Source organism: Lygodium microphyllum, chromosome 16, assembly GCF_053477565.2.
Source record: "Lygodium microphyllum isolate KBCC chromosome 16, Lygodium_microphyllum_v1.1.10, whole genome shotgun sequence".
Lineage (NCBI taxonomy): Eukaryota > Viridiplantae > Streptophyta > Polypodiopsida > Schizaeales > Lygodiaceae > Lygodium > Lygodium microphyllum.
In genome coordinates this window covers 76,151,222-76,223,310 of record NC_141150.1, presented here as the reverse complement: position 1 = coordinate 76,223,310, position 72,089 = coordinate 76,151,222, and the positions used below count along the sequence as shown (strand labels likewise).

At 40.0% G+C, this 72,089-nt stretch overlaps 2 protein-coding genes and 1 pseudogene across 7 annotated transcripts in view; all 3 read left to right on the top strand.

Annotated features, from left to right (window-relative positions):
- The window catches only part of LOC148022993 (ABC transporter G family member 11-like), an 8,810-nt gene extending 3,648 nt beyond the window's left edge, over positions 1-5,162 (top strand). For both annotated transcript variants that reach the window (XM_087695951.1, XM_087695952.1), the window contains 7 exons: positions 240-353; positions 494-640; positions 918-1,145; positions 2,406-2,492; positions 2,599-2,871; positions 3,780-3,887; positions 4,017-5,162. In XM_087695951.1, coding sequence (XP_087552077.1) covers positions 240-353; positions 494-640; positions 918-1,145; positions 2,406-2,492; positions 2,599-2,871; positions 3,780-3,887; positions 4,017-4,751 — 1,692 coding nt within the window. In that variant the 3' untranslated portion in view covers positions 4,752-5,162. The remainder of the gene's footprint in view (positions 1-239; positions 354-493; positions 641-917; positions 1,146-2,405; positions 2,493-2,598; positions 2,872-3,779; positions 3,888-4,016) is intronic.
- A 14,955-nt stretch (positions 5,163-20,117) lies between these two features.
- On the top strand, positions 20,118-61,096 carry LOC148022991 (Nucleoside diphosphate kinase family protein). Of its 5 annotated transcripts, XR_015693593.1 has the most exons (6): positions 20,310-20,609; positions 58,959-59,066; positions 59,162-59,268; positions 59,363-59,415; positions 60,096-60,155; positions 60,507-61,096. XR_015693593.1 is itself a non-coding variant. In XM_087695950.1 (5 exons), the coding sequence occupies exons 1-5, from the start codon at positions 20,225-20,227 to the stop codon at positions 59,383-59,385; spliced, it is 519 nt and encodes a 172-aa protein (XP_087552076.1). In that variant the 5' UTR covers positions 20,118-20,224; the 3' UTR covers positions 59,386-60,089. The 5 variants fall into 5 exon arrangements, 3 of the variants coding, with proteins under 3 accessions (XP_087552076.1, XP_087552075.1, XP_087552074.1); XM_087695950.1 differs by lacking the exons at positions 60,096-60,155; positions 60,507-61,096 and adding an exon at positions 20,118-20,303 and having other exon boundaries at positions 20,408-20,609; positions 59,363-60,089; XR_015693592.1 differs by lacking the exon at positions 60,096-60,155 and having other exon boundaries at positions 59,363-59,769; positions 60,507-61,089.
- Positions 50,931-53,263, top strand: LOC148022992 (uncharacterized; annotated as a pseudogene).
- Positions 61,097-72,089: the final 10,993 nt, after the last annotated feature.

Here is a 72,089-nt window from a genome sequence, read left to right as displayed (position 1 = left end):
CTATCTGGCTACTCATCACCCTCATTATTATACACATAATTACATTCATTAGCTTAGTCTTATCTACATGGCTAGCCCAGCTTGATCACACAGACAATACTATACGCGTTGCCTATGCAACACGCCGCTTTCGCCTAACTATGTCTAATCGTCCTCATTAATTATGTCTAATCCTCCCCAATGTTTTATGTCTAGTATCCTTCCTCACTAATCATGCCATCAAATTATATTTGTATCAGCACTTTGCCAACGCTGGCTTCCCCTGCCCAGCCCACCGTAATCCCTCGGATCATTACCTGTGCGCCATCAACTCTGACTTCGACAAAGTCAAGTCCACGTCTTTGTTCTCCGGGGTGGGTTAATCTCATACTGATATACTTCATTGAGGCATTAATCTCTGTAATTACATAAGATAATACCATGCCTCTGCAGCATTTGATCTGCACCTCTTGCATGCATATAATTGACTGCTTGGACTGAGTATCTGATGCAGGATTTAGAGGCATTCCAAGATCCGTTCCGCCAGATGAGCTCCCATCAAATCACAGACAGACTGGTAGACACCTATCATAAGTCGGCATACTGGCATGAGGCAAGGTCACGCGTGGATGAGCTTGCAGAACGTGCATATCCCACCCAGGTAATTTAGCTTTAAGCATGCAAGCATATTCGAATGACAGTAGTTGAAGAATTGCTGTAAGCTGTGTAAGAATTAATCCATTGCTTAATACCAGACCGTTAATACTGACCATAATTCGAGTGATCTTTAAGATCAATTATATGTAAGATCCCATCCAAGTACGTGAGAAGAGACCCTGATTACGGTATAGTTCCACAGGATGCTGCAATTATGCGTCCTGGAAGCAGGATTAAATATAATGCACTTACAGAATGATTTTGCGTTGTTATATTGGTAGATCGTCTCTGATCACGCGGCCTGTTCGGCGCCGACTAGCAGCAATTATACAGTCAGCCATGACCATGCCAGCTTCTTCGCCCAAACTGCCGCATTGACGGGGAGATCCTTCATGAACATGAGGCGAGACGTGGGCTACTACTGGCTCCGACTTGCCATCTACATCATGCTCACCCTCTGCATCGGCTCCATTTACTTCCATGTCGGCACCAGCTATGAATCCGTCATGGTATATATCATTGTCCGCCCCCCCCCCACCCGGCCCCCCCCCCCCATCATCATCATCATCATCATCATCATCAATTTTCAAGGACTTGCTACATTTTTTTTGTGCATGTGTGTGTGTGTCACTATCTGAGCCAAGAAGGGTATAGCTCAATTCATTGGTTGAACACATACCAACCAGCACCTCTCTAACTGTCAAATGCGAGATTTTGAGACAAGGCTTGTCCGTTGGTAGCCTCCTCAAACTTTTTTCCCATGGTATGTATAATGATGTATTTTCCATGTAGGATTACGGTATGTATGGATCCCAAGGGGTCTACTAGGGTTTACTGTATGGTACCACGTGAGTGTAAAGGAAGGGGGTTATTTAAAGGGAGGAATGTACATTTTATAAAGTAAGGTCCCATAAATAGAGGGTAGATAAGGGGTATTTTCATATATTTCTTGCACGCAGATGACGTTTCCTTATTACTACTAGTGAATCCCCTATGGTATGGATAGATTGCATTAAACATGAAAGAATCCAATTACATTAACAAGCCTCTCAAAACTTTATAGAGGTATAGCAAAATATCCCACATTGTTCTAGAAGAGTGCTACCAAGAGTGATAGGCCTCAATCTCACAAAGAGTATCAAGGGATGTTTTGGTCATCTAGGGACTATTTGCACAAGGACACTTGTATGAAACATGAAGAAATGTCCATCAAGGATAGGGTCTCTATCGCAGTATCAATATTGATGTGCTTCAATAGAAGCTCATGCGGCAATTTTTTGCCTTGCAATTTGTCTTATTTTTAAGGGCTAAAGCTTTATTGGCTAACTTGTCCCATACCCTAGAGAGGCAATTTGGTTTGAACAATCCAAAGATGCCTAGCACACCTCACCTTTGAAGCTTTGAATTCAAGTGCATTCAAACATGAAAACTAGAAGCTCTTGCATTAACCAATTGGTGTTTTTAAAACTATGTCAAGTTCAACGCTTGCATATTCCTATATTTGGAGCTCAAAGGTCTATCATGTCCTATATAACAACAAAACAACCGGCTTGATAAAGTGAGTTTCCCCTTTAAAGCTTGATATAGATAGAAGTGCTAATTAGCATAAATTTGCTAGCTACAACCATTATTCAGATCAGCACATTTGTAACACAATATATAATTTAAATGACTTGACATGTATAGCTAATTAGTGCATTCTACGACATTAATTATCAGGACACATCATAAACAAAACACTGAATCTGCTTCTTCCTGATCTGCAACAGGCAAGAGCGGCATGTATGTCATACATCACAGGATTCTTGACATTCATGTCGATTGGGGGCTTCCCATCCTTTGTGGAAGACATGAAGGTATTAACTCAGTCTCGTATCTGTTGACTCCTACTAATCGAATTAGTAATTAATGGTGCTTATGCTTTGCCTTCTTAATCAGTGATCCTACCTGATTAATCTACAGGTTTTCAGCCGGGAGAGGTTGAATGGGCATTACGGAGTCATTTCCTTCATCCTGGCGAATTTCCTGTCGTCTCTGCCCTTCCTTGCCCTGATTTCCATGGTGTCCAGTGCGATATGCTACTACATGGTTGGCTTGCACAGCGGATTTGACCATTTTGTCTACTTCATGCTGTGCTTGCTGGCGTCTTTGACGGTGGTCGAGAGCTTGATGATGGCGGTTGCAAGCGTCGTGCCCAATTTCCTAATGGGAATCATAACAGGCGCTGGGATACAGGTAGCTTCAGATATATACGCAACTTCTGATCTACACGAGAAGCTTTAAAACAAATTCCCACTATAATGCATTGTGAATTACAACAACATCATGAACTTCTGCGATGAAGGAACCGCACACCTAACTAGGATTCCCACTCTGACCCTGCATTGTGAATTACAACAACATCATGAACTTCTGCAAGGAAAGGACCCCATACCTAGCTAGGTCTGGGGTTGGCAGCAGGAGCTGCTGTGAGGGAGGAACCACATACCTAGCTAGGTGCAGTTGGGGGCAGGGGGACTGCCAGCATAGGGTGGGGGTTGGCAGCCCCTGCCCTCAATTGCACCTAGCTAGGTATGTGCTGGTGTTGAACCCTAAAGGCAAAACAGTTTGGGGCAGGGGTTTGCTGGCCCAAGGTCGGGGTTGGCAGCCCTTGCCCCCCAACTGCACCTAGCTAGCTATGTGGTGCCTCCAGAGGAGAAGCACTCTAGGGAAAAACAAGGGAAACAAGTCCCTTTTCCTGCATGGGAAACCATCTTAAACTTCTTGTGATAGTAACTCAGGCTGGCTTGAGTGATTTTGATTAATTGGTACATAATTTAGATTAAGATTTAAAAACTTTGGATAGATCATCTAACCATCTATGATATTGTTCCCTTAGATTTTGATGAAGGATTGTGGGATTATATGCAGGCAAAACTCCAAATATATTCTATCTTAAAGTCTGAGGAAGGTTCATCTTGTGTCATTGAACTAATATAACATGCCTAAACTTCATGGTTTATAGGTTTTGCCAGCTAAATTTTTAGGCCTTTCCCATGTTATGACTACAATGCCTTGGGAAGCTTGCCAATCCACCTAGCACAAAACCCCAATCTTTTGTGAACACTATACAGTTTATTAATTGATGACATGTTCATGTGCAGGGCATATTTATGCTGGTGGCAGGATTCTTCCGGTTGCCAAATGATTTACCAAAGCCCATATGGCGATATCCGATGTCTTACATAAGCTTTCACACGTATGCCATGCAGGTAATGGAGGACACCCATGTATCGTCAATGTTCTAGTGTCGTCATTCAAATTTCATGTTGACGGTACTGAGTAGTATCATGTCAATGCTAAGGTAAAGCTAACACTGTGGGGGACAACTGATTATGCAGGGAATGTACCAAAATGACTTCCTGGGGCTGCAATTCAAGGTGGCTGAGGTGAGCCCAGGAATAGTGAATCCATCCTTGTCTGGCAAATTCATTTTGGGGAAAATGTATCAGATAGACCTGGGGAGATCAAAATGGTGCAATCTGATGGTGCTGGTGGGCATGGCTTTTGGCTATAGAGCCCTTTTCTTTGCCATGATCAAAATCTCAGAGGTCATGCGGTTGCACGGAATATCGGTGACAATGATTGGCCTCAACATCAAGCAGAAAATGCTGACATCCATACATAAATCATTCCATATGATAATCAGGCTGCCATGCAGGGTTTTCAAAGGAATCTGCAACAGCATTAGCATCTGCTGCTGCTGTTTGGCAGCCATTGCAGCAAGGAGGTCGTCTACTGCAGACTCCATCATGCAGTCTCCCACCTACAATATGTTTGCCTGGAAAAGCGGCTCAGATCAAATTCAGCCTATTAATAGTTCGTACATGACAGAACGCAGTGCATCCTCAGTCTCATCCAGAAGCTCCATGGACTCCTGCAATAACAGTGCCTCCATTAGCACATATTCATCTTCCAACTTAGCTACAGATATCCACAGTAATCTTAACCTGACAGATGAGACTCCTCCCGACTTCCATGTCATGCAAGTTCACCAGCACCATCACCAAGTCCTGCTCCGTTCTTCCTCCACCCGGGTTCTCCTAAGCAACTCCTCCTTTAATGCCCTGCCATGATATAACATTCGCTCAAAATCTGCACCTGCATGCAGCAGCATGATGCATCAATGGGTGATTTGCTATTGGCCATATTGTCTGTGATTGAGGTGCAGCCATATGAGCCCTACATTGCATGATGAACCATTTTCTATGATGTCACACAGTCTATGATACAATGCCTTCCGTTTCATCTAACTGATTCTTTGAATTAGGCTACCATAGAGACCTTCACACGATAATCCTAGCTCCCATTTCAAATATTATCTTCCTCAATAACCCACAATCTAATCAAACTCATTATTCAACATCAATCAATAGAAATCTCTTGTAACTCCAATCTTAAGTCACAATGTAATCAAATTCACCCTGAATCAATATGTATAATGCAGAATTTCCCTGTGATTTCTTCAAAGTGGCATACTTGGACATCATTTAGGGTGGGTAGACATTAGCGCCAGTGGCATAACCATTCACTTGGCTTGTTCCTTATGTATTTTACTAACCATTCAGTTGACTGTTGAGCTCTTCCTTACGCATATAGTTAAATGTGAGTAAAGAGAAGGTTGAGTACGTTTTATGTAGTGTGTGAATTTATTGTCACCCTAAGATGTAATTACTAGTGTAAAAGTTACCTGTAGAGTTTTTGGCCACTCCTTTAAAGAATATCACCTATGCCACTCCTTTAGAGAATATCACCTATGTACTTGTAGTTCATTGTCTCCAAGTTTCATGTCTTTTGATTTGTAGTAACCATAACTCAGAATCCTAACATGTATAGATTCATAAAAGTTCATAAACTTGCACGTGTAACTAGCTTCATTATAGGTGCAGTCCACACATCAATAAAATTAACATGATTTCAGGAATCATTATGGCCATAAGGAGGGGAGAGGTGTGATGGGGGAAGGAACCAAGAATAGGTATGTGCCAAGTTGGTTTCATTAACACAAGTAATGAGAGTATCCCCTTTTGAAGGGGTGCTCTGGTACACAACCAAGTTCCAACCTTTGAAGAGTTCAAGTACACATTCCCCATCCATGGATTGATCAAGACTATCACCATGACTTTGTGAGGAGTGATTCCATGTGCATTTTAAGGCTCTAATATCTATCTTACTTGAACATATTTTAGCAAGGCTCTAATGTCTATCTTAGTTAAACATATTATCATAAGTATGTTTGAATAATAGACTTTACTTTTTGGATGCAGTAAAGCCTCTCACGTGTCTTAGAACTATTTCATTTTAAGAAAATAAGACCATAAGTAAGTACATGCATTCATTGTAGTGATTATTGCGAAAAAGCAAAGCCAAGTGCTCTTGTTTACTTTATCACCTCCCAAAGTTGCAAAGATCATCCTATCCATTGCAACACTATTGTTGCTCGACTATTTGCCTTTATTTCCATCTGAAGCTGCACCATGATATGGCAAAAGCGGAAGGTGTTTCTTGCAGGTGATACAGGAGGGGCCAGCATAGCCCACCATGTAGTAGCCAAGGCAATCCTTGAAGGAATCTCCATTTTGTGTATTGAATTGAAAAGTCTCATGTAGGTATATGTTATCTACAATGTGCTAGTAGAAGTATGTTCATGTGCCAAAGAATCTACTTTTGTGCCGATTTGAAACTCAACATTTAGACACCAAAATACTATGAGAAGAATAATGTATCATTTGAATAATTAAACTATTCAAATGGTCTTTCTTTTTGTTTTCCTATAATGGTATGGGGGTAGAAATAAACTTTTTTTGGGAATTTAGAGGCATGGGCCCTTTTCATCTATGCTTAATTAGCAAAACTAGCAATGTTGAACTTGAGATGCTTGATGGTGAAGGTGTTGGGCTCTTCAATGGTGGTGGCCAAATTAAAATGTATTATCCACCAACACATCCACTACATGAACCACCAATGACACTACCATCGATTGTTGTATATGCTATAAAAAACATTAAACTTGACCTTGAAAATGATTTACTAACACCCATTGCCTATCTTAGGGTCAAACTCAAAGCAAAGAATGCACACACAATCAATGCTCTAATTGACGAGGGAGCTTAATGTCATTACATACAATAATTGGACCCATCTTGGGCAACCTTCACTTATCCCTAGTACAGCAAAAGTGAATACATATAAAGGCACTCCTTACATATTGTTAGAGTGATGTTGACTATTGCCATCTTCTATGTGTTACTTAATACAAAAGGAGTTGGAAATGGGTAGACTACTTAAACAATAAACCAAGTGTATGGTCGATTATGAAATGCAACACATTCACTTGGAGCTATCCAATGTGAAACTCATTGCAACTTTTAGTAAGGGTATACTTGCTTCTTTAGAGAAAACAATATCACCAACATCCACAAATTCACCTAGCTTGACCTTTAAGAGGGGAGTAACACTCTTCTTAACCAATTACTCCAAGCACGAGCCGATCAAAGCAAGCTAGTGAGCAAGATAGCTAAACCAAGAACGATCGACAAAAAATGGATTCCCAAGGTAGAACACCAAAATAGAGAGGTCCAACCTCGTGATAACCCATCATGAAAGTTTGCTCCCTGCCAAGCCAAAAAATGTATCAACATTGCAACCATAACCGAGCAAGAACCAAGCTAGATGGGTCCCTAAAGTCTTGAAAACAAACAAGAGGGGAGAGAGGTGAAGAATCCAAGAGCACACACACACAAAAGCAATGGAGACTTAGAGAATACAGAGAGATAGGGATGAAATCATCATCTTCTTCTTTCTCTTTCTTCCACACAAAAGAACTAAGTCTACAACAAGATAAAACACTAAGATCAAGTGCCACAATGTATGTACACGAGATTCACTAAGTGTGAGCTCACTATAATTAAGGAAAGAAGAGGTGGCACAATAAATGTGCCATTACTAAGGGCAGACTACGTGGGTGTAGTCAAGCTATAGAATCATTGGTGTATCCTCATGTCGGTCACCTAACATGCCAATGAGTAATATCCTACCACATCACCAAGACACATAGTGGATGCCAAATCATGTAGAGCTCGACATCTCAACACTTCCCCTTGAGCTTAGCATGAGCTCGTGAACTCCAAGCATAAGCCTGAAGCATTGAAGGGTCTTAGCTCCCAAGGCCTTGGTGAAAATATTAGCAGCTCGATCCTCTGTGGAGACATAAACCAAGTCAATATCACTTGCTAAAACCCACTCATCATCATGAATGAAATGGTAATGGGCCTCTATGTGTTTGGTCTGCACATGATACACTGGGTTCTTAGCCAATTGAATGCTACTAAGGTTATCACAATAAATGATAACCTTCTTATCCATCTACATCCCCAAATCACTAAGTAGCTTGCATAACCAAGCTACTTCACATGCTACAATTGCAACAACTTTGTACTCTTCCTCTACAGTAGACAAGGCAATTGTCGGCTATTTCTTGTTGTTCCAAGTAATAACATCACTGCCAAAGGAAAACATAAAACCACATGTAGACCTCCTGTTTGAAATACTGCTAGCCCAATCTGCATCTATGTAACCATGCAAATCCAATGGTATACTTGCACCATAGAGTAAGGCATAATCCAATGTGGCTTGACATAGTGCAATGTTAGCTATATTGCATCCAAATGTCGCTTTCGTGGAAGTTGCATAAACTAACTCTCCAAACTAATTGTGTAGTTTAGGCCTAGCCTAGTGATTGCCAAATAGTTAAGGCTGCCCACAATCTTTCGATACATAGTGACATCCTCAATCAAGTCACCCTCATGTGCACTAAGCTTAGTATTAACATCCAAAGATATAGAAACAAACTTGCAATCAACCATACCATATATCTTCAACATATCCAATGCATACTATCTTTGGGACAACCATATACTCCTTATTGAGCAACTTCAAGATGATTAGTTCACAAGTCTACATTTTATTCTCCTCATCCCTTGACCTCTCTTGAAATTTAAACTGCTCTTGACCTTTAGGAAGGCCTATAAGATGCTATCGTAACTGGTTTTGGTCTGTAGCTTGAACAATTTGCCATCCAAAAACTCCATTTCGTGCACTTCAGGGTTGCTCCTCATGATACCCTTGAATGATATTGTCCACATCTATTTTAAACACTCGAACCACTAAAGGATTTTCTTGAAGAAAGAACTCCTCCTCATCACCCTCTACATGATCCACCAAAATAATTGCTCGTGCATACACATCCTCAAGAATAACCTCTTGACTTGGAATATGAGAAAATTCTAATTGAGTACGCAAATCAACGATTTCATTATCCTTTTGTAAAAAAACTTTCTCAAGTGCATTAATAACCCCAAAACAATGTGAAACTTACAATTTCATTGCATTCTTGACATGAGAAACCTCTCTTTGAAGCAAAGCTTTCTCTTCTTGAAGTTGATTTTGATAATAGACAAAGCCTCAACTACTACAATTTCTTATGCATTCCTTTCCTTTTCCAACTCATAAGAAAGCCATTGAACCATCTTAGTTGAAGATCGATCCATATAGCATATCCATTGCATAATCTTCAAGAAAACCAAACCAACTAAGTGATTTTTGTAATTCTTGTCATTCAACCTGCTGATGTAAACCTGAACATTACTAAAAGCTAATCATTTGTTGTCTTGAAACTTGCTATCATGAAAACTGCTCATACAAGCAAATATCTTGAAAGTTTGCAATAGTATAAACTTGCTAAATTCCTTCAAGCTAAGCAATATAATGTCTTGAAATAATATTCAACATGTTGGAAATATAGGTACCTTGAAAAACTACATCTGAAAATGATGCTTTTTGCACTACATGGAATGGCATATCAAGTAGTTGCAAAGTCTCTTCACTAAAATCTGACTTCCTTGTTGCATTATCCTTCTCAAAGCCAGTAAGAGAACCAAGAAAATCATCCATAATAGCACCTTCATTGAGAAAAGCATAATCCTCATGCTTTCATCCATGATAATATCATCTTCTTGAACACAAAACCGATCTTCTCAATCACCAAACTAATCAACCTTCTTGATGATAACTTCATTACTTCTTCCTTCTTCAGTAAAACTAATTAGAGATTGATTATGATAGTTTGCAAGAGACCAACATATGGAAAATATCTTCAAGTTATCGATGCAAGGTGTGTAATGCTCTAGTCTCCCATTAGTAAGCTCCCTTGTTGGGTTTGGGGCATTGGAGGATCCTTGGCTGCTTTAGCTCTTGTCCTCTCTCACTCCCTCATTCTCAATCCTTTGCAAAATCACAAGTAAAGAGTAGCAATCATCATCATCACTTGAACTTGAATCCAAATCAAAAACCAGAACATCTTCATATTTCTCCTTGATCTTCTCAACTACTCTAACTAATCTCTGAACATGCTTCAAACTGGAGCAAGATTAAACTTTGTGGCCTTTATGGTCATCATGCCACTCATAAGCATCATCAAGTACATTCTCAAAAGAACTCAAATTTTCGCATGCTCTATCCGTCCTTGAACCTACACCTTTCTTTGCTTTGTTGAAGAAAGATTCTTACGGATACTATTGAACTCATAAATATATTGACAACATCTTGAGGTATGTCTATGATCAAAGCCGACTTTGCATCTCTTTTGCTTCTTCTTAGATTTACCTATGATGAAACATGCCAGCAATTTGCAAATGACCTACTTTTCTTTCAATCAATGTCCTAACTTTTGCAATGATGAAGTAGTAGGTTTTTAGCCTATGTTCCTGAAATTTATGTAGTTCAAGCTACTTGAAAACTGTATTGCAAGTATTGCCTGAAAACTCTTATATTGATCAAATTTCTCTATCTTATCAAGTCATCTCTAATAGATCTTTGAAAATTCACGCTACTTCTGCCATTTCTATAGCTCCTAACACTTTTGCACTTCAAGTTATACCAATCATTCCTCATTATTACATTTTCTTAAAGTTGTTTATGATCTCCTTCTTTACTGGTAGCACATTTCGTATTCTTTTCCAGCATCTCCTAAACATCTAAATTATATGAATCTACTTGAATTACATGAATTTGCCCAAAGTGTAGGAAACTACCCGAGTTGTAGGAATATGCTTGAACTGCAAGATTTGCTTGAGTTGTAGGAAAGTCTCTAAATTGAAGGAATCTGCTTGAGTGCATGTCTACCATGAAACTGCCTGAATCTCTATTTACTCTAAAATAGCATTTCTCTCATCATCTCCAGTTTCCTCTCAATAGACTGTACCCTCTTTTGCTACTCTTGTATCTTCTTCTACTGACATTTCAATTTGAAGAAGACACCCGAAGACTTGAAATTAGGGCTATGTTTTGAAACTCCCAAAATGAACCCTTGAAACTACTAGTTGTCTCATATCAGAAATTTCAACGGAACCAGATTACTTTGAACCCACATCATTGAGAAATCTTGAATAGATTCAGATCTTCAGGCTATTGACTAAAACCATTGCAATACTACATTGTTGCCATTGCATGAATCTTGAAATCAAAGCATCTGAATAGAACTTACAGTAAGAACTTCAAGAAGGAAGATGAAACTTGAATAGTCTTACTTATAGACATGACTACAATCTTTGAATAGTTTTGAATTCTCTATTGCACCCAATCTTTAGATATTATAATCATGTGCCTTCACATGCTACTCTTGCAAATTTCTTCTTTCCAGGCCCGATGCCTAAATCATGAGAGTTATGCCCATGAAACTTGCAAGATCGCCAAAGTGTTATGACCTCTCAAGTCCACAATAGAAACGCTAGAAACACCAACCTGCTTGAAATATACCTATTTCTATAGACAACTTCCTAAATCAATTTACAACATATTAAACATGTAATATTCATGAACAAGGCATAGACATAAAATACATATTAAAGTCATCCATAAAACAACACTCTCGTGAAAAATATCAGTCATATTACTATCACCATGACCATTGTTAAATGAATAACTTAACATAGACAGCATTAGTTTTTAGGAGACCAAGATAAAATCAAAGAGCCAAACATATGCGACCCGGTATGGGCGTTGCCTTGAATATTTTTGCATTTTCAATGATCAAGGATATGAAAAGATACAACTGCTAATGCTTAGGATAAGCACCATCCTTTCAAGTAAAACCACATGACATCCAAGGTCACTTTAGATATGCTAATCCCATGAACCTACATGCATACAAGTACTTAAATAGAAAGTATTAAGGTAAATGATGCAATTTGAGCCCTAATTCACACTATTAGATATGGTATATGTGTCAAAATCATGGCTCATTTGTGCAATGTTGCTTGGAGAGAGTGTTCAAGGTTAGGATTCTTGCTTATAACTTCATGTTTTTCTTTCGAGAGTGTTGTATCTTGCTCACACCAAGTGTGATCCAAGTGAGATAAGCAAGTGTTCCTATGTGGCCTAGTTGTTCTTGATGTGGCCAACAAGGCCATTTAAAGCCTTAAGGTCTCTATTTTCCTATTTTTGGGTATGGGGTTATCTTGTTTGTTGAATGTTCTTGGCCTATGTGTTTGTTTGACTGAGTCTAATTTCTTTAAGTTTTTCTTAATTTATGAGGCATGATTCTTGATTTTCTTGCCTTCTAGTCAACCCCATAGGGATTTCTATAATCTTGGCTTGCCTTTCCCTTACTTGTTTTTTATGGTGTATAAGACTCTCATTTTGGCTATATATGTTTTAATGTGGTTTTGTAGTTCTCACTAGTGATTTGCAAGCTAGTCCTTATTTCTCTTATATGTTTTGTTAATTATGACTATATGTTGTTTTATCAATTTATGTTTCTTTTCAACCTCTTTGTTAAATGGGTTATCTTACAATATTAGAAATGTGAGCGCTTCTTTTTCCAAAATATTATGATGCGTGATTGTGTGCACAAACATGATCATAATTACGTGCCCTAAGTGCAAATGGTACTCAACCAAGCTTTTCACTTTCCAATCAGTAGTGTTGTGCACAAACAACTTTTTAGTACAATGCATCATGGTCTCTTTCTTCAATTCTAAGCACAATGTTCTCTTAATTCAACATGGTCTCCTTGGCTCCTTTAGTCGTCGCAAATGGGTGGATCTTAGATACAATGCAAGTTCCTTGAGGTGTAGTATAGCTTGTCAAGCTAATGGGGCATGATTAAGTGCAATGTCAAGGATGTAAATGTGGCTTAGGTTTTTGTGGCTATGGATTGGTTGTGTGCTATGATATGTGACTAAATGTGAGATGAATAGGCTCCAAGGTATCCAAGGCACTATGGCTCCAAGCAAGGCTCATTAACAAAGTCATGGGATTCATACGCAAGTTTACTTGCAAGAAGGTTCTAGTCCTTGCTACAGTTCCTTCTACACCCAATATTATGACTCCATTAGGACTACCATTCTCAAAGACCTACAGGAAGACACAAGTCAGCCTGTTCGCCCTCATATCCACGGCATTATGGCTCCAAGCAAGGCTCTTTAACAAAGTCATGGGGTTCATATGCAAGTTCAATTGCAAGAAGGCTCTCGTTCTTGCTAGAGTTCCTTCTGCGCGCCCAATAATATGACTCCACTAGGACTTCTATGCTCAAAGATCTGCAAGAAGACACAAGTTGACTTGTTTTCCCTCAAGTTATGGATGCTCCTAGGGATATGTAACTCTATATTTAAGTGAGGATGCATTATGCATTTGTGAGTTCCACCCCTTAGATTTGATCAACTTGTTATAGGTCTTCTCCTATGTATAGAAGTAGTGGTGTGGAGCTTCTATGAGATGCTACACAATGTGTCCAGTCCTACTTCCTAGGATGCAAATGTAAGGTCACTAGGTCTTTTTGTTGTTTTTGCCCTAATGTCGTAAATGTGCAAATCTCTAAGATAGCTTGTGAAAATCCTAGTTTTTCCCACCTTGAATTGTCCAATGGAACACTAATGAATCTTCAAAGAATCTTTTTGATGTAAGGTACCCCTAGACCAACCCTAAGCCTCAATATTGATTGTGGCTCTAGCTAGTTGAATAGCTCTAGGTTGGTGCAAGCAAGTTCAAACTTTCAAGGGTCTAGGCATAAAATTGGGGTTTGATGGTCATTCTTGAGTAATCAAGATTGGGTTTCTTCCCACAATATTGGAGAGTAGGTATAAACTCAACTCGTGCAATGCTTAAGAAATTTTTTTGGGAGTTCTTTTGATCACTAGTTGAAGGAGGCCAAGGCCGAGGGCCTTGGAGGTGGGCTAAGGTTTGAGGGTCAAGGGCCAAGTGGATGAGGCCTAGGACTAAGAGCACAAGTAGATAAGGTTGAGTGAAGGTGGAGTGAGGCTAAGGGTCAAGTGGATGAGACTAAGTGAAGTTGAGTTGAAGCCAAGGGACAAGGACTAAGTGGATGAGGTTGAGTGAAGGTGAGTGCCAAGGGTTGATTGGACGAGGCCAAGTGAAGGTGGGTGCTAAAGGGCCAAATGAAGGTGGGTGTTGAGGGCCAACTTGAGAATGTTGAGTGCAAGTGGTTTGAAGCAAAGGGCCAAGTGGATGATGCTAAGTGAAGGTGGGCCGAGGCCAAGGGCTAGTTGGAAGTGGATTGAGGGCTGAGTGGATAAGGTTGAGTGAAGGTGAGCTGAGGACCAAGGGTCAAGTGGATGAGACCAAGTGAAGGTGGGTTGAGGTCAAGCGCTAGTTGGAGGTGGGCTAAGGCTCCAGGTCAAGTGGACAGGTTGAGTAAAGGTGGCTCCAAGCTATGAGAGCTAAGGGTTGAGGGTCAAGTGGACAATTGAACCGAGTGAAGGTGACCCGAGGTTGAGAGCTAAGGGTTGAGGGTTGAGTGGATGAGGCCAAGTGAAGGTGGGCCAAGGGCCAAATGGATGAGGTTGAGTCAAAGTGGACAAAGGGCTAAGGGACGAATGGACAAGGCTAAGTGAAGGTGGGCTGAGGCTAAGGGCTACGGGTTGAGACTTGAGTGGATGAGGCCAAGCTGGGTTAAGGTGAAGGTTCAATTTGATAAGGTCAAGTAAAGGCGGATCAGGTTGAGGATTTAGGACGGAGTGTCAAGGATCAAGTGGACAAGGCCTGGTGGGCCAAGGCTGAGGATTGAGGGTTGAGGATCGAGTGGATGAGAACACGTGCAAGGAATATTTTAAATTATGATTATTAATAATGACCAACTTGATTTAACCTAATGGAGAGAAACTTCTCTTTTTCTCTCATGCCTTTTGTTGGCATGCAACATTCCAACGTCTTTCTTCTCCTTCTCTTCTTCCTTTTCTTTTCATTGATAATGGTAGCAACAACTATTCCTACCTTCTTTCTCTCTTCCCTTCCACTTTCCCATAGGATGCATAAATAGAGGCCATAAAGTTTTTTAAATAATTTTTTTATTTCATAGTAATGCTTCAAAGGTTCCTAAATCCTGCTCCATACATGAAAATTCATTCCAAATCTTCAAACATCTAATCAACCTTGTCTTGCTCCCTATATTCTATGTGTGAATACCTAATTTCAAAGTTCATGTATCTATTTCATTTTGGAGCCCGAACTCCTATTCCATTTTGAATCCCGCGCTCCTATCTTGTCACACTGTGGATATAATGTATCATGTAATGGTCGATTTCCTAAAGTCCTAACAATGGAACCAAAATGTCAGTGGAGCATTTCCAAACTTGATGCCAAACTTGACAAAATGCTTATTGCTTCAAGTGTTTTGAATAAACATTATACTCTCACAAATGCCATAGTGAACTTACTAATTTACCTCTTCATTGTAATCTATCCACAAAGGCTTGTCGATGGCTCCATGATTCAAGTGATGTTCACATGTGCACTCCACCTCTATAGATCTAATTGCTCCAAGATTACTCCACAAAAAGAGGAGGAAGAAGAAGAATGAAGAGATGAAGAGCTTTGCACATTAGTCCCTCACCCTTCCTCATACACACATACACAAACATACACTCTCTCCCTCTCTCATTTTCCACACGAGTAAGAAGACAGAAGTAAGAAGTAAGAGAAAGCTCTCTAAGAGCGTATACCACAAGAATGATCTTATCCATTCACTTTCCAACTTTTATACATATGGCTTTGAGTTTTGGCTTCCACTTAATTTAGGCATCCATCCCTCCTTTTTAGTTATTGGTTGCTCTTTCCTACTTTATGCACATATATTTAGATTATATCAATTTCTTTGAAAGTGAATAGAAGCTAGTGCCTATGTCCTTGCTAAGCTATGGGTATTTCTTTCTAATAGAAAATATTATAACTCACACGGGTGCTAAGCCCAACTCTCAAATATTATTACTAATAATTATATGATTGTGGACATTAACTGGAAATTATTATATTCTACACTATAAATGATTGAAAGGATATCTTTGGCACCTTATGTATTGCCAAATTCATGATTTTATTTGGCTTTTTTCCTCCTTGCAGTACTCATCGTTGCTGATTCTACCACTTGTTGTTAGCAACAACCATTATGCAATTCGTTGGATGGCTCATACCCACAAAGTGAAGATTTAAAAAAATAAAATATCCATCCTTAAAATAATGCATTGGCTTTGTGTTTCAATCGGTGTAAAAGTTGATGAGCTTTTGCTTCTCAATGGAAGTTGTTATACTTTCTCAGTTCATGGATCAATAAATCATCAAATAGATTCCTTGCTACTAAGTGTAAATGACTAGCACATGCCAAAGTTTACACAACTTTATGTTTAGGACACTAAACACAAGTGATCAAATCACACGAGAGTTTTACTTGCGCTTTTGCTAGACTTAATAAAAGAGCTTCAATAGATGATGCATAATCACAATGATAATGCACAAGCCTTTAGAGCAATGGGTGCAAACTTGCAAACGAATCCATTTGTAAATATAAGGCTGATTATTTTTTAGAATCAGTAGGCTAGAAAATGTTCATTTTTAATTGTAAGTAAGATTGCTGTAATCGTATGTGGACAAGGTAATGATGACACTACTTGAACATCATAATATCACCTAACAACAGTTATTCTCTTTCCAAATGGAGAGGATGGATTATAGATGATATTATAGAGTTCCTTATATTTTCGTGGGTCTTCATATTAATACTAACAATCTTACAAATAAAGATTATGTCACTCAAATGTAGTATTATGCATTTTGATTTCAAGTTCATGATGATACTAATACATGTCTTTTTCATGATGGCCAATTGCTACAACAATACATTTATTAATGCTTATTATAGCATGAGCAATGTGGATCACCTTGGTATTATCATAATCAAGCAACTTTGCAAATCGAAATGTATATGGACTTGACAGACATGGTCAATGCATTAGATACAACTATTAATGATATAAGTGGAGTTGTGTGGGCAAAAGAATAGTGTTGCTTCTTTTATAAGGTGGACTAAGATTCATATACCAACTATATCAATATGTTATGGTAATGGTGTACAACAAAGGGAAACCTAATTTATCTATCACCATAACACGTAATCCTAAGTGATAAAAATTTATGAATGCTTTATTACCTAGACTTTCTGCATATAATTGACTGCATTTAATTGCATGAGTTTTCCATGAGAAACACAAGGATATGATGCAATCGATAGTCGAGAATGAGTTGTTTGGCAAGGTTGCTAGATATATATCCATTATTAAGTTTCAAAAGAGGTGCTTACCTTATTTTTTCACACTCATGATACTAGAGCCACATTTTAAGCCCTTGGATCCATGTCACACTGATTTTGATGGATAAAAATTTTCATCTTTGTTTCAAATTGTCACTATATGTAACATGGATGGTCTATGTGGGGTGTTTAATGGAAGAAGTCCTTGCATGAGTGATGGCCTATGCACAAAAGGGCACCCAAAAAAGTTTATGCATTCAACTATAATTGATAATATTGATTATTGTCTATAGAGATGTCATGATGATGGGAAAAAGCATAATGCTAAGAGTAACATCTTAGATAAATGATGGGTAGTGCCTTACAATCCTTACTTAAGTTCTAACTATAATGCTCATATAAATGTAGAGGTATGCTCAACAATTGTAGCTCTCAAATATTTATAAAAGTAGATATATAAGGGCCATGATTAGATGACTGTTAGATTTACAACTATGTATGGTTCCACATCCAATGTGCAAAATATTGATGAGATTAAGTGCTATTTGGATACAGGATATATTTTTGCCTTTGAAGCACATTGACAAATATTTGAATATAAACTTCATGAGACGAGAAACTTGATATTCAACGATTACAAATACATTTATCTAAAGAGAATATTGGTGCATTTTGTGTTTGGGATAACATTTACGATGTGTTAGAGAGTGAAAATAGTCAAAAGACAACTCTCATAGAGTGGTTTGCTTGCAAAACTGTTTACATCTTGAGGCTAACACAAATTTGTATCAAGACTTTCCAATGTATCAGGTTTGGAATGCATTAAAAACAATGTGGACAAAGATAAAGCAATGAAATACATGTGGCTAGATACATTTTGTCACTCCAACATATGGAACTTTCATTGAATGGAGTGAGTTGATCCCTTGACTAAATTATTACTCCACTTCTATTGGATTCGCACTCTCGTCTTGGTTGGGGGTTAATCCTTGGGTGTCATACTTGTGTCTTAGTTGTGACAGTGGTGCAATGCTAGATAATAACTCTAGGGTGCTCATGTTGTAAGAAACATTGGGTCCTTATCTAGCAACTTGAGCTTCTTGCACCCACTTCTTGACCTATGTAAACAAACAAGCAAAGATAATAAACTTGATGGTTAAATTGTCAAACTTATTTTCTTTGCTTATTTGTTTTAAGTTTATTACTAAACACAAATTCTTTTTTCCGTATAGAAATTAACTACTATGGATATATTCGATGCTACTGTGTTATACCATTGATTATCATATATAGCAGTTGCACATAGGTCTCAGTTGATCGGATAAACTAAGAGTTCCAAGTTTTATCATGTTTTATTACCTCACACCAATCTAACACAATAAGTTATAACTATTATTTCTAATATTCTTTCTCATTTTAGGTGAAGTAAACAATGTTGAGAGGCCGTGTCTTACAAAACCTTTTGGGAGGGGATGCAGCATAACATCACATCAACATGTTTTGGAACTTACACCCACTTTGAATAATTTTAAAAGGAAGAGGAAGATATCATTTCAAAGATTGATTTTGGACAATGAATCTTACTCAAACATGTATACTTTTTTCTTCATTTATATTTTTCTATGGTTGGAATACTAGTCATATATAAAAATCATTTTTTCTTCATTCATCTTATTGAATGGTTGATACATGAAAATTATATTATACCAAAATATATTTATGGTGCTTAATATCACTATATGTGGAGATATTTTTAATACTCCCAAGCCTATGTGGCACAATGAAGAGAATCTTTTTTTTGGAGATATATATATATATATATATATATATATATATATATATATATATATATATATATATATATATATATATATATATATATATATATATATATATATATATATAAATTAGACTTATGAAATGATACAATATTTTAATAGATGAACATGTGCATGCAATGTGTTGTATACTCTAAAAATATCCACAAATACATATACGCTATAAAAAAGAGTTGAGTTTTTTTTTTAAAATTGACCATATGGGATGAGATAATAATTAATCATTTTAATGGTTGAGCATGTTCATATCCATACTCTAAAACCAAAAAAATGCACATAGACTACTAAAAACACATAAATAATATATGCACATATACACATGTACATGTGCACATATATGTGCAAATACATACACACATGTATGCATATATATGCACATGTAAGTCTATATGTATACGTGCTCATATACATGTAATATATATGAGAGAGAGAGAGAGAGAGAGAGAGAGAGAGAGAGAGAGAGAGAAGAAGAAGAAGAAGAAGAAGAAGAAGAGAGTCATGAGAGAGGAAAAGAAAGGAGAGATAAGAGAAAGAAAAAGAAGAGAGGAGAGTACACATACTTAGAACACTATACAAGTGGAGAGAGAGAAAGAGCTGAGAAGAGAATTAATATACATTTATAAAATATGTACTTACAAAGATGCATACACACATCCGGTCACAAATATATACATGTACACATATATGCATATATATGAGATGAAGAAAGATGAGAGACATGAGGAAGAAAAAGAAAGGAGAGAATAAAAATGATGAGAGCAAGAGAGAGGACATACATTTATGAGGCTACACTAATAGTCGCACACATATTAAGTATGTTTATATAGACATGTATACTACACACAGAGAGCATAAAAGATACAAGAAGAGGAAAAAAAGAAAAAGAATGTGTGTGTGTGTGTGAGAGAGAGAGAGATCCATTCATACACACTCACACATATACATACACATACACATACACATGTATGTGAGTAAAAGCTTTCAAAGGTTAGATTATGTTTCTTATTATATCAACCTTTCTGGAAGATGGCATTGAGGGGAGGCTTTCATACGCTGCCCTGCTGAAAGGCCCAGCAGTTTCAAAATCCAAATCATCCGAGGCGGTCAGGTCATGGCAAACCCTCGTTTCGTCCTCTGGATGGTGGCCGTCGCTTGTGCCAGCGTCTCCATCGCTTCCTCCTCCGCATCTGGTATGGTCATCAGAGGAAGAAGATGGAGGAGGAGGAGCAGGAGGAGGGCCGTGTTTTCCTGATTTCATGGCGCCCTGATTCGGTACCCGTTTTGGTGTTACCAGGCCATCAGAGAACCCTAGCGCTAGTGAAGCCCGATGGAGTCGCGGCTGGCCACGCAGAGACGATCAAGACTATCTTGCGTTCATCCGGTTTCCGAATCTCGCAGGAGAAAGCTTTGCAACTGGACGTGGCGATGGCAGAGGCCTTCTATTCTGAGCATGCTGGAAAACCCTTTTTCCGACCTCTCATTGAGTCCATGACCAGGTTTGAGAGGAACCTCTTGTCTGCTTCATGAATTATATGTCCGCCTACTGTGAGAACTCGCGCAGATGGAAGTAAAAAGGCTGTTTACATTACACTTAAACTTTTCAAAAGGGAAACTATAGTACTTAAACCTTTTCAAAACATCGTGGGATATTGGCCGCAACTCTGTATTTGGAATTCAATATTCACTAAAAACCAAGGTCTAGTGCACCCTAAATTGCAAAAATTTCCAAAAGACCTTCAAAATCAAGGAAGAAGGTTTAAAACTTTAAAACTTTGAACTTTACAATTGATTACTTTATAGGAATAGCAAATACGTGTGATATTGTTCAAAAATCTCTCCGAAAGTTTGAGTTAGAGGTGTTTCTACTAAAACTGTTATTTGTAAACATTGATGGAACTCCTGATGCTGCCAGCCCCTGATAGGCCTTCTCGTGTTGTGGCTTGCCTATTGATGGCTTAGATGGTTGTCACTTGCTGTTTTTTGCTCATTAAATGGACTAACAACCTTCTCTCTCTCCTCCTTTTATTGAAAATTGATCTAAACTTTTGAGACTAAGTCCCAAAAATGTTTTCTCAGTTTGCATTGGTATTTTTGCCAAGTTGCAACCTTCTAAATCCAAATTTCGGCATTATTCGGCCATTAAATTAATTTTCAGAATCAAATAATTCTACAAATTAATATTTGCCCTTTTGACCTCACCCAAAATTAAATGTGCCCATCCATAATTAAATTGGCTAGGCTACATTTAATTTTGGGTAGGTTCAGAAAGGCTGAAATTAATTTACAGAATTATTCAATTTTGAAAATGAATTAAATGGATGGATAATGTTGAGAATTGGGTTTAGAAGGGTGCCACTTGACACAAATACCCATGCAAATTGATTAAAACGTTTTTGGGCTTGGTTTTAGCCATTCAATCAGTTTTCAGCTTGGGAGAGAGAGAGAAGGTGCTGTTGGTCAGATTTTAGACCTCTTCTCAGCCATTGGAGACAGTAGCTGTAACATTCTGTTTTACTAAACGCGTGAACCTGTCTCAACTGAATCTAAAAAAATGGGAGAAATGGATATTTTTAAAAAATTCATTCCTTATCCCTCCAGCCGACTGACGAGCTGGAGGGGGAGGGGAATAGAAGGAGCTATTAAGCTCCTTGGTGGAGCCTTATGGAGGGACGGGGACCATGCGTGATGACACGCAGGGAGGGAAGATCCCCCTCCCCTCCACTATTTAAACGAGGGGGGGGGGGGGGGGGGCGCTGGAGATAGAGGTAGGCTGGAGCCGTGAGGAATTGAGGAAGAAGGGTGGGAAGAGTCCGTGCCGCTGCTGCGTCGTGTGGAGACCAAGAGAGAGGGAGGCTACCATAGAACAAGAGGAAGACGCCGTCGACTCTGCCGTGAGTAGAGAGGGTAGAGACGCTGTTGCTATTGTGAGAGGGAGAGGAGGAGTGGAGAAGAGGAGAGGAGTGCTACTGAATCGAGGAGCAGCTGCACACGCCGTTGAGTCTCTGCTCGATGCCGCTGTCGTGAGTGGAAGCCGCCTCTGCTGCGTCGTGAGTAGTTGCCGTCATACGCTCACCGCGTGTAGTGGCTGCCATCCCAGTCCAGGCCACGTGCTGGGCCACAGATCACCATAAGATTCTAAGGCTCTTAGAAGCTTCTAAGGGGGAAGGTCCTTAAGCCCCTTTCCCCCCCCCCCCCCCCCCCCCCCCCCCCCCCCAGGATTTTTAAATTCCCTTTTCCCCTTAAGCCCTCCCTTAGACTTTGGGAACCTAACCCCGGTTTTAATTCCCCCTAAGCCCTTGTTCCTTTCCCCCCTCTTAGCTCTTTAGGCTATTCGAGTCACACCCATAGGCTACCTTGTCCTTAGGCTACCTTGAAGACTTTCATTCTCTTTCATTGATTTCTTCATTCACTTTTTTTTTTTTTTTTTTTGGATCTTTTTGTGCATGTGCTCTCTTAGCTGAGCTTTGTTTTCTTAGTCTTATCAAACAAGCCGGTGTCCACACACCCCCATGTCCTAAAATCTCCCAAGACCCCCTTCCTATACTTTCCCCCGTGTTTTATTCCACTAAGCCCTCTTCACCCTCATAACTCTTTTCTTTTTTTCACAAAGTTTTCCTCGTAATCCCTTGTATCCCCCTTATTATTTTCCCCCCTCTGAACCTAAAAATCCAATTCATCATCATGGCTTCGTATGATATCCCGTAAGGGAAAAGTAGCCGTGAGAGAAAAAAAAAATAGGAAGGGAAGGTAGAGGGAGTAAAAAAAAAAGAAGAAGGAGTGAAGGAGGAAGAGTGGGAAAAAGACAAAAGAAAGGGAAGGAAGGAGAAGACGGTGGAATTCCAGAAGAAAGAGGAAAAGGCTATCTCACATTCGAACTACGATGCCGCCGAAGAAAGTCCAAGGTGTAGTTGCGGGAGGGTCATCCCCCGGTATCCATGTGGATATCTCACCCCAAAACTAGGTTTTTCTTCTTGGCTTTAATTCGGTTTTAAGTCAATCATGCAAAGAAAAATTGTTAAGGATAGGATATAATTGTTCGAGTTATTTGTAACGAAGGAGTTTAGCTTATGAATGACAATGTATAAAACTTAGTTTTCTTCAAATTGCATCAAGCATTATAAATTACTAGCAAGATTATCCATTTACTATAGTAGTATATTTTAGTTAAATCCTAAGATGTAGAAATCATATCTTGCACCACTAGCCTTATTCTTTTCGCAATAAATCATTGTAAATGGTTAAATTCATGAAGGTTTTTTTTTTATACTCAAACTACTAGGAAGTTATCTTGAATATTTGCACATCTTAGCAAGGCAAGTGTTGTTAGTTGGCATGAGCTCATCTTTAAGGAAAACGGAAGTTAAATTAAACTGTATTGATTGGGAAAGTAAATTGTCACAAGGGTAACAAAACCATGACAAGACGATTAATATTACCTTCCAAAAGATAACTGAACCAATCTAAACATAGAAACATTCATACCCTAAACACTTGACTACTTTCCTTACTGTAGGGACAATCAATTCGTAAAGATAAGGAACTAGGGTTTGTTCCTAAGGTTCTTAAAAGAAAAAAACCCTAGGCCTGACATACGTCAGCTTAAAGAATCCAAACAGATTATTCCATCGCAGGACTTGTGCAACAAGTATGAAATCATTTAGTCTTGTGATTGATTCACAAGGAAAAAGGGTAAAAACCCTCATCAAGGACGGCAGATCCCTACGCAAGTTATCTTGCAAAAAGACGTATTTTTGGATATCCTTCTAAGGAGAGTTGTAAATCGGAAACTAGCATATCTAAGGCACTTAGGGTTAACCAAATTGGGTATGCCCTACACCGGAATGTAAAAGATCTTGCCAATTTACAAGACACCTTGGGAACGAGTGCTGTTACACTCAAAAGAAAAGAACACTTCCTTAGCAGTTTGCCAAACAACTCGGTTGATTAACGGAAATGTTTGTGCTTGCTAGAGATTTTAGAGCTCTGTTTGAATTATGAATTAAAAATTAAATGAGTACCTATACTTCAGGTTAAAGGCCTGAAGGGAGAGGCAGCTTCAGTTACCCCCAACTGCCTGCCTGACCCTAACCAAGGGGGTTGTTGACCGCGCCGAGAAGGTGGACCGAACTTGCCGCGAGAGGTCTCTCCGTTGAGTTCTACTTGGAGCAGGAGGACGCTTGGGTGCCAGGGGGGGCTGTGGCCGTAAATCCCTCGCCTTCCGGGTCCTGCACAAGAGGCTAACGTGACTCGGGATTGGATCTCGAGGCCCGCATACTAGTTGACGGGCGGAAGCTTGGAGTAGTGATCCCTGGAGATTACTGGATAGCCTGCGGGTAGATTATGGACAAGCCTACAAGCGGAACTCCTTGTATTTCAAAGATAAAATGATGAAATGTTAAAAGAACTTGCTTGATATTGTTTTTCTATGTCACGTGATAAGATTACGTGAAAGAACCAGTGCTTAAAGGGATTAATTAAAGAAGCTGACTGTTATATGTGAAATTAATGTGTTAGATAATTACATAACTAAAACAAACCGAGGAAAGTGCGGAGGATGGGCCATGGGACCGTCCTACGGTTGGGTGGTCCCGGTTAGCCGGGAACTTTTCTCAAAAATCTCGAAGAACAGCGGAATGATCATCATCATAAAAAAAATAACGGGAACGATGATCTAGAGTTACGTCTTACCCGATTTACGCTGTTTTAGGGGATCGGAATGAGACTATGCCTTATGGCAGAGAGGTTGAGCTTTGCATCCCTCTCGTTTCCCATTCTCCTTGAACCAAATGCAGCGTGAATCCGCTTCGGACCTGGCGTTTCTGCGTAAAGTAGTTCGCTCGGGTCTGACGCTAGTTGCTGTTAGCTAATGACCCATTAGGAAAACCCTAATTCCGGTCGATCCTAAGTGGGAACGGCCAGGATACTTCCGCTACGTGGTAGACGCGGGAAGAACTAGATCGCAAAACCCGTAACATTCCATGGGAGTGCCGGGCGAAGCTTTTTAGACATCCTTTCCGATGGGCTGCTAAGACGTGTCCTGGATGATACTAGGGGATACGTTAAAAGTTGGTATCAGAGCCGACCAACAACGGAATTGTTTTTATGAGATCTCAATAAAATGAAGTAAAAAAATTGTTGCTGTCGAAACATTTTCTCATCTTCAATGCTGTCTTGCAGAACTATGAAGCGTGGAACAAGTTTTTGGTGTTTCGGGTCATGTTTATGACTGCAATGCATTCTTCCCTTTATAGACAAAGAATTGGGATGATGAACATCCTGGAGCAGATGTATAATCCATCACCTTTATACATAGAACGAAGATGGACGGGGTCTTCAGGAATCTACTACATAGCCGCCCACCGGTTTGCTTATCTACATACCAACCTAAAGAGGATCAAGTGGTTGGAAGACTTGAAAGTCGTGAAGCTGTTCATTTTTGTGGAAGCTCACGTAAACTCGACTTTACATATTCAAGGTCGGAGGGTTGAAATGAACTCATATGTATATGAGGAAGTAACCCGTGTAATCCCAGCCGACAGGATTAAAGTGTTGGGCTGCCATGAGAAGTATGGATTCCAACGGAAAGGGTATCCTAAACTTCCAATGAATTATCGATTCCTAAAGATCCATGACCCAAAACCCTACTATTACACAGTTCCTGTAGACAAATGCAATACAACGTTGTTCTCCCTAAACTGAATGTAATGATTGGATTATCATGACACGAGACGTTGTATAAGGCTACGCCCATGTGAATACAAATAAAGACTTCTTTTATCAATATCTGGCTGTGCATAAGAGTTGTTAAAAAGTTAAGTAGCTTCATTATTTACGAGATAGCTGAACTAAAGATAAGCTAACGTCAATTATCATATAATAACGTTAAGAAAACTTTTATCCAGGCACAACCCCAGGTACAGTTTCCAAATTCGCCCCCTACATCAAGCACTGCTGTGACCCAGGAGAAGAAGTTCCTCCTCAAGCAGATAAAGCCACCCGAGTTTGACGGGAGAGGCAGATTCGTCCAGTCTGATGCTGAAATTTGGATTGAATCCATGGAGGATTACTTTGAAGCAGCTGGTACTGCACCTACCAATCAAGCCGTGCTCGCCAAGTTAAAACTCACCGGCGAAGCCAGACTTTGGTGGAAGCAATGGTGCAGGGATCAAGGGACTTCAGAGGGGTCCGTTACCTGGGAGAAGTTGAAGAAAGCCGTGCAGGGGAGATATTTGCCACCTGCATATCGTACACAGAAAATGAATGAGTTCTACGAGCTAAAACAGCTAGGACTCACTCTTGACGCATACTACTCTAAATTGCGTCTCACTTTTAAAGTATGCGCCACAGATGGACATGATGCAGCAGGTGTCCAAATTTTGCGCGGGCTTAAATCCACCCGTAAATACCCGTCTCGAATCTATGCGTCCATCAGATCTTCAGGATGCACTCATTCGAGCGGCGCCTATAATTCAGGAGGTGCAAGCTAGACCAAGGGGTAATAAAACTTGGTCCTATAGTGACCCGAACAGAGGAGCATTCAGACCTCAAGTGAAGAGAGTTCAAGGTCACAATCAGGGACAAAGGAAGAAAGCAAGGACAAATAACGTCAACAACTTTGTTTCTACTCAAAGTAATGGCCGAAACATCCGATGTTTCCACTGCAACGAACCCGGTCACTTCAAGAGGCAATGTCCCAAGCTCAGCGGGGGACATCGTCAAACGCCTTTCCAAGGTGCAGGCCGCGGTCAAGGAGCCGCCACCCGTGGAAGAGGAAGAACTGCTTGCATTGCCAATAGGCAAGGATGCGAAGAAGAAGATGAGGAAGATCCGACTATGGAAGCAGAATTCGAAAGAGCGACAGTCCATGCCGCTTTACACAAGAAAGGGCCGAATCGCTAGTTCTCGGTGATTCAGACACCGTCGGACTATCAAGGTAAAGGTTTCAAAACCTTGATTGATTGTGGCAGTACACATTCCTTTATCTCACCAGCATGTGTAAAAAGATTAGGAATAGCCACAGTAGAAGCACCTACCCTGCTTGTGGAATTGGCAAACGGTCGTGAGGTAACTTGTACCAGGCAAATTGCTAAGGTGGAATTCTTTCTGGGAGGGAAGAAAACCTCAGTCAATTTCAGAGTCATGAATTTAGGTATCCATGAGTGTCTACTCGGGATGGATTGGCTTAAGCCTAATGACGCCCACATCCACTGTGGAAAGGATCAAGTTTCCTTTCGAAACTCTGAAAGGGAATTTGTCACAACTCAAGGTGAGGCAGGAGTGCCAAGAATCCAATTAGCCAAAGTATCTAGGATCATAAAAGGAGTCAGAAAAGGATTACCCGTTTACCTGATCAAACTCAACAAGTTAGATCAAAAGCAAGAGTCTCAGGAAGGACCTTCTTGGCTAAAGGAATACGCTGACGTATTCCTTGAGGAATTGATTGAACTTCCTCCTCCAAGAGAAGTAGATCATGAGATTAGGCTAGTGCATGGAGCTGCACCAATTGGAAAGAGACCTTATAGAATGTCCATACCAGAAGCAATTGAGTTGAAGGAACAGCTCAAGCAACTGTTAGATCAGGGTTACATCCGACCTAGCAACTCACCGTGGGGAGCTCCAGTATTATTCCAGAAAAAGAAAGATGGGACACTTCGACTATGTATTGATTACCGAGGGTTGAACCAATCAACAGTCAAGAACAAGTATCCTATTCCTAGAATAGATGAACTTCTTGATCGTCTTCAAGGTGCAAAGATCTTCTCCAAGATCGATCTCAGGTCAGGTTACTATCAGATAAGGATCAAGGAAGAAGATATTCCAAAAACGGCCTTCAATACAAGATATGAGTTCTTGGTTATGTCATTCGGGCTTACGAATGCACCTGCCACCTTCAATAGATTAATGCAGGATATTTTTAGACCATATCTTGATGATTTCGTGCTTGTCTTCTTCGATGACACTTTAGTCTATTCTAAACAGGAAGAAGATCATGAACCTCAACTACGGATTGTCCTTGAGACAATGAGGTTTCATAAGCTGTATGCAAAAATGAAGAAGTGTGCATTCTTCAAGCGTCAGATTGAATATTTGTGATTCATAGTATCATCAGAAGGAATATCAGTAGACCCAGCCAAGGTCAGAGATGTGCTTGAATAGCCAATACCAGTATCCGTCAAAGAAATACGTAGCTTTCTTGGATTGACAGGATGGTATAGGGTCTTCATAAAAAACTATGCTTTGATTGCAGTACCTCTTACAGATTTACTAAAGAAGCAGACTTCCATTACATGGTCAACTTCCGAATAAAATAGCTTCAACAAACTGAAGCAAAGTTTGGTGTCAGCACCTATTCTAAAACTTCCTGACCTCAATAAGAAGTTCGAGGTAGTAACTGATGCTAGCATTCTTGCCTTGGGGTGTGTACTTATGCAGGAAGGTCATCCAGTAGCATACTCTTCAAGGAAATTGAAGAGTCATGAAAAGAATTATGCCACGCATGATTTGGAATTATTAGCTGTCATCCATGCTCTAAAGCTTTGGAGACACTACCTGTTGGGTAACAAGTTTACTCTAGTAACTGATCATAAGAGTCTCAAATGGATTTTTACCCAGAACGAGCTCAACATGAGGCAACGTCGGTGGATTGAAGTATTGGAGGAATATGATTTTGAAATCAAGTACCGACGAGGGAAAGAGAATGTAGTTGCCGATGTACTCAGTCGCAAGGCATTCCTAAATTCCCTAATCTTGCAGAATCCATCAACGGCCAGATCTCTGGCTACAAAGGTATCTATGCCAAACAACCCTATACTTGAACTAGCTAGAGAGGAAGCATGCCATGATTTGACCTACCAAACAATGATAAATGAGATATCTACCAAGGAGCAGAATCAGAAGTTGCAAGCTAAGTATCAGGAATTTTCCATTGATAATGGACTTGTCTACTACAGAACAAGGCTGTGTATACCAGCAAGCCAGTCACTTAAGCAGAAGATATTATGGGAAGCTCATGATTCTCCTTTCGCAGGACATCCTGGCTATGCTAAAACTCTTAATGCAGTTAGGAAGAGCTACCATTGGGAGAGGCTTAAAGGTGACGTTCTCAAGTATATCATTGAGTGTTTGTCTTGCCAACGTATCAAAGCCGAACATGTCATGATGCCAGGGAAACTGCAACCACTTGACATTCCCCAAATGAAATGGGAATTCATCAGTATGGATTTTGTTGTGGGCTTACCCCAAGTCCAAGGAGGATACAATTCCATTATGGTTGTGGTTGACATGCTTACCAAGGTTGCACACCTGATTCCAGTAAAGACAAATTATAAAGCCTCCGACATTGCGAGATTGTTTATCAAGGAGATATTCAAGCTACATGGGTTACCTAGAAGAATCATTAGTGATTGAGATTCTCTCTTCACATCACACTTTTGGAGAGCTATCTTTGAAGCTATTGGGACTCAACTTTGTTTTAGCACCGCCTACCATCCCCAAACAGATGGCCAAACAGAGCGAGTAAATCAAATCATTGAGGATATGCTTAGGGCGTACTGCTGTCGAGAGCCGAAGAGGTGGATTCAATACTTGCCATTAGTTGAATTTGCCTACAATGCTTCTTACCAGCAGAGCATTCAAATGACCCCTTTCCAGGCAATGTATGGTCATGATTGTCGAAGCCCCCTAAACTTTTCTGATCCAACCCTAAGAGTTGAAGCTTCAAGACAAATGTTGGAGGACATGGATGATCAAATAAGGTCAATAAGACAAGACATACAAGCGGCCAAGGATAGGCAAAAGGCATACGCAGATTTGAAACGTCAAGATAGAGTCTTCGAAGAAGGAGACATGGTCTTCATTCGGGTACGCCCTAAAAAGAGTTCTCTATTCCTAGGAGAATGCAAGAAGCTAAGTCCAAGGTATTGTGGGCCATATAAAATCCTCAAATGTCTAGGACCCAATGCTTATAGATTGCAACTCCCTGAGAATCTAAAGGTTCACAATGTATTCCATATCAGTCTATTGAAAAAATATGTACCCAATCCTAATCATGTACTTGATGACCAACAAATTGTAATGCCTAGTCAAGGAGTCCTTGAACTAAGGCCGGAAAGGATCTTAGATGTTAGGGAAAGACCGTTAAGATCTAGAACCCTGAGAGAATGCCTCGTCCAGTGGAAAGATTATTCGGAAGAGGATGCTACTTGGATAGATGAAAGCTCTGTCAACCATCAATATTCCCAGTTTATTTCGAGATGAGGACATCTCGATTCCTCTAAGGGGGAGAGAATGTAACATTCCGTTTTACTATACGCGTGAACCTGTCTCAACTGAATCTAAAAAAATGGGAGAAATGGAATTTTTTTTAAAATTTCCCCCTTATCCCTCCAGCCGACTGACGAGCTGGAGGGGGAGGGGAATAGAAGGAGCTATTAAGCTCCTTGGTGGAGCCTTATGGAGGGAGGGGGACCATGCGTGATGACATGCAGGGAGGGAAGATCCCCCTCCCCTCCACTATTTAAACGAGGGGAGGGGGGGCCGCTGGAGATAGAGGTAGGCTGGAGCCGTGAGGAATTGAGGAAGAAGGGTGGGAAGAGTCCGTGCCGCTGCTGCGTCGTGTGGAGACCAAGAGAGAGGGAGGCTACCATAGAACAAGAGGAAGGCGCCGTCGACTCCGCCGTGAGTAGAGAGGAGGGTGGAGACGCTGCTGCTATTGTGAGAGGGAGAGGAGGAGTGGAGAAGAGGAGAGGAGTGCTACTGAATCGAGGAGCAGCTGCACACGCCGTTGAGTCTTTGCTCGATGCCGCTGTCGTGAGTGGAAGCCGCCTCTGCTGCGTCGTGAGTAGTTGCCGTCATACGCTCACCGCGTGTAGTGGCCGCCATCGCAGTCCAGACCACGTGTTGGGCCACAGATCACCATAAGATTCTAAGGCTCTTAGAAGCTTCTAAGGGGGAAGGTCCTTAAGCCCCTTTCCCCTCCCCCCCCCCCCCCCCCCCCCCCCCCCACAAGGATTTTTAAATTCCTTTTTCCCCTTAAGCCCTCCCTTAGACTTTGGGAACCTAACCCCGGTTTTAATTCCCCCTAAGCCCTTGTTCCTTTCCCCCCTCTTAGCTCTTTAGGCTATTCGAGTCGTACCCATAGGCTACCTTGTCCTTAGGCTACCTTGAAGACTTTCATTCTCTTTCATTGATTCCTTCATTCACTCTTTTTTTTTTTTTTTTTTTTTTTTTTTGATCTTTTTGTGCATGTGCTCTCTTAGCTGAGCTTTGTTTTCTTAGTCTTATCAAACAAGCCGGTGTCCACACACCCCCATGTCCTAAAATCTCCCAAGACCCCCTTCCTATACTTTCCCCCGTGTTTTATTCCACTAAGCCCTCTTCACCCTCATAACTCTTTTCTTTTTTTCACAAAGTTTTCCTCGTAATCCCTTGTATTCCCCTTATTATTTTCCCCCCTCTGAACCTAAAAATCCAATTCATCATCATGGCTTCGTATGATATCCCGTAAGGGAAAAGTAGCCGTGAGAGAAAAAAAAAATAGGAAGGGAAGGTAGAGGGAGTAAAAAAAAAAAGAAGGAGTGAAGGAGGAAGAGTGGGAAAAAGACAAAAGAAAGGGAAGGAAGGAGAAGACGGTGGAATTCCAGAAGAAAGAGGAAAAGGCTATCTCACATTCGAACTACGATGCCGCCGAAAAAAGTCCAAGGTGTAGCTGCGGGAGGGTCATCCCCCGGTATCCATGTGGATATCTCACCCCAAAACCAGGTTTTTCTTCTTGGCTTTAATTCGGTTTTAAGTCAATCATGCAAAGAAAAATTGTTAAGGATAGGATATAATTGTTCGAGTTATTTGTAACGAAGGAGTTTAGCTTATGAATGGCAATGTATAAAACTTAGTTTTCTTCAAATTGCATCAAGCATTATAAATTACGAGCAAGATTATCCATTTACTATAGTAGTATATTTTAGTTAAATCCTAAGATGTAGAAATCATATCTTGCACCACTAGCCTTATTCTTTTCGCAACAAATCATTGTAAATGGTTAAATTCATGAAGGTTTCTTTTTGATGCTCAAACTACTAGGAGGTTATCTTGAATATTTGCACATCTTAGCAAGGCAAGTGTTGTTAGTTGGCATGAGCTCATCTTTAAGGAAAACGGAAGTTAAATTAAACTGTATTGATTGGGAAAGTAAATTGTCACAAGGGTAACAAAACCATGACAAGACGATTAATATTACCTTCCAAAAGATAACTGAACCAATCTAAACATAGAAACATTCATACCCTAAACACTTGACTACTTTCCTTACTGTAGGGACAATCAATTCGTAAAGATAAGGAACTAGGGTTTGTTCCTAAGGTTCTTAAAAGAAAAAAACCCTAGGCCTGACATACGTCAGCTTAAAGAATCCAAACAGATTATTCCATCGCAGGACTTGTGCAACAAGTATGAAATCATTTAGTCTTGTGATTGATTCACAAGGAAAAAGGGTAAAAACCCTCATCAAGGACGGCAGATCCCTACGCAAGTTATCTTGCAAAAAGACGTATTTTTGGATATCCTTCTAAGGAGAGTTGTAAATCGGAAACTAGCATATCTAAGGCACTTAGGGTTAACCAAATTGGGTATGCCCTACACCGGAATGTAAAAGATCTTGCCAATTTACAAGACACCTTGGGAACGAGTGCTGTTACACTCAAAAGAAAAGAACACTTCCTTAGCAGTTTGCCAAACAACTCGGTTGATTAACGGAAATGTTTGTGCTTGCTAGAGATTTTAGAGCTCTGTTTGAATTATGAATTAAAAATTAAATGAGTACTTATACTTCAGGTTAAAGGCCTGAAGGGAGAGGCAGCTTCAGTTACCCCCGACTGCCTGCCTGACCCTAACTAAGGGGGTTGTTGACCGCGCCGAGAACGTGGACCGAACTTGCCGCGAGAGGTCTCTCCGTTGAGTTCTACTTGGAGCAGGAGGACGCTTGGGTGCCAGGGGGGGCTGTGGCCGTAAATCCCTCGCCTTCCGGGTCCTGCACAAGAGGCTAACGTGACTCAGGATTGGATCTCGAGGCCCGCATACTAGTTGACGGGCGGAAGCTTGGAGTAGTGATCCCTGGAGATTACTGGATAGCCTTCGGGCAGATTATGGACAAGCCTACGGGCGGAACTCCTTGTATTTCAAAGATAAAATGATGAAATGTTAAAAGAACTTGCTTGATATTGTTTTTCTATGTCACGTGATAAGATTACGTGAAAGAACCAGTGCTTAAAGGGATTAATTAAAGAAGCTGACTGTTATATGTGAAATTAATGTGTTAGATAATTACATAACTAAAACAAACCGAGGAAAGTGCGGAGGATGGGCCATGGGACCGTCCTACGGTTGGGTGGTCCCGGTTAGCTGAGAACTTTTCTCAAAAATCTCGAAGAACGGCGGAATGATCATCATCATAAAAAAGAATAACGGGAACGATGACCTAGAGTTACGTCTTACCCGATTTACGCTGTTTTAGGGGAACGGAATGGGACTATGCCGTATGGCAGAGAGGTTGAGCTTTGCATCCCTCTCGTTTCCCATTCTGCTTGAACCAAGTGCAGCGTGAATCCGCTTTGGACGTGGCGTTTTTGCGTAAAGTAGTTCGCTCGGGTCTGACGCTAGTTGCTGTTAGCTAATGACCCATTAGGAAAACCCTAATTCCGGTCGATCCTAAGTGGGAACGGCCAGGATACTTCCGCTACGTGGCAGACGCAGGAAGAACTAGATCGCAAAACCCGTAATATTCCATGGGAGTGCCGAGCAAAGCTTTCTAGACATCCTTTCCGATGGGCTGCTAAGACGTGTCCTGGATGATACTAGGGGACACGTTAAAGTAGCCAGGAGGTCAAGAGAAGCAAGCGACAACAATTTTGGCACTAGGAGCTGTTGGCAACGGCATTTAATGCATACGACAGTAGATTGGGGGGCTCTAGATAGTAGGCGACAACATTAAATGCTGATTGGTGCAGACTGTAGGCAGATTTAGGGGTTTTTTCATGTGAAAACTGTGAATTCTCTTTCTCTCTCACATTCTCTCACCTATTTCAGCCCATTCTCAAGAGATCTCAAAAATTCTCAGCCCTTTGTAGCATATCTCCACCATATTTGGTGGACAATAGAGGGATTTCTTTTGCAAACCCTAAATTTCTGCAAAAATTAGAGTTTAGCAATCACCTTGGGACATGTGCGAACAAGTGAGGGCATCGTACACTGAAATCAGCACTTGAAATCTGCAAACTATTAGGAATTCTAGATGCCTAGCCATGCATTGTAAAATTGGGGCAACATTTGGCTAGTTGGGGTTCAAATTAGAGTGAAGTCCTAGGTGAAATTCAAGGGGCATTTGGCTCAATTTGTTTGCTGTTTATTGGATCAGCCATGGAGATTGTGGAATCTTGGCTTGTACCATATCCATTGGCAATTGAAGATAAAGAAATACTGAAAGGGGTACTAGTTTTGGGGCTAATAAGGTGTCCATTGTCCAAGAATTTTGAAAATAAAGTGTGCATCTTAATTATGTTTATTTGTTGATTGTTGTAATTAAGTGCTTGATCAGGGAATTACCACCCTATTTGAGAAGGAAGGCTGGTTTCATTGATGGAATACCTCTCAATTCCTTGATTTGGTGGGCTTGAGGCACCTGATTGCAAGCCAAAGCTTTATGCTAGTGTTGATAGATTACATGAATATATCTTCATACAATGAGATGGAATTAAGCAATGACGATGCCTCTTAGTATGGACATTCACATGATAGGGATGAAGAAAATGCAATGCCTAATTGTGGACAAGGCTCAAACTATGGAGAACAAGTTGAAAATATTATTGTTGGGCAAGATATGGGGTCTTTGAGGCTTAATGATGCTGATAATTAGCAAAGTGGAGGAATTTGATGACTAGTTGAAGAATTAGATGAGGATAGTAGCAAATCTTTTTGTTGACTTGGCAAAGGGATCTTCAATTTATTTGATTTCGAATGCTTTGAATAAGGACAGCAAGGGCAAGAAAAAGAAGTTATCTTCCACACCTTCGGGACAGCAAGGTGCATCGAAGGTAATGCCAAAGTCTTCACTTGAAGCTTTCAAAGATGCTAATGAAGCAAAATAGTTGGTACCTACGGGGCAAGGAATACAAATGCAAGGCAATCATCATGAAAGTGCCAATCCAATGGATTTTGGATAGCCGAGCATGCATGCTATGATAGGGCAACCAGAATACTTTGAAGGTAGCACGATTGTTCATGCTATGGTTAGACATGGATCACATATGGGTGTTGGATGTAAAGGCTCTTATGCGCTATCCCGTGTATCTCGTGTATATATTACTTCACATATGTGAATCCACCCTAACGGGTGTAAGTGTACCGTACCCTAAGTATAAATACATTCTTTTATTCCTTGTGTGTACCACATTGGTACACACCTATCCGAAGACACTCTCTCACTCTTATCATTGTCAAACACCATTCAGCTCTTAGTTATTGAACTCCTCGATTATTGTGCTTGCTCTTAGCTCTCTTTCTCTATATGCTTCCGCTTCGCCTCTGCAAACTGGTATTAGAGCCAATGGCTCATGCAAGCCGTTGAGGAGTAGACGAGTAGGCATTAGGTTGATTGACTGGTCGGGCGTAACGTGCAGACGATAGGTCGGGTGCAGGCATAACGGGCATCAAACGGCGTTAGACAGATTGACAGCGCAGGCGACGGGTCCGGTGTAGGCATAATGGGCGTTAGTTGGATTGACGACCGATAGGCGTCTGTTGCACGATGCTGTTGCATGATGGGGCTGGAGGCTACGTTGCTATGCGATGGGGCTGGAGGCGACATTGCTACGCGACGAGACTGGAGGTAATTGCCACTTGACAGGCGACAGGGTGTTTTGCCATATGAACGACGCGCAGAGGTAGAAGGTCAACGTGCCATTTTTCTCTTGAATTTACTTCATCTAATGTTCCCCTCTCTACTTGGTGTTCACACATACAAGCACAGAGCGCAAATCTGTGCAAATCTATCTTTTAAAGTTTGGGGCTTTTCCCAAATTTGTGCCTGACACATATTGTAGTGACCCTCTAGACCATAAATTGCAAACATTGAGTGCCCAGGCCTCAAAAATTTTTGGGGATTCTCAAATGCAAGTGAAATTTTTACTTGGATGAGCCAATTTCTTGGAAATTGTGCACTGTTGGACCCCGAAATTTGGGGCTGTTGCAGAAATTGTGAAATTTCTGCAACATTAGCCCACACTTGACGCTTAGGAAGATGCATTTATGCAATTGGAGCAGATTCACTGCAGAAATTTTGGGGCTTTTTGCATTGGTGATGTATTTTGAGTCGTTTTGAGATTGGATAGTGAAATTTGCAGTAGATTCACTGCTGAGTGGGAGTCTTTAGAGTTTTGGATGCTTCAAATGTTGAAAAAGGGCAGCTTCTCCTGATATATGTATTGCTGAATACTCATTATGCAGTGAAATAGTGGTAAATACAGCATTTGGGTCATTGCATTTGGGAATTTTGGTGATGTATTATTGAAGTGGGAGCTATCCTTAATGTAAATGTATCAGATTTGATTCGTGCATAAGTTGTAATCAGTACTTGAGACCGAAATTTGCAGCTAAACATTTGCTTCTTGGACACTTTGGAAGTACAAGAGTGTGTACTTGCTGTTACAATTCAGAAACCTTGCTAATGGCTGAAAGCATTCAGCCCTTTATTGCAGTTGTGTATCACTGAAGATGGTTGGTAGTGCATCTACATCTGATACAAAGAATCTCTTTGAGATTCATAAATTTGACGGAAATGGTTTTGATCTTTGGAAAGATCGTATGCAGGATATACTCTTTCTAAAGGATTGTGATGATGCTTTAGAAGAACACAAGCTTATTGCTTTGTCAGATGAGGATTAGGTTAAAATGAATAAAAAGGCCATTACTTACATTAAAATGGTTGTCAACATGATATCTTGGTTGATATAAAGGGGCTTGATTCTGCCTATGTAGTTTGGGAGAAACTTAAGGCTACTTATGAGAATACAACTCCTGTCAATCAGGTACATCTCATGTGGAAGTTTGTCAACTTGAAGCTTGATGAGTCCAAATCTACCTCAGGGCATTTGAGTGCTTTCATTGGTATTTTGAGTCAGTTACAGGATGTAGGTTTGCCAACTTTTGATTCTAAATTGAGGGCTATCTTCTTACTCATGACCTTACATGATTCATGGGAAGCATTGGTTGTGTCATTGAGCAATAATCCCAACTTGACATTTGATGGTGTGCGTGGTTTTATTCTGAATGAAGAGATAAGACGCAAGGCAAGTGGGAAAAACAGTGAAAGACCTGAAAAAAGGTATAATGTTGTAAATAAAAACAAAAATCGCATCAAAAGCAAGGAAAAATAGCAAGATGTAACTTGTTATCAATGTGGTCGCAAAGGGCATAAAAAGCCCGATTGCAGATACTTTAAAAATTAACAAGAACGTAAGAAGTAGGCTAATGCAAAAGGCAAGAAGAATGACAAGGATGGCAGCTCTATCCCTAAAGAGATTGTAAAAGTAAATGTGGTATCTAGTGTTGTTATTGAGGAAATAGAAGATGATAAAGATGCTGATTTGCTGGTTACATTTTTAGATCCGCTTGCTATGACAGTGGAGGACATGTATATCACTAAAATAGATGTGATAGATGCGTTGTTGTTAGCTTATGATGGTTTGTCACAATCGTGGATTGTTAATAATGGTGCTTCTTTTCATGTAACTCCATCTTTGGAGTGTTTTTTTAACTTATGCAGAAGGTAATATTGGAAAAGTCGACCTTGGCAACAATCATACATGTGATATTGAAGGAATGGGCACCATACACTTGGCTCTAGAAAATGGTTAAGAATTGATTTTTCATGATGTTAGGTATGCTCCTGGCATCAAGAAGAGATTGCTTTTTGTTGGGTAGCTAGACAACAAAGATTACATCACTACTTTTGGTGGTGTTATGTGGAAAATACAGAAAGGATCTATGCCAGTCACTAGAGGTGGTATAAAGGAGACTGTATTATCTCTACTTCAAGGCACTTCTTGGAAAGTTTCTTGCAGTTGCTGAAGTATAGTCACACATGGAGTTATGGCACAAGCGTCTTGGACATATGAGCCAAAAGGGTTTACAGGCACTCTCTTCACTTGGAAGAGTTGATGTGAAAGCTCAAAGCTTGACTTTTGTGATGATTGTATTTTTGGTAAACATGTAAAGAGTCCCTACTCTCATGGAGCCTCTAGGAAGGCATGTATCTTGGATTTAGTCCATTCTGATGTTTGCACCATGCTAATAAAAACTCATAGTAGTTTCCGTTATTTTGTGTCTTTTATTGATGACCATTCTAGGAAGCTATGGGTCTACTTGCTTAAGTAGAAAATGTAGTGATGGGGAGACACGAAGATCAAGACAAGGTGTTTGTTACGGACGGAGAGATAGAGATAGAGAGAGAGAGAGAGTAGAGTAGAGAGTGTGCACGATTTTGGGTACAATGACGAGTGTACCACTTTAGGTTTTTAGATAGATATATATGTGCAAGTACAAGTGCTAAGGGTATGTTTACACCCGAGCACATTTAAAGGCACAAGGGCCTTTATTCCCAACAACCTTTCACCTAAAGGCAATGTGCCTTAAGAGGAGAAAAGAATCAGCTAAGTGTAGGCATGTACAAAGCTGAAATACATATATCTATCCAACTCCCATCATCTGTCGGGAATGAACAAACTGCTCTGCTGGAAGACCCTTTGTGAGAAGGTCTGTAGGATTATTAACTGTATGCACTTTGACAAGCTCAATGCTCTTGCTATCAAGTACATCTCTAATGAAGTGGTACGTCACTTGTATGTGCTTTGTCTTTGCATGAAAGATGGGATTCTGTGCTAGCATGATAGCACTCTGACTATCACAATGGAGAACAGGTAATTCTGTGATACCAAGCTCTCCCACGAGACATGAAAGCCATAAAGTCTTCTTGTATGTCTCAGTTGCAGCCACATACTTTGCCTCTGTAGTAGACAATGCAACACACTTTTGTAGCTTGGAGATCCAAGAGACTGCTCCTCTTGTGAAAGTAAACACATAACCAAAAGTGGATTTTCTGCAATCCGCATGACCAGCATAGTCTACATCCGTAAAGCCAACAACAGATGCCTCTTGCTTTCCAAAGCAGATGCACAAGTGTCTTTGAGGTATCTCATAATACCTTTCATTGCATCCCAATGCTTCTTGCCAAGGTTTGTCATGTATTTGCTAACCACTCCCACTGCAAAGGCAATGTTAGGACATGAAGCAACCATAGCATACATCAAAGTGCCAATAGTTGAAGCATATGGTATCTTGGCCATTTCAGCCTTCTTATTATCAGATGTAGGGTTGTCCTCTGCACCGAGTTTCACATATGGAGGCAATGGAACCCCAATTGTTTTCCCTCCCCCTCCATATTGAAATGTTGCAAAATCTTGGAAATATACTCCTGTTGAGATAGATAGAGTAAGCTTTTCGGTCTATCTCTAAGTATTCGCATGCCAAGAATGTGATTTGCATCACCAAGATCCTTTATGTCAAAGCTGCGATGAAGACTTTGCTTCAGTGAATTCAAGACATGGATATCCCTGGAAGCAATCAGCATGTCATCAACATACAGACCCAAGATAATCAGACTATCATCTGCTGCCTTCTTAGTGTACAAGCAGTGATCCACTTGACTTCTATGGAAACCTTGAGATTGCATAAATGTATCAAATTTATGATACCATTCTCTTGGTGCTTGTTTCAACCCATATAAACTCCTTTTTAGTTTACATACCATCTTTTCTTTCCCCTTTTTCAACAAACCCTTCAGGCTGCTGCATATATATGTCTTTATGCAAATCACCATGTGAGAATGCAGTCTTTACATCCATCTGTATGAGCTCCATATCTTTAGCTGCAACCAAATCCAAAATGGTTCTCAAAGTAGTCATTTTGACTACAGGAGAGAATATCTTATCAAAGTCAATTCCATGCTCTTGCTTGTACCCCTTTGCAACCAATCTTACTTTGTACTTTGGTGAGGAACAAAAAGTGACCTTCATCTTGTAAACCCATTTACATGGAAGTGTTTTCTGCCCTTAGGCAACTGCATCAAGTCCCAAGTGCCATTTTTCTCAAGAGATTTCATTTCTGACAACATGGCTTTATACCATTTCTTGTTGTCCTGTATGTCCATTGCTTCCTTGAAGCAATACGGTTCACCACAGTCTGTCAACATGATATATTCAGCCACGTTATTTGCACCAGGAATGAATCTATCAGGTTGTCTAGTAGCCCTAGATGATCTCCTAACCCAATGATCATTGTTTGCTGGCTGTTGAGTATTTTCAGCTTGTTGTCCTGGCATTTCAGCCTGCAAATCAGCATTAACAGCTTGCTGTCCTGGCTGTTCCTGTACATGTAGTGGCTCATTATCATGGGCAATAGCTGGCTGATCATTTCCAGCATTATTTTCTGCATTTACAGGTTTATTTATAGCAGGTATCTGTTGCTGTATAGTAGGCACATTTTGCTGTCCAAAAGGTATTTCTTTCCGGAATACAACCCTATGGACCTCCTTAGTCTTTTTGGGCTGTTTTTGCATGCGATCTTTCCGGAAGATAACATCATTGCTGTGTACTACTTTCCTTTTTTCAGGATCCCACAGTCTATACCCCATTTCACCCTTGTCACCATATCCTAGGAAAATGCATTTACAGGACTTTGGCTCAAGTTTGCTGTGTTTTTCTTTATGAATGTACACAAAAGCTTTGCAGCCAAACACTTTTAGGTAAGCATATGAAGGTGGCTTTCCCGACCATGCTTCGTGGGAAACTCTCCCCTCCCCCCCCAAAAGACTTGTTTGGTGACTGATTAATTAAGTGTACGACTGTCATAACAACCTTTGCCCAAAAACCATGGAGTAATGTAGTATGAGACAACATCGTACAGACCTTATCCTGTATGATTCGATTCATACGCTATGCAACTCCATTTTGGGGTGGATTATGAGGGGCAGTGAGCTCCCTCTTTATCCCTTTGTTGTCACAAAATGCCGAAAGGCCTTGGACACATATTCCCCACCATTATCAGAGTGAAGACACTTGAGTGTCTTATTAGTTTGATTTTCAACCAATGCCAAGAATTTTTTGAACTTGTCAAGCACTTCATCCTTGCTATGAATAGGATAAACCCATACCTTTCGTGTAGCATCATCGACAAAGGTGACAAAATATTTCTTTCCCCCTAAAGATAATCGTGGCATCTGACATACATCTGAATGTACTAACTCTAAAGGAGAAGATTTCAAAGAAAGAGACTTTTTGTGAGACGTTTGTGCATGTTTACCATAAATACAATGATCATAATGTTCAAAAATCAGCATAACAAAGACAAGGCAAGTAACCCAAACAAGAAAGCACTTTCATTCCTGTTTGACTCATGTGTCCCAATCGGCCATGCCACAAAGAAACGCTTGGCTGCTCGGTCACGACAACAACATGATCACTCACACTAGATACATAGAGAGGATACAAAGTATCACTTTTACAACCTTTGGCAATCGCTCTAGATCCCTTATAGATCTTTCATTTTCCATCACCAAGGTGGTATGAAAACCATCATCATCTAGTTGCCCTGTGCTAATCAAACTCTTCTTGAGCTGAGGTACATGCCGTACATGCTGAACTGTGAAGACAGAGCCATGCTGAAATTGCAATTGCACATTGCCAACACCTGCAATGTCACATGCATAGTTGTCCCCAAGGTGGATAACACCATGTTGACCCTTTGTATAGGTAGAGAACCACTCTCGACGAGGGGTGACATGAAAGGAAGCACCTGAATCGAGAATCCAGGTATGCATGTTCTCATCTGTATCTGCAAGTAAAGCATGTGCACCAAAGTGTGAAGAGACCAAAAGTACGTCATTCCCACTGTCCTCATTGTCATGAGTGATTACATTCACTTCTTCAATTTTGAAACTGCTCTTCTTGGGTTGACCCTCTTTCTTCTCTTCCTTGCTATCATCTGTCTTCTTACCCTTTCCTTTCTCTTTTTCCCATTTGTAGGAATCACGTTTAAAGTGACCCTTCTTACCACAATGGTGGCATTCAACATCTTTGCCACGTGATTTACTGCGTCCCTTGCTATATCAGATTTGCCTTTTTGCTGTGATCTGCCCCTAGTATGCAAAGCACTAGAAGACTTACTGGAGGCATTGTTCTGCCGATTCATTTCTTCCATGAGTAGAGCACTCTCTACATCAGGATACAAAAGAATCACATTCGAATTGCTCATAGCAGTCCTGTATGTATCTCAACTCTCTGGAAGAGTGCAAGGCAAGAACGTAGCCTTAAATTCTTTATCAATCAAGAACTTCAAGGCAACCAGCTGGCTGAAAACGGAGTTAAACTCACTCAAGTGAGTAGACATTGCTGTACCCTCTTTCATACGCAAATCCATAAGCTTTCAGCCAATACACTTTGCTTGCAGCACTTTTCTGTGCATACAATTCTTCTAGTCGTGTCCATATAGCATATGTAGAATCCAAACCTTCAATGTTAAACAACAAGGCATCAGAAATTGATAGCTCGATGGTTGAGCGTGCAAGCTCATTTAATTCATCCCAATCTTCTTGTTCCATGTCCGCAGGCTTTGCCCCTTTGGTTTTAATCGGATTTGCTTGCTTCTTTTGCAATAGGATATTGTAGCATTGTTTTTGCCAAACTGCAAAGTTATGTGCTCCTTCAAGCTTCTTTATGTGCATGAGATTACTGTTGTCACTGCTGTAAGTCATGATTTTCAGCCCAAATGTGACAAAAAAATCAAAAAATTCAGGCCGAAACTGTCACCCAAGTGACCAAGGTATAAACACGCACCAACCAGCAATAAATGACCTTGTAGAAGCACAGATTTCAGATCTGTAATTAAATTTTCAGAAGCACCAAACCATGTGCTAGAGCATTCTACAACTGATTACAGCTGTTCCAAGGGCATATGCATCACATTACATGAGAAATCCCAAATTTTAGCTGCAATTTCTGTTGTACATGTACCCACGGGCATAAAATTTGACACACACGGTCAAAAGCCCCAAAATTTTTGTGCTCAAAGCATCAACCACACATCTGCATTTTCTGTGTTATGCATAGAACAGGCCAATTTTGCCAAAATAGAGCAATTTCAGCAAAACCCCCAAATTTTTCAAGTGTTGGATATCCAAATTACATGGAATTGAACGTGCATGTACATAAAATGACAAACAGGTGCACACATTTTGCCCAAACTGCAAAAGCCCCAAATTGCATGGTGTCCAATGTGCATCAATGTCGAGAAATTGGGTAAATTTCAGCCCAATTTGTGCATGTACATGAAAAGTCTCAAATGTCAGAGGCAAAATGTTACAAATTCTTGCAATTTTTGAGATAGATATCACTGTTGCATCTTGCTTGCATCAAATCTGGACAAATCCTCAAAATTTCCAAGTCTTGCGTGCATTAATTTCAACGAAATTGAAAGAATTTCACTAAAATGTGAAAAAGCCCCAAAATTCCCGGGCAAATGTGCACCGACTTTGCAATTTCTGAGTCAGATTGTCCAGTTCTACCTTAAGATCCCTAAATTCGAAAAAAGCCTCAAATTTCTAGGCTTGGATTGCACGAAAATTTGAAGGTGTGTCTCCACGCGTGAACCCTCAGTAGGGGAACTTCAAGAAAAAAGAATTTTGAAGCAAAAAAAAGTTGAATGACGGGTCAACGGACCTGCCGTGTAGGTCGCTACCTGGTACTTATTGTCTTGTCACGTGTGGAGGCTCGTCAACGCGTGCGTAGCTCGTCAGTGCGTGTGCAAGTCGTCAATTGTTGAGCTCGATACCTTGTCCCTGTTGCTCACCCGGTGCCCCGCTGGGGGCCAAGTGCACACTCTCCACGCTGGAGCCTTCTGCAGCTCATGACCTGTCGCCTATGACAAAATGCCTCCTGATTCATGCTATAGCTCTCGTCAATCGCCTGTTCGATTGGCAACACGTTAGCTGCTTGACAACTAATTGCTACATGATTACTTGTCAGGTCAAAAAACGACCTCACGACCTACTCACCTATCGTGCTCGAATTTCGAGAGGTACGAACGCCTCAATTGCATCTTTGATACCAGTTTGTAGTGATGGGGAGGCACGAAGATTGAGGCAGTAGGTGTTTGTCATGCGCGGAGAGACAGAGAGAGTGAGAGAGAGCAGAGTAGAGAGTGTGCACGATTTTGGATACAATGACGAGTGTATCACTTTAGGTTTTTAGATAGATATATATGTGTAAGTATAAGTGCTAAGGGTTTGTTCACACCCGAGTACATTTAAAGGCACAAGGGCCTTTATTCCCAATAGAAAAGTGAGGCATTTGATGTTTTTAAAAGGTTTTATGCATTGATTAATACTCAAAAAAGCCTAAAGTTAAAATGCATAAGAACAGATAATGGGGGAGAGTATGTATCTAAAGAATTCAATAAGTTTTGTGATGACAATGGGATTAAACGAGAGCTTATAGCTTGTTACAATCCATCTTCTAATGGTGTGGCTGAGTGAATGAATCGCACGTTATGTGAGAAGATTGGGTGCATGCTGTCCATAGCTAATCTCTTGCAATCGTTTTGGGGAGAGGCACTTAAAACCACGGTGCATATTTGCAACCGATCTCCACATCGTGCACTTGAAAGTGGCATCCCTGAAGAGGTTTGGTTTGGCAAACTTGCTTCATATGACCACTTAAGGGTTTTTGGTTGCAAATGCTATGTACATGTACCTGTTGATAGCAGAACCAAACTTGACATGAAATCTCATAGAGGCATCTTCATGGGTTATGGAGATGAAGGTGAAATGGGCTATCGAGTTTGGGTTCCAAGCATAAAAAAGGTACTAGCAGCCGGGATGTGATATTCAATGATCAGAGCTGTTGAAAAATGTCACATCTAACGACTCAGACGAAAAGAAAGTTAAATTTCAGCACGATCAGTTATTTGAGCAGCCATCAGCCACTGGAAATTCAGCTCCTTTTGATACTGATTATGACAATCAGCGTATCATTATTGAGCCCGATGAAAATGGGTAGCAAGGGGAGGCTAACATTAGCTTAAGTACCAAAATCAGCATGCTGAAAATGAATTACAGCAACTTGAAATTGTATTACAGCAACCTGAACATGCAGTTCAGCAGCCAAATAATGAGGTCATTGACATTCCCTTGGATGTGGATCCATTATATGATAACACAAATCATTGGGTAAGAAGGTCTACACGTGTCAGAAGACCTATAGAAAGATTTGATCCTTCTTTGGACTACATTTTGCTCACAGATGAAGGTGAGCCTCTTATGTATAAAGAGGCCTTATCATATGAGTTAAAGAAAAAATAGGAGGTAACTATACAGGAAGAAATGAAGTCATTGTATCAGAATGATAATTGGGATTTGGTCACATTGCCCAAGGATAGAAAAGCCATTCCTAACAAATGGGTCTATAAAATCAAATGTGTGGATGGAAAACCCAAATACAAAGCCAAACTTGTGGCTAAGTGCTATACACAAAAGGAGGGCATTGATTTTCGGGAAGTGTTTTCTCCTGTTGTCAAAATGACCACTCTTCGAGTGTTATTTGCCATTGTAACATCTATGGATCTTGAACTTGATCAGATGGATGTTAGAACTACGTTTCTGCATGGTGATCTAGAAGGAGAGCTGTATGCGAAACAGCCCGAAGGCTTTGTTATACATGGAAAGGAGCATTCGGTATATAAGCTTAAGAGAAGCTTGTATTTCTCTTGTTGTCAAAATGACCACTCTTCGAGTGTTATTTGCCATTGTAACATCTATGGATCTTGAACTTGATCAGATGGATGTTAGAACTGCGTTTCTGCATGGTGATCTAGAAGAAGAGCTGTATGCGAAACAGCCCGAAGGCTTTGTTATACATGGAAAGGAGCATTTGGTATATAAGCTTAAGAGAAGCTTGTATGGTTGGTATATAAGCTTAAGAGAAGCTTGTATGGTTTGAAACAGGCTCCTAGACAATGGTATAAAAAGTTTGATGCCTTCATGCTTTCACATGGTTTTAAAAGTAGTGCAGATCACTGCTTATATATTAAGGGTTGATGATGGAAGCCTTATTATACTTGTGCTTTATGTGGATGATATACTTATTGCTGGTAAGCATAAAAGCCAGATTAATGCATTGAAAATGTAGCTGATTTCAGTCTTTCCTATGAAGGATTTGGGTGCAATTGATCATATTTTGGGCATGCGTGTAATACAAGATAGAGAGCAAAAACTCTTATTTCTCTCACAAGAAAAGTACATCAGCAAAGTACTTAATCGTTTTTCTATGGCTGATGCTAAGCCTCTTGGTGTACCTTTTCCACCCTATCTTAAGCTTAGCAAAGTAGATTGCTGGAAAGATGATAAGGCAACCGATACCATGAAGGGTGTCCCTTATGATTCAGCTTGTGGTTCACTCATGTATGCTATGGTTGCTACTAGACTTGACATTGCTAATGTAGTGGGAGTTGTAAGCAGGTTAATGTTAAATCCTAGCAAAGCACATTGGGAAGTAGTGAAATGTATCTTACAGTACCTTAAGGGCACACAAAGAAAATGTATTTGCTATGGCAAGGGTACGTTGGATCTGTAGGGGTAGTGTGATGCAGACATGGCAGGTGACTTGGATACTTGCAAGTCTACTAGTGGGTATATCTTTACCTTGACGGATGGGGCGGTTTCTTGGTGCTCTAGATTGCAAAAAATAGTAGCACTCTCTACCACCGAGGTTGAATATATTTCAGCTACTAAAGATTCAAAAGAAGCAGTTTGGCTTGGTCTTTTGATCAAGGATTTTGGACTGCCCACCAAAACACTTGTACTTAGATGTGATAGCCAGAGCGCTATATGCCTGGCTAAGAATGCCATGTTTCATGCATGTACCAAACATATTGATGTTCGGTATCATTTTATGAGACAGGTTTTGGATGATGGTCTTGACTAAGATCAAATCACAGGATAACCTTGTAGATGTTCTCACTAAAAGTCTTGCAAAGGCTCAACATGAGCATTGCATTAGACTTGTGGGAGTTGGTTAAAGGTTCGCTTAGGACCTTTAAGTGGGAGGTTGTTGGGTGTAAAGGTCCTTACGCGCTCTCCCGTGTATATATTACTTCACACATGTGAACCCCCTTTAATGGGTGTAAGTGTACTGTACCCTAAGTATAAATACATTCTTTTATTCTTTGTGTATACCACACTGGTACACACCTATCTGATGACTCACTCTCACTCTATCACTGTCAAACATTGTTCAGCTCTGAGTTATCGAACTTCTCGATTACTAAGCTCTCAACTCTCTTTCTCTATTTACTTCCGCTTCACCTCTGCAATGGGAATGTATGGCGCAAATCCCTATAGTGTGCAGCAGCCAATGCATGGTGTGCAAGGCCCAATGTATTTAGGTATGATTAGAAATGTGCAAAACTATGTATGGTAGTATTGGCTTGATGCATGGGGCACAAAGTAGCATGTTTGGTAGTGCATCTGCAACCCTGAATGCTTATGGGGCTCAAGGAATGAGTGCTGGTCATAGAAATGTTGCATTTGGTATTAGTTTTGATGTAAATTCAGCAAATGCACCCTTTTTGCGGTAGCCAGTGTATGCCAACTTGATATTCAAAGGGGCAGCAAAAGACTATGATGAGGGTGGTAAGGCAATGAAGTTTGAGTCTTTTAGTGGTGCACAAGATAGGTTGAAAGCTTCAACTTTCATTCAGCAGCTTGATGCAGCCTATTCAGGGGAGAACTTTCTTGAAGGGGAATGCATTGAAGTGGTCGTCTACTCTTTTGATACAAGGTAGAGCATTGCTAACATGGGTACAATTCAAGCAAATGCTTGCATCAAATTGGTTGACAAGTACCTTTGAGGTGGACATCATGACAGCTTAGAATAAGCAGGATGTTAAGGAATGTAAGGATTTGGATCCACACAATAAGAGTTTTGGGATGCATTGTTGCCCATCACTTCTTATCACCCCATATTTCTTCATGAGCAAGTGGAATTTTTTTTTCTTTGTGGGTTGCCTTAAGAAATCAAGGATTTTGCATTAAATCCACAATGTCTAGTATGTCTTAGCTCATAGAGATTGCTGCTATAGCCGATGCTTTATTTCGTGGGGAGGATCAGGCTTTTTAGAGAGTTGGGAGAAGTTGCATAAAAAGTTGTTTAAGGCTAAGAAGAGGGACAGATCTGAATATCAGCTTGAAAAGAGGCCAAAACAGCAAAGATAGGGCTCGAAAACATTGGCATGATGTAGGGAATTGAGGGCTATTGATAAATGCTTTTTTTGTGAATAGGCAGCAAGTTGGAAAAGTGGTATCACCATATGCATATAGTGATTAATTCACATGCAAAAGAGATCACTATTCAACATAGTAAAAAGACACTCACACTTGATGTAAAATTAAAAGGGAAATCCGTCCCTATTGTATCTGTAGCTACTATTTCTAAAGCAATGAAAAATCATCTCTCAGTGTACTGGTTTTTACTAAGGATACATATGATTGTGAGTTGGGAATATGTGTAAGTTAGAGAACGATGGCATATCATTTCTGAAAATATATACTGATTGCTTCTCTCAGTCACTTCTAGGGCAGCTACCACCTTAAAGGCTTGAACATCATGGCATAGATCTTATCTTTGGAAGTAGGCCATCTAATAAGATACCCTATAGAGTCAATACAGCCCAACAAGAATAGATTGAGTTAGCTAAATGAGCTATTAGGAAAAGGGCTGATTCAACCCGACTCATCTTCTTTTTGTTCATTAGTGTTTTTGGTGTAGAAAAGGGATGGTTCATGGCTTATATGCATCTAGTATCATGCTTTAAACAAAATCACGATAAAGAATCACTTTTCAATTCCTCGAATCGATGATATTGTGGATAGATTGCAAGTAGTTGTAATATTCAGCCACATAGATTTGAGAGGTGGGTATTATCGAATATGCATTAGACCAGAGGATGTGCCTAAGACAACTTTTAGGACATCTTTTGGGTTATATGAATTTGTTGTTATGCCTTTTGGACTTACGAATGCTCGCGCCACTTTCGATCGGATGATGGATTGCAATTTTAGGCCACATAGAGGATTTGTGGCAGTTTTTTCCATAAGGTGGTGATACCTTTTATAGTTGCTTTTCTTATTTACTTCTATAAATATTTTATTTTTCTTTTATTTAGTTGCTGTTGCTTTTTACCCCCAGAGTTCTCTTGGAATAAGCCGGGATCTTTGCATGGCCAAAAGAGGCAACCGTTGGGACAAATTGGACTAATGGTTTGTCTGAGCCTTAGGATCGGTTTCATATTGAATGGGCACTGAAGAATAGAATGCTAGTGGTTTGGGACTGTGTGCTTAGCCACTGGAGATGGTGTAGGACAATGAGTCTGGCCAAGACAGAAAATGCACATGTAAAAATGCTCACGGAATAAAAGTCATCGTAACTGAACCACATTACACTTTTTGATGTGGTTGCAATGATAAAAGTTGCTTAAAACAACTTGAGGAATGCAAGGGTCACCATTCCTAAAATTTAGGGAGTTACTATTTTTGAACCCTAGAATCTGTTCACGTCATTATCTTTGTTTTTGCATGAGGATTAATTTTTTGGTCTGTGTCGAGATCAAATTTTGCGCCGATCATGGAAAATTTTAGACCGAAAGATTTAAATGAGAAAATTGTTATATGTATGCCATGTGGCTCAAATTTCTGAGAGAGAGAGGGAGAGAGAGAAAGAGCATTAAAAAAAAAAACGTAATAGATATGAGGGGCAGATCTTAGAATGAAGTTTTGAGGAGCTGAGGGCAGATTGTTGCAGTTTCATCAGCTATGGAGAGTACTTCTTTGTCTTTGACTCATGTACGGAGGTAGAGCTTGCTCCCTCTGGTCAACTCTCTCTCTATTCTTTGAGGAAATGCTTTGTATGATGGACTAATTTCATCAAAGGGTTTTTTAGCTCTGATTTAGTGTTGTTCTGGACATGTTGTTGGACAGTAAAAACAGTGAATTGAGAGATCTACAGATTGCAATTTTGCACATGAATCATTGAGTTTTGGTCATACAAAATGCTTACCTAAAAGGGATGTTGTTCTGAACATGTTGGACATTAAGAATAGTGGATTCAGAGATCTGTAGACTGCAATTCTGCTCATGAATCATTGAGTTTTGGTCATAGAAAATGCTTTTTCAAAAGAGATGTTGTTTTGAACATGCTGGACAGTAAGAATAGTGAATTCAGAGATTTGCAGACTGCAATTCTGCACATGAATCATTGAGTTTTGGTCACAAAAAATGCTTTTCTAAAAGGGACATTGATTTGATCATGCTGTACTATTCTTATGCAGCTGGGATTTACTCAGAAAAGATTAAAACCAACTGTTCACAGGTTATGTATTTTGGAACATTTCATTTTTGTAATTTTTCATCTTTTAATTGATAAAGAAATACCAAGAGGGGCGCCGGTATTCGCGGCCAATCTAGTGTTGCGTGAGGGAGTGAGGTCTTTGTTTTTGTGTGTGTGTGAAAAAACAAGGGGCATGAGATTCACTTTTTGGTGCATATTGTATCTGTTGATGGTATTCACATGGACTGTGTAAAGGTCGAGGCAATATGATCATGGCCATCTCTTAGAAATGTGCATGAGATCCATAGCTTCTTGGGGTTATGTTCTTGCTACATGAAGTATATATATGAGTTTGCTAAAATTGCATCTCAATTGCATGCTTTGCAGAATAAAAATGTGCCATTTAGATGGACAATGGAAATTTCAGCATTTGAAATTTCAACAAGTTCAAAGACTGCATAGTGCAGACTCCAAAGTCTAGACTCCAGAGCACTGCAGAATTCAGATTGGTGACTGGTCAGTGGGTCAGAGCAAAATTACTATTATGTCATGAGTCATGACTTATAACTTGTGTCTTCATTAAATTTGTATCAGATTTTAACTTTTGAAGATGGGAAAAAAACGGAAAGCTGAATGGGATCATGTTACTGTTGTCAAAACAGTTGGAAAAGGGCAGAATACATGTAAATGCAAATATTGTGGACACACTTGGGATGGTGGCCCACTTCGCATAAGGGCACATATTTTGGATTGTCAGGGCTTGGTGTGGAAAAATGCACTGCTGTACCACAAAGTGCAAAGGATATATGTCGTAGATTGCATGTGGATGTTGGAGGGCAAGGGTCCACAACAAACATTGATGCAGCTGCATCTGATTTGGGAGATGCTTCTCATGTCAGTGGGCGTGGCTCTGGCAATGTAGATGTAAGTGTTACTGTTGGGCAGCCTGGACAATCAAGCTCTCAAGAGCATGTGAGCAAAAAAAAGAAAGTGGCCAAATCACAGGGTGCTTTAGCAAAAGCATGGGATTTGCAAGCAAGAAAGGAGGCAGATATTGCTGTTCGTCGCTTCTTCTATGCAGAGGATATTCCATTTTGGAAAGCAAAGAGCCCGTATTTTCTTGGCATGCTAAAGGCAGTTGGGCAAGTGGGTCAGAGCTACAAACCACCTTCGTATAACAGTGTACACACGAGGACCTTGTGGAGGAGGTCAAATGCATTGACCGTGAATTGCTTGACATTAGGGAGAAGTGGAAGAGATATGGATGCAGCATTGTCTGTGATGGATGGTCAGATGCAAGGCGTAGGCCTATTATAAATGTTATGGCTACATCTATTTATGGTTCAATGTTTTTAAAAGCTGTTGATACTAGTGGTGAATACAAGTCTGGGGAGTTTATCTTTGGCATCTTGAAAGATGCGATCCTTGATATTGGCCCAGATTATGTGGTGCAGGTATGTATGGACAATGCAACTAACTGCGTGAGAGCAGGTGATTTGATTGAGCAGGAATGGCCTAATATTTTTTTCACTAGATGTACATGCCATTGCTTGGATCTTCTGTTAGAAGATATTGGGAAGCTTGCTTGGATTGCCCCTGTGTTGGCTAAAGCAAATAAAGTTGTCACATTTGTTACACGCAAGCATACAATATTGGCATTGTATCGCCAATTCAGTCAAAAAAATTTATTGAAGCCATCGACCACACGGTTTGCTTACGTGTTTATCATGTTAGTGAACTTGTTGGATGAGAGATGCTACAATGGTTTACGGCGTATGGTTGTTAGTGATGCCTGGGTAAGGAAGAAAGCTTCACGTACAGTAAAGGGAATGGAAGTAGCTGAGATTGTTTTGGATGCATGTTTTTGGAATGATGCCAAGATGATCGTTAAGATTTGTGCACCCATTCTTAAAATCCTCCGTCTTGCTGATAGAGAAGGGGCCACGATGGGGCTTTTGTATGAGATGACAGATCGGATGATAGAGAAAATGGATTCCTTGGAAGGAGTGACTGAGTCTAGGGTGCAAGAAATCAAAGGCCTTTGTGTTGACAGATGGGATATGATGCACTCACCCTTACATGCTGCAGCCTTTGTTTTGCATTCTGTTTGGAGAGCCAAGAATCCTGATAGCGATAAGGAGGTGCATGAAGGATGGATGACAGTGATAGAGAGGTACACAAAATATGATGTGGATATGCAGGGTGTTCTATGTGATGAGCTTGACATGTACAAGTCGGAATCAGGTGCATTTTCTCGGCCACTTGCAAGAGATGAGAAAAGAATGCATCAGAGTGTGAAATGGTGGGAGACATTTGGCCCATGCGTACCTAGATTGCAGCAATTGGCTTTAAGAATACTCTCACAAGGATCTTGTGCCTCTCCTTGTGAGAGAAATTGGAGCACATTTTCACTGATTCAAACAAAAATTGCTTCCAAAACGTACTGAGAAGCTTGTATATATTCATACAAACCTTCGTCTTATCAATAAAATTAAGGAATTAGGCTATGAAAAGATTGAGGTTACATTGGACATGCTTAATAAGGAGAAGGATGATGATAGATTGCTTGCATTGCAGCAGATATGAGAGGAAGAGGACATCGTAGCCTCATTGCCAGTGCCACAGAGGGAGGCAAGCACTAGTGATGCTCCTAGCTTGAGTTCTCTTGGTCCACATCAAAGGGATGATGATGATGATGATGAGGAGGAGGAGGAGGAGGAGGAGGAGGAGGAGGACTGCACTCTTGAGAATGATGAAGATGATGAGTAGATTAGTTGACGACAGATGAATCATGAATCATGATATATGATGTGACTCTATTATGCAGTTTTCAGTTTTGCTTTTGGTTGTTCCCTTTCAGTTTTTAGTCTACTATGTAGTTGGCATTGGGCAACTTGGCTTGAATCTTGATGTGATAGATGTATCATGTATCATGTCAATTCCTTAAAAGTTGAATGATGAATCATGAATCCTTCTATATTGACTCAAACTCTCGAGTCTCAGTCTTCAAAGTTCAAGAGTTGTGCATTGTTCTTTTATTTTGAAATTAGCACATGTTTATCATGTTTATCATATCTTAAAGTTGTGTGTTTTTCTCATATTTTATTAAGAATATGTTAAAAAATTAGGGTCACGTATGATTCAGGTCTAGGGTCTGAATCATACTCGTTTCATACTTTCATACGCGTTTGCGTTTGACGTTTGATTCACGTATGGAAAAACTATGCTCTTACCTATTCTAATCCATTCTTGGGAGATTTCAGCATTTCTTAGCCTTTTGGAGCACATCTCAGCCATATTTGGTAGCAACAAAGGGATTTTTGGTACGGACCCTAAATTTTTGGAAAAATTAGAGTTTAGCAACCACCTTGGGAGCTTTGTCAACAATAGAAGGTATCATACATTGAAATCAGCACTTGAAATTTGTGAATTATCAAGGATTTTAGATACCTAGCCATCCATTGTAAATTTGGGGCAACATTTGGCTAATTGGGGTTCAATTTAAAGCAAGTCTTGGGTTCAAGGGACATCCATTGTAAATTCGAGGTAGCATTTGGCCACTTGGGGTTCAATCTAAAGTAAGTCTTGGGTTCAAGGGGCATTTGGCCCAGTTTGTTTGTTGATTGCTGAACGAGTAAAAGGCTTTTGGATGAGCCAACAAGGTGTCATTATCCAAGAATTTTGAAGGTAAAGTGTGTATTTTAATTATGGTTTTTTGTTGATTGTTGGCCCCCTTAGAATTGTATTATGCCATCAATCGCAATTTAGTAGATTCAAAGGCTAATGCACGATGAAGGTTGACGAATTGTTTGCAAACCACAAAGCTCAAAGCATCGCATTGATAATTGTAAATTAGAGTTTAGATTACAAAGGAGAAGATTCTAGAGAAGTTGATGCGAATAGAAAGTAGGGCATAAAGATAAATATGAAGTGTCAGATTGATAGTTGGTAACTTCTGTAGGCATTACGAGACGATAATGGGTTCATGAGCACTTCACATTGCACTTGTTCAATGCACAATACTTGGGGGTCTTCTCCTGATTGTAGTACACTTTATCACTTTGATCTTGAATAATGGACACCAAATTGGCTCCAAAATGGGTGCCCTTAGTGGTATTTTTTTAACTTTTATTGTAAATGGATGGAATACAACTGAGATTCTTTGATCTCCTTCACTAATCCAAGTGCCTCTTGCTATCAAAATTGACCAGCAAGCCTTCAAACCAATTTACCCCTTGGTTTACTGGAATTGGCATTCATCTTGCTCCTTGCTTGACAAATTTAGTCCCAAATTTGATATTGGTTGGTTGGCCTCTTGAATCTCCTTGAATTTCCTCAATTGTGGCTGTTGAAATTCAAGTCCTAGGCCTTTAATTTTTATCACATATCCTGAGGTGGTTGTCAAACCCTAATTTATGCTGTAAATCAAGATTTACAGTGGAGATCTACCAAAATCTCCATCTTTGATGACTCAATTAGCTGGATTTTGTTGAGATTACTTCAGAGATGGATGGGGGATGAGAGAGAATGCTGTAGAGAGAGTAATTTCAAAGTTTCATTGGAAGAAAGGTTGAAAAACTATTGGTGCTCCTTGCTATCTGTTGTCACCTCACCAGAAGGACCTTGGGTTGCTGTCACTTGCACTTGGAGGGCTCCAAACTATTGTCACTTGCTGTAGGATTGATTCTTGGTGGTTTAAATCAACAATATCTCCTTGCTCTCTAATAGCCTTCTTCTCTCTCACAATGGTTGAAATAGACTTCCACCAGCCCTCAAAAACGTTTTTCCCACTTGCATGGGCTAGTGTTGTCATCATTTTCTAGCCTTATCTAGTGTCCTCACTAATGCTTTGGTTTGGGTGTAGGGATTGATTAGTCTATAATTGTATTCAACATTCATTTCAGATTTAGTGCAAATTTCTCCTCTTCTTGGTGTTTTTTTTTTCCTCCTTTTTTCTCCATGTTTGTGCTCCTCTTTTGTTGCACTCTCTTATAAAAACTAACTCTTGACAACGGGAGCAAAGAGTATGAGCAGAAGAGTGTGTGGTACTTTGGTAGATCTCGAAATGCAGCAAACCATCTCCAAAGGTGTTAGGCAGCAGCAAATGTAGCTCAAGAAGGTTGGATTCGATTCATGGGCAACAAACAATGGAATTTTGTTAGAGAAGAGCAAGCGACAATTGCAACACCAAAATGCAGCAGTATTGGCATGGTAGTAGTATGATAGAGCTAGACAACAAAACACAGTAGTAGAAGCTATTACAAGCAATAGGCAACTCCTCCTGATCGTCGAATGTAGGTTGGAAAGGCTCCCACAACAGTGAACATAATGAGTTTGGGTGCTGAGTGGTGAGATCAGACTGGGGAAGGTGGACAACAGCCAAACGCAACCAGCTGATTGACATAGATGGGCTAGAAAGAGTCGCCAAATGATGGAGATGGCTGGGCAACAAGTGCTTGACGGTGAACAACAATGGGCACCGGCTCCTGCTAAGATATCCTTTGCAAACGAGGTGTGGACAATAGTGAAAAGGCACCTACAAGTTGCAAAAATGAGATTGAGGCTGAGTGGTGGACAGCCTATCTATCTATAGATGGCTAGGTCTTCCTAAATTAGGGTTTGGCTTATGGGACACAAGCACTCTCCAGGAACACATTTCTCTTTTTGAAAATTTTGGTAAATTGATTAATTATGTTTGTTTTGGGGTTGTTTTAAGTGGTTAATCAGGAGTAATGCATTTTTAACTCAAAAGTAGGTTGTGCCGGCATATTTCCAATGCAAATAAGTGCAAACAATAGTAGCCAAGTTTGAGATTCAATGGCAATTGAGGTGATGGCAACTTGCAAGCAAAGTGGCAATTGAAAAGAGGTATGACTTTGATATCACTATCAGGTCAGTATTTAGCAGTGTACATACACACACACAGTGAACAAGTGAACAATAGGAGAGGAGGGTTGTGTTAGGAAACCCTTTACCCTTCACCCGCAGTTTGCGTTTTGCGTTTAGGGTTTGCAGCCCCAAAAAGGGGGGCTATCCTAGACTGACTGTGCCTATTTATAGGCCACTCTCTCATTCATTCCTCATGGCTGATTCATTCAGTCCGTCGCCTCTTCTGTCCAGCCTCTCCACTGCCCTCACCCCCCTTCAAGAGGACATTGCGGTTTGTGGTTCGTGGCTGTCTTCATCATCTTCCTTGTGCTACAACACCCTTGTTCCCTTGTATCACATTCACTCCATGATTTTGAACTTCATCCTTCTATTCATCAGAGTTTCTTCTCTCTTCTCTTCTCTTCTCTATGTTTGCCGAGCTCACTCCGTGTTCCTCCCCGCCAACCCTACTGTCTCATTGGTACGTCATCTTTTGATTGGAAAGTCACATCCACTTCACTCATTGTATTGTCATAGGTTGCCACATCCATTGGGATAAACTTGTGTCATCATGACTACACATATTATTTTCTAGGATTTTCTATAGTTCGTAGATTAGTCCGTCCATTCCATGGAGTGGACTTTGTAGGCCATCTCATACCTTCTCATTGATGCCTTTTGATCCATGTTTTGGGCTTCCTAGATATTTAAATTGCTATTAAAGTAGTTGTTACCCCTAGTACTCTAGGACCCTAGTGACACTAGGGTTAGGGTTCCTTACGATGGTTAAGTCATTTTAGGTTTAGGTTTTTCTATAAAAGAACACTTTGTGAAACTCTAGCACATGAAGTGTGGCACTATTCATTATGGCCATTGGATTATTATACTCCAATCAATTCATGACTTTCATTTTGTCATTGAGTATCATCTTGCATTGATTAATTCTCTCATAATCATTCATTCTAATTTCTCAATCAATTAATCATGCAATCGCTTCATGCCTGGGGCCAACAGGGTGAACATTGCTACGTAGACAAAGGATTGAAGGATAAAAAAGGTGCAAAAGCTTTGAGTGTTCTCATCAAACTTCTGCGGAAGCTCACAATGGAGGAATGGACATAGAGAAAGATGGAAGATGGTATGTTTGCTGACAAAAGGAGATGGACGAGTCATTGCATTTGAACTTGCGAATACATGTGGTGATGATAGATGTTGGTTAATTTCATGGAGTTAGATTTCTTCAAACCTATGGAGTTGTGTACTTCCCTTCTAGTTTTTGGTCTAGAGATGCAGCAAGGCTTTATTTGAATTTTGTGCTAAAGAATGAATGGTTGTATTTTCACGATATCCTTTATCTCACTATTGTAGGATCTTAGAAGGCTACTATTCTATAGGAGGTGAATGATGCATGTACTACAAGTCATGATGGTGAAGGTCTTGCTCTTGAGAAGATTTCATGATGGATGAAGCAAGATGCCTGCTGATATAGGAGGAGATGCTAGGCATGCCAAAGTGGTAACGAAGATGCAAACCAATGTTAATTCTAGATTTGCCTTGGGAGGAGATTTTATTTCTAGTCTTTTAAAGAGCCTAGTTGTTGCAAAATGATGCCATTGTCATAGCGGTGGACAATTTAAGAGCAAGGTTGATTCCATGCAAATTCAATGCAGATGGATTGAAGGTTTTGTTGAGTAGTGGGTTTTTGAAGGCTTCCTTCTATGGCCTTGGCACAAAGCTAGCTTCCTTTACTGTCTTCCACTTGCAAATTGATGGGAAAACATAGAATTCCAATTCTATTGTGATGATGATGCTTTATGGCTATCATCGTGACGATCATGTTGCATGGGAAGAGTTTTTCCTATTGGTTGATGTGGTTGGGATGGTACTTTTACCAAGGACAGAATATGAGTGATCCGTCAGCAATTTTTTCGATCTCTCATTGAAGACCTCTACCAGGAACTATGTGGCTCATCAATCGATTGTGGACATGAATCAGTTGTTGAAGCAGGTTTAGGACAGCATCCAACAGGTTGAGCAGCAGCAAAAGAAGGAAGTTCACAAGCATTGGTGCGAGTTGATCTTTTGCGAAGGTGCTATCTCAAGGTCTAAAAGCAGTTTGGGGAGTTTTCACCTGAAGCTAGCACGACAGAAGAGGGGCCTCTCTGCGTCATTAAGAAAGCACGATACTATTTAATATGAACAGATAAACTCTCTCTAGTTGTCATCCTATTGTAACCTAATACATGTGGTACTATACCAATTGATTGAAAAAATGGACAAGTGGCTCGTATACCTGCTCAAACAAAAGATTCATTTGTCACATGCATTGTGGTTGCCTTGGGTGGGGTCCCTTAGGGTGGTCAATGTAAAACACATCCCTAATGTAAAAATGTTTATTTTGTATTCCTACAAGATTGCTTACTCCATTTGTATGTTGTAAGTAGTATGAGTTGGAATACCAAAACTATTTAATGTCTCTCTCTCTCTCTTAATTTTTAGTGGTCCAATAGTAGCCTTGGTGCTTGAATGTGAAGATGCCGTGGCCAAATGGCGCTACTTAATGGGACCAACTGATCCTGAGAAGGCAAGAAAAGAACAACCTCAGAGGTAGCAATTGGCATACTTTGTGTGTCCATGCATTTCTAGTTGTCACTTCACATATTAGATACTAAAAAAAAGCATCTCGAATTCCTTTGTTGCAGCATAAGAGCATTGTTTGGGTCCAGTACAACAAAGAACTGTGTCCATGGTTCTGATTCACCAGAATCTGTAGCCAGAGAGATTGCTACCATATTCAAGGATAGTACAGGTATTGAAACGTTATTGACTGTTTCAGAGTTTCAGTAGGTGTACTTCTATTTTATCTCATTCATGTAACACTTGTTTCCTTCATGAGCATGCAGCTGAAGGACATGATGAACTCTAGCAGTCGATTGCCAGCTCAGGGATGTATTGTGTAAGCCTTATCTGCATGTTCTTTTGACTGATGTGAAACAGTGGCAGCTCCTTAGCACACTTACAGAGGTCATGAAGGCTTATGGGAATCTGATGGTTGTCCACACACCCATTGAGTAGGTGCAGGCACAAAATGTATGCTTGTAAAAGTTTCATTCATAGAGATGGTGAAATTTATGCACATGCAAAAGACCAAATGACAACTTATTTCATGGCCACTTATGCCAGCAGAAAACATCCTTGTCGATGGGTGTTTGCTTGTACACACGAGAGGGTGTTCCTTTTTATTCACAAGTGGATGCAAAGTCAAAAGGAGGTGTAAGGAGCTCGCTATATAAAAGAAACCCGAGGGAAGGTATGCCTTGTATGGGACGGTCATAGGCTTGCATTGGGGAAGAGATGGCATTACTGTCCTAATCAGGGGTATAGTGTGTGCATAGGCTTCTCTACAATTCTATTGTTTTCTTTGAAACTAATTAGAAGGGATTGGAGAAGCCATATCAAACTTAAATCTGTCAACATTTCTTTTAGGGGCAGGTACGCCAGCGTTTAATCTCTAAAAGAGAGGTGTGACTTGTTGAGAAGGCACACACCACACACAATCTCTCTCTCTCTCTCTCCCTCTCCTCTAGTTAGCTACAATTGTCAATGTCCAATATCAGACTTTGGACTCTCTTGCAGGTCTAGTCCTTGGGATGGGCTCTGTTAGTACTGTTCCGGCATTTGATTCTTTCTTCAAAGGTGACAATAAAATAACTGAAATGAACCAACCCAAAAAAGTTCAAAATTAATTCAAAGGTTGGCCAAGAAATGCACGATTTTTCACTTGCTCTCTCTCTCTCTCTCTCTCTCTCTCTCTCTCTCTCTTTCGTGTTTAAAGGAATGGGTGTGCACTTGTTTCCTAGCCTCTCTTTTGTCGATGCAAAGGTGTGCTTGATGACTATGATTACTCCTCGTGAAGATGGGTGTTGACGATTTTACTGTTTTCAATCGATGCATGCACATAATATTGTGATGCTGGTGTTGATTTGTGCATTTTGCTTAATGAAAATTGGACCGAGGACTGATGTTTTGATTTTGGAAATGCCACAGGGTCTCCCTCTCTTCTCTTAAAGAGAATCTGGAGCTAGTCATAGAGGAATATTTGCAACACCTTGTGGGTGCACTCCCGAGTTAAAGAGACTTTGAGGCTTCATGCCAATAGTTCATTGAGATGCTTATGAGCTATACCTTAAAAGGGTCCACATATATTCTTGGCACCCTTTAAGACTACCAAAGCTTCCTTAAATTGGGCTGCTTCTGTCATAGAAATCACAGTGCGCTTTCTATCAAATAGTTTATCATTCCTAGATCTCTAATCCATTCGATTCCTATAACGCTAATCAAATTCCATAGCTTTGGGTGCTCTTAATTTGGATGCCCTTGGTCTTCAAAAAGAATGATCTTGTGACATCTAATTGCTACCACTTTGATCAAATTATGTAGCTTTAGAGGTTCCTCATTTACATGGCCTTGGTCTCCAAGAAGACTAATCTTAAGATTGACATTAGTATAGAATATCATCTTGCTTATTCATTCACCTAGGTGTCTTGCATTCCTTGCAATTATACAAAAAGGTGAGGTGTATTCTCTAGCCTCTTGCATAGTACCTAAAGTGGTGATATTAATTCACATTGCATTCTTGACCCTATCTTTGATGGAGAATTTATTTTTATTTGGGTGTAAGTGTTGGGGCTAGTTTCTAGCCTCCTTCAAGCCCTTGCTCAAGTGTTTGTAGGCTATTGTTTTCAAAGTTGGTTAGGACACTCCATAAAGAAGTTCTTCCTCCTTTTGAAATTCCATAATGGTTAGAGAAATGATTTCTTTTGTGATATTGACCTTTGGGACTTGGAAGCTATTGGCTAGTTAGCTATTTTCTTCTCAGGACTTGCAGTAACCATGCAAATTCATCTATATCCATGCGTATCCCTTTGAAGATCCTTGGCATCCAACTTTCACACAAGATTGGGGTTCTCCTCAATTGGTGCAAAGGGCAAGTCATAAGTTTATGTGAATGTTCATATGATGGGGTTAGAGGGATCTTCCTTTCTATCACCATCATTAGTCCATTTAGTTCTATCAAAGATGCTTCCAAAAATTTACCAATACTTGAGCTACTTGTGATTTTAGACTTGGATCCTTTGCCTTGTGGTAATTATGTTAGACTAGTCTGGGCAATTTGGAAAAGGCTCATTTCATTTTAGACATCCGTTAGCCATTCCTTGATTAGAATGCCCTAGGGTTGTATAGATTAAATTATTTGAAACTCCCAAGTAATAGCATATGAGACTTCTACATAGAGGTTGGGTATACTTAAGACTTTCTCACTCTTTTGGGCAATGATCATCAATTAAGTTGTCCACCTCCCTTTCATGCAATCAACTTTATTCCATAAGAGGTCTCCTAGCTGCTCTCAACTTCTCTACCAAACTAAAGAATTTAAATGGAATGCCATTGATAGATGGACTAAAATTGACACCAAAGAGTATCTCACAAAACTTATAGGAGCATTTTTGCATTTCCCAATTCTCTCCACTTCCTTCTCTTCCATCCATATAGCCCTTTGCTTCTTTGTTATGCTTAACCTTAAAGGGGCAATGAAGGTCTTTGAACACATGACTTGGTCCAATCAACTTGACGCTTGATTATTGAGCCTATTAGTTTAGCTTATTCTAGCTTAAACAAATTGACACCATACATTGGGCCATATCTTTCAACCAAGTATGAACCCATGTTATAGTGAATGAACATTCTTTCCCATCAAAGTTGCAGGCCACTACCTTGGTTATAAACTTGTTAATAACATTTGACATTGTTAGTGATCTCCATTGAGATAGTTTTCCCCTAATAACAAAATTTTTTAAGAAGGGAAAATTTCACTCTTATTCTATTTAACAAGCTACAATTACTATTAGAAATGTCTCGCATCAACTTTCCACACCAATGTTGTAGGCCGTTGCCTTAGGCATGAACTTGTAAACAACATTTGATGTTGTTAGTGGTCTCCACTAAGTTAGTTTTCTCTTATTAACAAATTTCTTTATGAAAAAAGTCATTCTATTTAACAAGCTACAAGTGTTGTTAGAACTACCTAGTGCTTTATTGAGATAAGTCTTTTCAAGGGTAGACCCTTCCTTATTATCACTTTTTTGACCTACAAGAATGTAGCCAATTTCTAACTGTAAATAACGGCCAATGTATGTCGCATGTCTACTATATTAGACAAATGGACAGAGAAGGCATTAAAGTTGTCAACGTCTACTAAAGATGTCTTTAGTTGTCTTCAATCATTGTGATTATCTCCCTTTTCCTCTTCACCTTCAAAGAAAAAAATTGGTAGGCACATCACTTAGCATGAACCATGTCTTTTATTTGCACCTTTGCGAGTTCAACCTTATTTTGTTCTTGTTCTTGAATGAAACTCTTAACTGCTTTGAGCATTTGTGGATCTTGAGGCACATCAAAGAATCCTTATATTGTGCCCTTTTGCACTCTATCCTCATTTACTCTTGAGCTTTATTCTTACCACGATCCTTGCTTCTCTCTTTGATAGCTTTTGTGTAGTTGAGTTAATTCTTGATTCCATCACCACATTCAATTCGAGCTTGTTTCCAATCAGTCTTCAGTATTCATTGTAATGTGCTCCTCTCTTAGCATAGACACATTAAATTGAAATGGGGGCGTGCGAGTACTTGAAGCATCCTTTGTAATGATTCTAAATGTGCAAAGGATGGAAGATTAATCACATTTAATGAAACATTGAACAATCTAATCCTATGTCGGGTGCTACCCACCACCCTCCATGATTTGAGATAGAGTGAGCTTGGGAGCCCTCCAACTATGACCCATGTGCCTATTATGCTAGGTAAAAGGAAGCATGCTTACATTATTGAATATTGGCGTGAGGTCAATCAATTCTTGTATTCCACTTACTAAGAAGCATCGTATTGTCATTGCCATGAGTACTTTTCAACTTAAGAACAAGATTTACCCTCCCCAAGGGGGCATAAATTTAGACAAGGGTCATCCCATCTAAAACAATTCTCTATGGAGAAAAATCTATTACTAATTAGTAAAATGGTACTCTTCATCTTGACCATAATACTATCCATAAACCTTATAGCTACCAAACTTCAATTTTGTCACCTCTTCTTTCCTTAGCTTGGTTTCTCTAGTTATTGTTTTCTTTCCCTTTCTTGTCTCCACCAAACCTCATCCCTCGTAAGGTAGTCCTTGGTATAGCGCCCACTTTAATTACAAGCTCAATATTGTTGGCATTAAAGACCTCAAGGATCTTCGGTTGCAACTTCCTTTTCTCAAAGGATGCATGTGTGCTTCTCAAACTTGAATTCACCAATAGATGTAGTAATGAAGGTGTGCACAAAACTTTGCCCAAAGCCTCTACTAGTGCTAGGTCTTCACCATCCAACCAATATTAGTAGCCTTTGGAATTCAAGCCATATCAAGGGTACTCATGAAGTAAGACTTCTTCTAGGGAGAATCTTGAAGTACATGCCAAACAATACACAATATTGCCTTTAAAATTGATACTAAAATTGACAATGTAATATTTCTTAGTGTGAGAGGTGATCATGACTAGGAAAAACCCAATTCTAATGAACCTAAATTGCATGAGGGTAGCATTGTCCCAAATGTATGCCAAATCTATTAGGGAAATTAATCTTCTATTTTTTGAAGAACCATGAAATAGATATACAAGCCACACAAAGGAAAATCAACATACTCTCCTTGATTCTAGACAAAGAGAAAACAATTGTGCTATGCAAAGCTTATTTAGCATGCTCAATTGCAAGTGTTTTTCTCTTGTGAATTTTTTCTAATCCATGAGCATTTGTTTCTCTAGCATTGCCCAGTCCTCTTCTCATGGGAGAGTGGATATGTGTCAACCTCTATTGCTTCTCGTTGTTTATGTTGTTTTCTTCCTAGTTAGCTTCACTCTCATGATTTTGTGGTGATAGTTTGAGATTACTCCCTCCTTGCATGCATGCAAGGGAGGGAAAGGTGCCATGTGTGGAGTTAATGGGAGTAAAGACGAGTATAGTACATTCTCAAAAGTCCTCTTGAAATTTGAGTGCCTCATGTTAAGTACAATTATTATTATGTCAATATCCATAGCATCCCTTCATTCACATGTGATTCGGGAATAAGTGTCCGGTACATAGGTGGTGGACGGTGTGTAAACTATTGCGGACGGAAGATGGACGGAAGATGACCACAAAAAGTGTCTTTTACCCAATGTGTAAGTAGGTGGCGCCCAAGTCAACTTTTCCTGTGCCCACCAACTTGGGCACGGATTGGGCGGGCAATGGTGGTGTGTAACCAACCTAAGAGTAGTGAGGTTGATTGAGAGTAGTTAACTCCTCATTAATATGCATCCTTCTACTTTCATAGTTTTGAGTTCACTTTTTGATTAAGAGTAGTGAGGTTGATTAATGAGTAGTTAACTCCTCATTAATATGCATCCTTCCACTTGCAGTTGATTGAGAGTAGTGATCTCACGTATAAGACATTAAAATAATAGAGACACTTGAGCCATCCACATCATTGAATCACCAGTCAAACCTCAACCATCGAATGCAATAGTAGGAGCACTTCAGAGACCTTCCTCAGCCACAGGACTCGAGTGTAGAGAGGACACTGACCCAAACACATTCACACCAACCAATTAGACATGGAACTCTTGAGTGTGCCCCTTGACCTATCGACAACCTGAGCCATTCTACTCGATAGCCCATGCTTGAGACATCACTTGACCACCTCAATAACTGCACTAATATCCAAAACACTCGAGTCCTTAAACTCAATCTAACTAAGGATATGCTCTTGAGGAAGATTCACATCAATTGCTGGATTTTGGAGGCCTTAAGCAAGGCTTCCACTAAGGACCTTTGAGAAGAGCACCCCTCAAGTCTCAAGTGTACCAGCCTAGAATCAACCTCACTTGCTTGAGGCCATTGTCATTGATGTAGACTTGATTATTGAAAATGAACTTGAGTAAGTTTTGAGCTACACACTCCAAGTCTCATGCCCCAATCAACCCACAAGAGACCTATAATCAATCATCCTCAAGTCGACTACTTGACCTTGTGCATTAGCAATTGAGCATAGGTGGCCCTTGACTCAATCAAGTGTCATCACACTCCAAAGACTACTCATCTAACCCTTAAAGTGAGCACTCAAGCTTGATCTTTGGAATTGAACACTTGTTGAACTAAAAGAGCTTTTGAGAACTTGAAGAGACACATTGGAATGTGCTACCCTCAAGTGCACCTCTCAAAGACCAATGACTCAAGCGGTGAACCAAAATTTTGAGAAGCCTCAAATCATTGTTAATGAGGTTGTATGTGCACTTACACTTGAATTCACAAAAGGAAAATCCTATTTGAGGACAACAAGCCAACCCAAAGGATCAGAGATACCAAGCCATGCAATACGAACTAGACAAACCAATCCAAATAACCAAAGACCCCAAACCTTGCAATATGTACCAACCCCATAAACTTAAAGGGAGCCTCACATATGATTCATTAACAACAAACCAACACAGAATTGGCCATTTAAATCCAAGCCATCAAAGTACCTATGCAATCAAACCAAAAGTCATCACCCTAAATTAAGGGTCTTATACACACTATTTCATTCTTGTTCACGCCATTATGCTAGGGTACCCAACACCAGCGGATGGAGAAGGAATGTGAGCTAAAGGATGTATCAGGAGGCTTGAGCGATGCACTAGGTAGTCTTCAAGCTACAATCAAAAGGGATGTTAGTGAAATGTCATCATTGGATGTAGAACAACAATACCAAATAGTGATAGAACAAAGTATGGAAACCCTAGACAAACTCATGGGCTTGACCATAGCTACCCAATGTGAGAAAAGAGGATGTAGCAAGAGATAGACAATATTAGAAGGCTAATGCTAGATGTAAGCCTCACAAGATCATCGAGTGACTCAATCTCACTAGCCTAATGCACAAGAAGTTTCTTGAAAACATAAATGCCCTCTAGGTCAAGATCCACAAGTCATAAGCTTATGTGTGAATATCCATATAACTTGAATAAGAGATGGATCTCCCTTCCATTCAATTCTATCAAAGACACTTCCAAAAAATTACAAGTGCTTGAGTTACTTGTGATTTTAGATTCAGATCCTTTGCCTTGTAGTAATTATGTTAGACTAGTCAAGGAAATCTAGATAATTTAATTTTAGACTTTGACTAGGCATTAATGCGCACCACTCTAGTAGAATCGAAGAATAAGGTTTTGAGTCACCCTCACAAATCCCATATTAAAACCAACCTTTTTCATGATTGCAGTGATCAAGTGCTAGCTAATTTTTTTCATAAGCTTTGTTGAAGTCCATGTCTATGAGGATAAATTTTGGCCTCAAGCCCAAGGTATGGTCCATTGAGAAAATCAAATTGATTATGACACCATGGATCTTTCAACCATATGAAAACCCATGTTCCAAACAATGAATGAATTATTTTTCCCACCAAAGAAATAGACCATTGCCTTAGTCATGAACTTGTTAACAACATTTGATATTGTTACCGATCTCCATTGAGATAGTCTTCTCCTACTAAATTTTTTTAGAAGGGTATATTTAACTCTAATTCTATTTAACAAGCTACAATTATTGTTAGAATTACCTCCCATCAATTTTCCCCACTAAATTTGTAGGCCATTGCCTTAGCCATGAACTTGAAAACAACATTTGGTATTGTTAATTGTCTCCATTGAGTTAGTTTTCTCCTATCAACATATTTCTTTAGGAAAGGTGTCACTCTATTTTAGCAAGTTACAATTGTTGTTAGAACTACTTCCCACTTGATTGAGAAAGGTCTTTCCAAGATTAGAACTTCTTCCTTACATAATAGAACCGATCGTACCAAATCCCAAGCCTAGAAGGGTTGAAGGGCTGCTAATGAATATCAGAGTAGTCTGAGTGAAGTCAAAGTTGGAATACCTAAAATATTAGGAGATCCTCAATCACAAACAAATAGGTTTTAAGCCCATGGACCTTGTCCCTACTCTCCAAATCCTTAAGGCAAAAGAAGCCAAGGGTTGTGATGAAGACTTTGTACAAGAGTTAGATGGAACAAGCTCAAAGTTAGATTATAGCACAGACCGATCCCAATATCCCATAGTCTCGAAAAACTAAACTAACCAAGAGAAAATACCCAAATGCTTGAGAAGGAAAAAGTTGAAGTATGATCAAAAGAACTAGGGCTTTGGTGATGGCAACCAAAAGAAATTATAAGATCTCCCCAAACCACTCAATGGGTTTAAGAAGGGAGATCACATTATTGTGATTCTTATGGTAGGAAAGGAGGCTTGTAGGTACCTACATGGATTCTCAAGCTATGTGTGCATGTCTACCTTGATGATTGGCAAAACATCTCCCTTGCCATGGAATGGGGGGGTCTTCACCCTTTGAGTTGACAAATGCATCTCTGACTTTCCAATACTTGATGTGCAAAATATAAAAGGACATACTCTACAAGTATCTTGAAGTGCTTGTCAATGATCTTTGTGTCGATTCCTCATGGGATGAGCATTTTGATAAACTTTGAATAGTCTTCAAACTGTGCAAGCAATACCAACTCTCATTGAATCCACTCAAGTGCCAATTTTGGTAAACCATAGCATCACTCTAGACCACATGGTATCCAAGAACAATGTTGTGACTAACACATCTAAAGTCACCAAGGGTGTGTAATGCTTCCTTGGACATACTTGTTATTACTATAGATGCTTTATCCTTAACTATACAATAACTACTAGACCACTATACAAGCTCTTAGTAAGTGCAATATTTGATTATTTATTAGGCATTTCACTTAATTTCATTGAATCACATATATCCAGATACCATGGGAGTAATTAGAGGAGTGCCAACAAACATATGAAGCCCTGAAAAAAGCTCTTATCAATGTGCATGGTTTGTGAGCTCCGAAACTAAAGAATCGCCTTCCATGTGCACATTGATGCATCTAAAATTGCAATTGAAGTAGTGCTTTGCTAACTTGGTGAACACAACATGAACTTTCTAATGAGTTTTACTAACCAACAACTCACGAAAATAGAAATAAACTATCCAAGGATAGAATTTAAAGGGCTTGGCATGGTATATGATATTATTTGCTCGCCACCCCCTTCATCTCCTTTGTAGTCCATCAAGCTTTGCTACATTTAGTAAACAAACTATTAGCCCATAAGCCACATTTCAAGATGGTTATTGTTGCTCTTAGAATTCAACTTCAACATAGTTATAAGAAAAGGAAAGCAACACTACATGGATGAGCACCTATGAAGAGTGACAAGTGGTGAAAAGGCAATTGGGATCGATGATAACCTTCCATATTCCCAATTATTTGATGCAACAAGAGGCTTAGCTCTTCAAGATATATTGGGCCAATGATGTCATAGATATCCCAGAAATGGACTACTTGAATACACAATAAATAAGGCTTACTTATTCACATATTAAAGCGAGGCCCTATCAATAGATGTAAGTCAGTTGTATAGGCTTGGGCAAGATGGCTTGTTTGAGAAGATGTATATGTGAGCACAAGCTTGAAGAAGTATTATAGGATGCACATGGGGGAATAACTAAAGGCACCTTTGACACCACCACCACAACTTGAAAGGTTCTATAATCACAACTTTGGTGGTTGATCCTACTCAATGATGCGACACAATTTGTTAAGTAGTGTGATAAGTGCCAATGTAGAAAGTACCTATTAAAAAGAAGATAGATCTCATGCTTGTCTGGGTCCATCAAGCCTTTGAAAAATGGGGAATTGACTCCATGAGACCAATCAACCTTGGAACACAATATCCTCAAGCATGGTACATCATATTTGGAATAGGTTACATGACGAATTGGGCAAAGGAAAAAACAACATGAAAGAATGACACTAAAATGATAGTCAAGTTTCAATAAAATAGGTCATATCCCAATTCAAATATATATAGAAATAGTTATTGATAGAGGAAACCACTTCATTAATGAAGTGATAGAGAACCTACTATCCATGTTCCTAATCATCCATTGAAAGTTAGCCCCATACTACTTGTAGGCAAACAACTAAGTAGAGCTCACCACCAATAAGATTCTAATCGATGTATTTGTGAAAATGGTTTTTGGATCATAAATTCATTGGGATGGCAGACTTATGGCAAGTCTATGTGCATATAGAACCACTTACAAGATGGCCATGGCACCGATGCAATTATGCTTGTGGAATTTTTAATTTCATGTTTGTGCATTGCAATTCAAGAACATTGGGAAGAAAACAATACCTAGGCTAAATGCCTTGTTGAGCTAAAGTGGCTAACAAAAACTAGGATCCTAGCCACTCATTCACTTATTATAGAGAAGGCCCATAGGTAGGCTTGGTTTGGTAGACATGTCTAACGAAGAACATTTGACATAAGAAACAACCTAGATGATGGGGAGGAACTAATTGTGCCACTAGTCTACCCTAAGGTTAAAATCATGGGGACTAAAAAAGTCTTGGCTAATGCCCTCATTGACAAAGAATTGAACTACGACACCTTGCCCTATTACTTTTGGGATAAATTAGACTAGCCACCACCATTACCTACTATTGATGCAAGAATTCATTCATATAAAGGCCAAGGCTACTTATTGTTCGACGGAACTAATGCTTACAATCGTAACATTATTCTACATTCTCCCAAATAGTGAAGATGTAGGGCATGAAATTATATTGGGCTAGCCCTTTAAATTTTGAATCCACTTACATCTCAATTGTATGGAAAGGTGAAAGGCTCACAATCAACAGAATTGATCTTAGCAAACAAACAACTATGCTACCGTACTAACTACTAGTAACCCAAGATAAGAATCTACCTGTAGTTAGAAAATCAAAATGTTGACCACCAATATGAGACCCAAGAGAAATGTCGATAGTGTCCAAAGAAGCTATGAGAACTTGCTAAACTCGCCTAGGTGACACATACAACATAGAAAGCTCAAAAAGGGATGCATAGGTAAACACATCACCCTAAAATAGATACCTACAACAATGCTTACAGTGCACAAATGCTACAAGGACAATTGTCACATATGGATACCCACCAAGCACATCTCTCAAGCCACTTGAGCCCCTCAGTTGATGCCTTGTAACACAATGTGGGACAACAAGTAAACACACCACTTCAACCAAACAGCTTAGGCCCCTAACTTAGAAGCCCCAACCCAAGGAACCCATCTAGGTATATGGACCCAAACTAACCTAATTCCTATCCAAGATAGAGTAATGTCACACACCCCCAACAATCCATGCCCTCAATAACCCAATTAAGGTGCAATTTGAATACCAAATCGCACTAAAGAGCTAGCCCCTAAGGTGTATAAATAAGAAATTTGAACCCAAGATCCTCATGATGCATAACCTGAGATCTTCATTAAGAGATGTTTACCGCAGCACAGAGGAGCGGGAAATGGAAAAAGAGAAAAAGAAAAGACGCCTTAAATGGCAACTAGACCCGAGAAAAAAATTAAATGCACGGGCACGATCCTCAAGAAGTCTTGGAGTCGCCCAAGGAGAGTAAAAGAATAAGAAGCGCACCATTGAGTGCGAAAACACTTCCAAAACCTTGTAAAAGAACGCCAGGCTCACTCTTGTGAAAATTGTATGCATTAGTTGGGGATAGGATAGACTAGAACGGTGGGAAATGAGGAAATGGGCCTAGGCTAATGGCCGGCCATGTAAAAAAGGGGGATGACCGCCCATGGAAATTAGGGCATGTATATAAAGTTGAAAAGTGAATGGGAAGCTCATTCTTGTGTGTGGTAAAAGCTTCTTCTTCTTCTTTTCTTATTTCTTGCCTTCTTGCTTGTGCTTGAGAGAGGGATTGAGAGAGTGTGAGAGTGAGGGATCTTGGAGAAGAAGCTCTCCATCTTCTCTCTTCATCTTCTCCTCCTCTCTTCTCTTCTCTTGTCTCGTGCGTGGCTATGGAGGATGAAGCTCATGGGAGAGGGATTGAGATTGCTTGAGCTTGCCTCAAGGATCGTGGAGCTACCGGTTTGCAAGAAAGAGGAGGGTACTCGATCGAGCATCAAGGTAAGCTCACTACACCCGTAAGGTAGGCATTGCGCGTCGGCTATGTGAGAGGTAGCCATGGCCGCTCGGTTCGAAACACTTGAGTAATAAGTGGTCCGTAGGTCTCGAGGTAGAGCTTGAAGCTCCCCTCCATTTTGGTTCCATTGTCGGGACCGACAGAATCGAGCTTTGAGCGCCGCACGCATCAGATCGAGCATGGAAGTAGGGTTTGCAGGCTGAACCAGTGCTCGAGATAACTAGGAGATTTAGGAGGTTTTAATCCGTGGAACAGGTAAGTATTTGGGTTTGTTGAAAGCATTAGATTAGGACTATTGTTCTGCATTTCTGTTTTTCATATTGGTTGCACTAGATTAAGGTTAGATTAGGGTAAGAAAAGAGAAAACTGAGGTTCTGACTGCTGCTGGAAACAGGAAAACAGGGGACCATATTCAAGTTTCTGGGTGGAACAGGGATAGGGAACTGGCTGTAAGGTCTTGCAGTGCTGGGAAAGGACCTTAAGAGGCTTGGGAGGCTAGG

Coding starts and splice junctions, on each gene's coding strand:
- LOC148022991 (XM_087695949.1), top strand. CDS start 20,326: ATGGAGGAGGAGGAGCAGGAGGAGGGCCGTGTTTTCCTGATTTCATGG. Junction 20,610..58,958: donor CTCATTGAGTCCATGACCAG/GTTTGAGAGGAA, acceptor CTTAATTTTTAG/TGGTCCAATAGTAGCCTTGG. Junction 59,067..59,161: donor AGAAAAGAACAACCTCAGAG/GTAGCAATTGGC, acceptor CCTTTGTTGCAG/CATAAGAGCATTGTTTGGGT.